Genomic DNA, 60,948 nt, shown 5'->3' with positions numbered 1-60,948 from the left:
TTTAAATATCTTTTCATAATGCTTGCAAAAGGGACATTTAGCTAGGGAAATCTTTAAAAACTTTAATATATCCCCAATGGGAAGTTTAATGTGTAGAATTTTCCATGTCGAAATTTGAGCATTGGCTTCTACTTTAGACTTCCATATTTGAGCACTTAAATTCGGAAACTTAGATTTCACGTTGGAAGGGAAGCATACAAAAACATATAAAAGTAAAGGAATTATTATATTTTATAATATTTGAGTAGTTTCTAAATCTCTTTACATCTTGAATCTACATTAAAGGAGCTTTCCCAAAAAAGTTTAAATATTCTTATATTAAGAAATGTTGAAGGATGAATGAAGGATCCATTTTATATTAATTAATTAAATAAATAATTTATTTTTATAGTGAAATATATATATTTATGTTATTTTCTATTCAATTTTTTATTATTTTGAGGAAATAATTTGATATATAGATATATTAACTTCATTGTGAACATGCTCCCATCGTGGTATTATTTCACTCAGATCTAATCCTCGAGATTAATCCTTATACAATGTCAACATGTACTATTTTAATTAAGAGGTTATTAGCACTTTAATATTCCTTATTTTTAATCCCAAGATATAAGAGATTTAAATAAATATCAAATTAGCCCGTTCATCAAACATATCACTAAGAAAAATTATATTTTTTTCTCATTTTCAGCTCTTTTTATGCAAATATCTACAATATTATGATATATTTTGGCTCTGTTGATGAGTTTGAGTTTGAATTTGATTCTTGGTAAATTTGGCAAAATGAATATGATTGAATTTTTGAATCTCGATTAAAAGAGGTGAATAAAGAAATTTAATACAAATAAACTACATAAATATTAAAATATTTACCCTCCTAATAAAAAATATGTCCAACCATAAGCATAAAGTGCATCACAATGATTCCCATAATCTAGATATGTAAATATTTCTCCTCCATAGACATTATTGTCCACCTTTTACAATCATAGACATTGTACTCATTACCCATAATTTTATTGTCCACCTTTTACAATCATAGACATTGTACTCATTACCCATAATTTCTTTAGTGTGTATTAGAGTAAGGGAAAATAACCTATTGCATATAGATTTAGCCTAATCAAATAAATTAAATAATTAAATAAATAATTAGGAGAGATTTAGGAAGCAAAGATTGATAATAGATAACACAACTGATATATAAATAAATGCCAAAATCAAAATGTACTTAGTTAGAAATTAGATGAAAGAATGTATTGTTGGAGATGAATAGAACTAATTTACGAAGTTGCTAAAAAGTAAAAAAAAATTGTCTCAAGTCTATAAACTTGATCTTTCATGAATTATATCGCCATGAATTTTGCTTTGAATCTTTCCATAATTCATAATTACACGCTCATGGCGTGCAGAAGGAGAAACCTTATCTCATCAGTAAGATATAAAACTGACTTTTGTTCCCGCTGTGCTTTTCAGTCCTATTTCATTAAATTGAAACGGTAATGTTGCAGGTGATCTTTCATTTTCGTTTGGCTTCCTACTAAAGTAAAACGTAGATGGTCTTTCATTTTGATTTGGGCACCTGTTGCAGGTGATCCTTCATTTCCATTCCACTGAATCTTCAACAGTCTGAGCAATTGACAAATTCATAGAAAATTAAATTTCCATTTCATTTTCATTATTGAAGCTTCCAGGAAACTCTGAGCAATTGACAAATTCTGTGAAGAAAAGAGTCTAGTGTAACAATAGACAAATCTAGAGGAAGAAAGAACAATGAGCATCTCTAAAAAGAGAAGATGTATAGCAGCTCTAGAAAGTTTTTTTATGTGTTTTGTTTGGATTTTATACATTCAGCTGGTATCAAAGCCTAAGCTTATAGGGTCAATTTGTTATTGAATATTTGTTTTTGTTTCAAACATGACTGAAGAAGACAACAAGAGTTGGCAATATCCATCATTGTTTAATGGGTAAAACTATTATGTTTTTGCAAAGAAGATGATGACAATAATGGTAGAAAATGTTTTGGTTACTACCACAATAGTGTGTCCCACTTCTAACATCTAAAAAATCACATTTACTATTTCATCGGGCAATAATGTTATGTCCAAGAAGAAACGTTTCAAATGGTTGCTTCTTTTACAAAGGTTGGCCACTAAAAATAATGATCAAGGTACAAATGTGTGTCATAGTTGAAGCATTTTTTATTCAATTGCACATATCTTTTTTGATTGTATTGTAGCTAAAGAAGTTTGGAAGATATTTGGTGTTAATCTTATACATAATATGTTCATTCATGATATTATTTATGAATTCTTAAATGGGATAGAAAAGGACTATAATCTTTTTTGGTTTCTTTTATCTTGTGAGATCTTATGGCATATTTGGACTCTTGGAAATGAGGAAAATATCAAGGTAAAGGCAGGTTGCTAACCGAGTCTTTGAGAAGACTCATATATTTTTAGTGTTAATTTGTGGGTCACCATTGTCATGAAGTTGGCCACAAAGTAGTTTGAGAGATTTGTACAAGATGAAACCATGACTATATATCTCGGATTTCTCACATGGGTGGGTACACATGGTCACAGTATAGTTAGAGGATTTTGTTCATTAGGGCACTCAAGACTTTCATGCAAGAACTCAATGAAAGAAGTTAAATATATAGAAATCAACAAGAGACCTTGGTAGGGAAGACTTTAGAGAGACCTATTGGATCCCCTCAGTAGAAGATATGGAAAATTGGAACAAGACCATCAAATGGATGGAAGGAATACTAAGCTAGACAACATGGATAGAGGACCATCTGAACCACTAAACTAGATACTATTCATTAGAGAATATTTTCACATAGTCCTTTTTGTATAGGGAATCAAATGTTGTAAACCTTTTGTACAGATTTTATATAGATGTAAATTATTGTATAGTCCTCTTGAATGTAATTTTGTAGTATGAGTATAGACTCTTAGAAGACTTTCAAATACTTTTCTTGGTGTAGGCCTCGAACTATGATGTTTATTGTTCTTCTTCTATACTTAATATACAAAAATATAAATAAATCATAAGACGTTGACATTGAAGCAGTCAAATCTTAGACCATTTCTAATTACATATACAATATGATATTTCTCTTTTAGATCAAAATAACTTATATTAATATTTCTAATTAGAAATCCCAAACCTAGAGCTCAACATCTTGGACATACAAACAAACATATATTAATTGTATTTTAAAATAAAATATATACATGCTTTTTTTATTTTATTGAATAAAGCTAATACAAAATAAAAGAATAATATTCCACCAAAGAAGTATACAATAAAAGAGTACCTAAACAACAGTAACAAAAATCACTTTTAGTTTGCATTTTTTTCATTAACCTATTAAAAAATAAGAACATTTTAATTTTTTTAGAGTTTGACTTTGTATATTAACTTGACTTAATCTATAAAACCAAACCCTAGATACTAGAATCATAATTTAATGTATGAAAATATAAATTTTGATTTAATGAAAAATAAATAAAAAATCCTAAACTTATGAAATCCACATTGAAATATATTTAGATTAACCAATAAAGAAAGATTTTGAGTGAACGAACACCTTTCAATAAAATATGTTCTTAACCAAAAAAGAGAAAAAGCAAAAAAAAAAAAAAAGAAAGAAAGAAAGAAAGAAAGAAAGAAAGAAAGAAGAGTGCAAAGTGACAGGTAGAATAAAATTATGTGAAAACAGTTCCCAAATCAAAATAAATCAATAGAGAGATGCAGGTATCGAGAAATGTCGGTGAATTCACGGACTTGAATTATGAGCCATTATCACCCTTTCACATCTCTTTCTTTCTTGTTGGAAGTAAAACATGGAAAAGTTGTCAAATTGAATTCGCTTTACTCAAAAGGCAGTATAAAAAGCTTTGCTGGTAAAAGCACCTAATTTTCTATGTTTACTTCGTAAGATATTTATCCTCTTTCGTAAGTGAAATGAAAAATAAAATGTTGAAAAGCTAGTCAGATATCTATAAATTATAAACTAATAGCATTCATAGCATTTGCTTTTCATACAAGCCATCAAATTAGTCTGCTTTTCTCACCAAATCCTTCACTGCTATTTTTCTATATATCCCCTGTGTTTTGATGAGAAAAATACTTTCATTAGAATTTCAATTTTCTTGTAAGGTAACCCAAAAATGGGTGACTCTGGCTTCATCACTGGATTTGTTGGTTATGTTGGTTATGTCGTTCAGTTGCCTTGGGATCAAATAATCCACCACATCAACATTACCATCCGATGCAAGAAAGAGTTGGATGCTCTCACAGTTCTGCTTCCCAAAATTCATGCAATGAATGTGGAAATGCAGGAGTATCGAAAAGCTTTCAACTCTGGCAAAATGAGTACATCACCTCACCATCCTTTGCCCTCCACAGACAACAGCTATTTCAACAAATTGAATGCCCTTCTAGAGGAAGCATCTAATTTGGCCCAGCACTGCACTATACACTCATACTTGTTGAAATGTGGCGACTGATCAGCAAAGTAATGTACACTCATACTTGTTGAAATTTTTTTTTGGGTATTTTTTTTGTTGATGAAAACCGACATTGTAATAAAACCCTGAAAAGGTCAACTTTGTTTTTTCCAAAAAACACATGTTATAAGTGGCTGGGATGCTTAAGGCATGGTAAGGTTGATGTACTATTTTTGCTAGATAATAAAAAAGATTGGATGGCTGTGTATGGTGGACGTAACCCATTCTGGGTGAACCACGTTAAATCTCTGTGTTATCTGTGTCCTATTTTATTTCTTTATCTTTTGTATTTAAATCTGCATATAATTGTTAGTTCATATTTGCTTTGAACCTCCTTGAAACCCTAACAATACTTTCATCTCTTTTCTCGTTACAGAATGATCAGAAAGATCAGGCACATCATTGACAATATAGAAAAGCATATAGCCTTCACGCCTTTTGTTGCTTTTCTGCACCAACTGCAGCAACATGTCGCCAATCGGCAAGTGCTTGAGTAGATTAAAGAGATATTGGATTATCTTGCAAAAAATTTGCAAAGAATAACAATAGCACATAACACACAGATTTATATGGAAAAATCTGGTGAAAATATACCAGTAAAAAAACTACGCACAAATTTTGTCTTTCGTATTGATTCTTATGAATTACAGAGTTACAACAATCTCAAAACTGATTATCAAAACATGACTTCGAGTATCCTAAAACAACCGAGTTGCAGAGTCCTACTTGAATACAACTTACTAAATTACTATTTATAGAAATTTTATTAACTCAACTACTGATAGCTAAGATAGTCATGATGACTCAACCACTGCTAGTTGAGATAGCCATGATGATTCCATGATGACGCAACCACTGCTAGCTAACATAGCCATGATGACTCAATCACTGATGGCTAAGAGTCCAATTTGGACTTCACATTCCAACATTCTCCCACTTGAAGTCAAATTTCAAACTCTGAATAATTCATCTACTAAAAGACCATTGCCAATGCTGCCTATCAACACATAATTTGCAGACCAAGAGAAGTTCTGCACCATATGGACTTCTCTCTACTAATAGGTTTTGTCATAATATCTGCAAGGTTTACATCAGTGTGAATCTTGGTGAAAGAGATTTGTCCTCCTTCCACCAATTCATGAACAAAGTGATATTGAATATCAATATTCTTTGTTCTGGAATGGTAAGTTGAGTTTTGTGCTAAGTGTAAAACATTTTGACTATCACAATGCAGTACCATGTTATCTTGCTTCACTTGCAATTCACCCAAAAGTCTATGAAGCCAAATCACCTCCTTGCTAGCCTGTGTTGTTGCCATATATTTTGCCTCAGTAGTAGACAATGCCACCATTGCCTACAACTTCATCACCCAACTAACACCACCTTTAGCTAAAGAGAAAATATAACCTGTTGTAGAATTTCTCTTATCTCTATCTCCACCAAAATTTACATCCACATACCCATTAACTTGAAGACTACTCCCATTGTAACAAATAGTAGAATCTAAAGTGCCTCTCAAATATATGAGAATCCACTACACAGTTGTCGAATGATCAATGCCAGGATTCACCATGTACCTACTGACAACTCCCACTTCTTGTGTAATCTCTGGTTTGGTGCACACCATGGAAAACATAAGGCTTCCTACTACTAATGAGTATGGTACATGAGACATCTGCATCTTCTCTTCTTTTGTGCTAGGGCACTATACATAAGATAATTTAATATGAATAGGAAATGGAGTACTAACTAGTTGTGCTTTCTGCATATTGAAGTGTTGCAGAACCTTCTCCACATAAGTTTTTTGTGACAACCATAATTTCTTATTGTTTCTGTCTCTATGTATCCTCATTCCAAGAATTTGATTTGCACTACCTAAGTCCTTCATCTCAAATTCCCTAGGAAGTTGAGTTTTCAAATGGAGGATTTTATATATGTTGGAACCTGCTAACAACATATCATCAACATAGAGTAGTAGAATAATAAAACTACCATCATCATACCTTTCAAAATAGGTACAATGATTAGCCTCACATGTACTAAAACCCAAAATCAACATGAAGGAATCAAACCGCTTGTACCAACACCTTGGCGCCCGTTTCAAACCATATAGTGATTTTCTCAGCCTACGAACAAGATTCACTTTGCCTCTTTCCTCAAAACCTTCTGGCTGCTACATATAAATCTCCTTGGAGAGATCACCATGCAGGAAGGCTGTTTGTACATCTAACTGTTCTAACTCCAAATCAAGACTACCAAGAAGAGCTAAAACAACTCTAACAATACTTAAATGTACAACAAGTGAATTTTTTTATCAAAATCAATACCAGATTTGTATGCATACCCGTTGGCCACCAGCTGAGCTTTATATATCTCCAAATTATCATTTAAATCCCTCTTCAACTTGAAGACCCACTTTTTCCCAATAGCTTTTCTCCCCTTAGGAAATGGCACACGATCCCATGTTTTGTTATTATGTAGAGATTCCATCTCCTCTTCCATAGAAACTCTCCATTTGCTTGCACATTGAACTTTACAAACCTCTTGATATGATCTAGGTTCACCAAAATCAGTAAGTAATGCATAAGAAAAATTATAAGAGAATACCTTACAGGTGGTTTGATTACTCTACTGGATCTTCTTAAAAATGATTCACCCTGTGGCTCAACTGGTTGTTCTTCTAGTTGATCTTCATCTAGTTACTTTGCATATAGGTGTTCTTTATCAAGCACAACAAGATGATCATCATGTTTTCCCACCTCTACTGTAATAAAGTCCATACCTTGATGTTCTTTACCTCTTTGCATTGATTTTTCATTAAAATACACATCTTGACTAACAATAATCTTGTGGGCAGCAGTATCCCACAATATATACCCCTTTGTACCTTCTGCATGGCCAAGAAAAATACATTTTGTGGACTTCTTGTCTAGCTTATTTATATTCTCTTTAGGAATATGTACATAAGCAATACAACCAAAAATATAGACGAATGAGTAATCAACTGATTTAGCTTTCCATATTTCATCTATAATTGTATTATCAAGAGCAGTAGTGGGATATATGTTGATTAAGAAACAAGTTGTATTTATAGCCTCACCCCAAAATTTCTGCTCCAAACCAGCAATACTAAACATGCATCTCTCTCGCTCCATGATTGTATGGTTCATGCGCTTAGCAACACCATTTTGATGTGGTGTCATAGCAACCATCAACTTCCTTGCAATTCCATGCTCACTGCATAACTGATTAAGTTTGTTGAACAAAACTCACCTTTGTTATCAGTTCTAAGACATTTTATTGTCTTACCTTTCTAATTCTCTACCTCTAAACCTCTTAAAACAAGAAAACACTTCAAATTTCTTCTTAAGAAGATAAATCCACACCTTAGGGGAACAATCATCTATAAATGAAACAAAATATGATCTAATACATCTTACGAGAGCTTCCCAAGTATCTAAATGAATTAGATCTAATACATCATTTTCTTCTAGTAGTACTTCTAGAAACACTTAGTCTATTCTATTTTATAAACAAAAAATGTTCACAAAAACTTAAATCTCTAGATTTTGCACCTGGGAGAAGATTTCTATCTAGCAGAACCTTGAGACCTCGTTCACTCATATGGCCTGCCCTTTGATGTCAGGTTGATAATGAGTCCATCTATACATCAGGTACCACAACAACCTCTCCAATGTTAGTTTTTCCAACCAATCTATAGAGATTGCCAACCTCCCTCTTCCCTTTTAGCACAACCAAAACTCCCTTTTTTACCTTGAGACAACTATTCTCACCATTGAATCAATAACATTGTTCATCAAACACTCCAAGTGAAATTATTTTTCTCTCTAAACCAACTACATGCATAACATGTTGAATAGCTCTAACTACTCCATCAAACATCTTGATTCTTACCTCTCCTTCACCAACAACTTCACATGGGTTGTAATTTCCCATGTAGACGATACCACCATCATAAGACCAATAAGTAGAAAACCAGTCTCTATGTGGTGTCATATGAAAGGAAGCACCAGAATCAAGAATCCAAATATGAAGTAAAGAACTTCTCAAATTAGCAGTTAATACATCTCCATCTTCTAGTGGTGTCTGAACTTCAGCAATGTTTGCCTTAGTTGCTGGTGTACTAGGATTCTCCATAGTTTCTTTTGGTAGCCTACAATCCTTCTTGACATGTCCATTCTTGCCACAGTTCTAGCATTTCACCCTTTTCTACCCCTTTGATTTGGACCTGATTTGTCCATGCTCAATATTTGCTCTTTCCTGAGTTCTTCCTCTTGCAACAAGGGCTTCATTAGAAGAAGATCCTTGAGATGTATTCCGTCTTGAATCTTCAAAGATTAAAGCAACCACCACATCCTCAAAGACCAACTTTCCACTCGATCCAGAATTACTAAGAGCCATAACCAACTGATCCCAACTATCTAGCAAGGAGCAAAGTAATATTGCCGCCTTATCTTCTTCATCAATTTTCACACCCACCGAAGGCTACTTTCTTGTCAATGCGTTGAAATCATTCAGATGATCTGTGACAAATGAATTGTCATGCATCCTCAAATTATACAACTATCTCCTTAGAAGAATTTTGTTTCCTAATGACTTCATCTCATATAGCTTTGCAAGCTTATTCCACAAGTCATGAGCAGATTTCTCCTCTGCAACATTGAACAAAACTAAATCTGCTAGAGATAACTCGATTGTTTCTCCAGCCAGGCTATCCATGGTATTCTAATCTCCCGTGGTCATATTTGTTAGTTTTGATGATACTATTTTAAGAGCTCTATCACATCCATCCTTCACCAACAAATCTTGAATCTTAAGCTTCCATAGAGAAAAATTTGAACCATCAAACTTATGTACCTCAAGTCTGGTAACACTATTTCCAGCCATTGCTCACTTCTAAAAACAAACAACTTCTACAAAAATAACCTATGCTCTGATAGCAATTGTGATAGAAATAACAAGTGGAAAAAATTTGCAAAGAAGAACAATAACACATAACACACGGATTTATGTGGAAAAACCTAGTGAAAATATACCACTAAAAAAACCATAGGCAAATTTTGTCTTTTGTATTGATTCTCAGGAATTACAGAGTTACAACAATCTCAAAACTGTATATCAAAGCATTACTTCAAGCAACCTAAAACAACCGAGTTGTAGAGTTCGACTTGAACAAAACTTACTAAATATAGTAAGTATGACTCCCACAACTGCATGTACAACACATGTAAAAATTATTATTTATAGAAAGTTTTGTTATTACTAGTGGGTACTCCTTGATGACGTGACCACTACTAGCTAAGACAACCATGATGACTCAACCACTGCTAGGTAAGAGTCCAATTTGGACTTCACATTCCAACATATCTTAACCTGCATACTTCAGCACTGGTCGACACATCTGAGCATCTTTTTCCATCAATTTATTCGACTATTTCCAACAATAAGTATATTGAGGAGGCACTCATTGTGGGATAAGATTCTGAATCAAATAGACTTTTGGAGCTAATCAATTCACAATAGCACAAAAAAGTGTCTCGTTCTAGCCTATTTGGGAAGGGTGGGGTCGGTAAGACTCTACTGCTCAAACGAGTCTTCAGTAGTGACCAAGTACAAAGTCTCTTTTGCAAGGAGTTGATGGTTTGGCTTACTGTTTCAATGAATCCAACTTTCAATACTCTTCGAAATAATCTTGTGAAACAAATAATTGTTCAAGTAAATGAAAGATTGGACAGTAGAGAGGAAGACCATGAGAAAACTTGGTTGAATGAATGCATGAGAAAGCACAAATTTTCCCTATTTTTAGATGATATTTGGGAAACAAGTGCAACCTCATTGTTAGAGGAGATATGTGTGCCTCACTCTCAACACCACAAGTCTATCATCATCATTGTCACTTCCATAACTAGCAATGTGCTCTCACAGTTGGGTGTTCAACCTTCATCACTCATCAAAATACATGATTTGACTGAGGATTACGCTTGGATATTGTTTTCTTTTTATTCTTTTCAACACAACGATGTAATTTTTCTTGTGAGCATTGACCAATAAATAGCGACGAGTATCTGCAAGGAATGTGGTTGCCTTCCATTAGCCCTCAAAGTACTTGGGAAGGCAATGATAAGTGTCACTTTGTCAAATGAATAGGAATTGGCACTCAAGAAGTTGCAAAATGATGTTACATGCTCTCTTTATGGCAGGTTGAGGCTAAGCTACGATGCTTTAGATGACGTGGCTAGCTATGCCATTTCCTTGCAGTTGTGCTTCCTCTTCTTTGCTGCTTTCTCAAAAGGGCATGCCATCTATTCTAATGATGCCATTGACTACTATATTGGAGAAGGGTTGTTGGCCGGGAGGGATCCTCTTTAAATCATAGACACATATGTCATTTTTTTAGCATATCGATGCCTTATTGAACCAATCAAAAAGGATATGACGGAAAGGTAATCTGCTTCAGGGTACTTGATTTTTTGCATGACTTAGCACAACAAATTTCTAAGAAGAAAGAAAAATACTTTTTCCAGGCAAACAAAGGCTTTCAAAAGTTTCCTATGGTCGATTGTGCAAGACATATTTGAATTTCATTAGAAGACAACAATTTGACTAGGGTTCCTAAAGAATTAAAGGTAAAACATAGGGGAGCTAATGCAAATAACTAACTGAGACACAAAATTAAGTGAACATTATAGAGCTTCAGCTCTTTCTATTTGTCCTACAATAGAAATAAAAGATTAATAGATGCATGATCATTCAAATCAATTAAGTAGACTCATACAATATTTCTGCCATACCACAAATAAATTAGATGAACAACTCTTACAATTAAAATTGAGCACACAGAAAGTGGAGCTTCTGTTGTCACAAAGAAAATAGATTGAGAATGTACTCAAACATAAGACAAGTTGCTTCTCTTACATATAAAACAAAACTTCTGTTTGTTTCTTTTGTGTGTTGTCTACGCTACCCAAGCATCTATATTTATAATGCCATTTCTCATACAAATATTGATGAGTTTCTCTATTATTGAGAATTATTGAGAAGAACTATGTAGGAGCTACTGTCTACATAATAAATCATATTTGTAATGAGTCAGGATAAGGTTTATAGATAGAGATAAGTTTTATAAATGAGAATTTTGAAATTCTCAATCTTGAAGTTGCTGCTCCTTGAATGTCAGTCATAGGTTCGTTGGGGGTTGGGATTACGCATTCCAAAACTCCCCCTTAATCACAACCATCACCACTTAGGATACCCAAAAAATCTCGTAGATATTCAAAACTTTATTTTCCTAATGGCTTAGTGAAAATATTTGAATAATTTTTTTTCAGACCTACAATATTCCAAATACATTTCTCCATTGTTAATTACCTCCCTGATGAAATGGTATCTTGTGTCTATGTGCTTTCTTATCTTATGAAATACAAGATTCTTGGATAGTGCAATCACTGAATTGTTGTCACAAAAGACCTGTGTTGCTTCTTCCTATTTATGCTTCAGATCTGAGAATATTATTTTCATCCAAATTGTCTGACATGCTGCTACATACTTTGCCTTTGCTGTTGAAAGAGTTACAATGGGTTGCTTCTTGGATTCCCAAGATGCTGCACCTATTCCAAAATAAAATACATATTTCTCAAAATAAACTGAGACACCATTACATTTTACAATTGCTTGAGTTGCTGCTTATACAACATTACATTCTCCTTACAGATCTACAGCGTGAGAATCTTGGATGAGTAAGTTCCAGTATACAATGGTGACCAATATATAGAAAACCCAACAACTACAAACGTGTGGTCACATGGGTTTCTGTCAAATCATAAATATGGTTCCCAATTCAAGGTCTGGAAAACCTATCATATTAATGAGAATACAAGATAAGATTCGGAAAGCAGAATAGGAGATAAGGTTTATAAATATCTTCATAATGTCATAGGTTGTCTTATGTCAGGCAACATGTGAATGCTTGATGGTAGTTGTGATTATATCTTCCAACACTCCCCCTTAATCACAACTACTATCATACATCTTCTTGTTTGTTAAATCTTCCTCCGACTGCTACTATAGTAATACAAACCATTGATTTCTCCTTTGAGAATGGATGCATCTTCTCTTCAACGATCTTCTCTTTATCTCTAGTTATCTTCAACCTTTTCTCTTTTCAAAATACAAGTTCTATTAAACTGGGCTATAGTGTGCTGCTCGATTTTACTCACTTTCCCTCATCATAATCACCTTGGGATTTTGTGGCTTATCCCTACCCAATACAATTTTTCAATGGTTCCTATAAACTCTACACTCTAGTGGTTTTGGCTAACCCCGAACCTCACATATAAGTGGTTTCAGATGACCACAAACTTTACATACAAGTGGTTTAGATGACCACAAATTTGCATATAAGTGGTTTCAACTTACCACAAACCTTTCATACAAGTTGCTTCTGCTGGCCACAAACTTAAAAAATGGTTTTGGATTACCATAAACCTCACAAACAAGTGGTTTCTACTGGCCACGAACTCCATGATGGGGAAATTGATTTATAATGCACACACTTTTTGATTCATTACTCTAGGCTCTGTTCATTGAATTTTATGCTCCTCCTTTAGTACCTGCACTGATTATTGAGTCCATATAAAAATGATCCATCTACCAAGACATATGGGTAACCAACCGTTGTTCTTGCTAGTTCTATAAAAATCATTTTCAGATACATGGATCATCAATATGTTAAACTAAAACACTAGGGTGTCCACCTCTATATGAATTTCTTCCTCTACCTCTAAAGTTAGATCTCCCTTTGCTTCTAGCATAACTAATTGAAACTTGTGACTTAAAAGCATGCTCCAAAGAAGAGTTAGAAGAACTACTGATCCTATGCTCATGACAAATTAAAGAGGCATGGAGTTCATCTACAGAAAACTGAGAAAGATTTTTGGTTTCTTTAATAGCCACAACAATAGATTCAAACTTTGTACCTAGGCTCCTTAAAATATTTTCAACTATTCTTCTATCTTCAAGGATCTCCCCATTAGATGGAATTTGATTAACTAGTCCAATAACTTGAGTAAAAAATGAATCTACAGACTCAGGTTCCATCATACACATTGTTTCAAAATCTCTTATCCATACCTTGATATGCAGTTTGAAGGATGTCCCATGCTTGCTTTGATTTTCTTGCTGCTGCAACTCTTGGAAAGATACTTTCATGTACAACTTGAAGAATGTAGAAAAGAGCCTTAGAATGTCTTTTTCTATTATCCTTCAATTCCGTGCTTGAGGTAGTGCTTCAAACGCTACTACATCTATAGGTTTAGCAAATCCATTTTGTACAAGATCCCATATATCTTGAGAGAAAAACAAAGTCCTCATTGAAATTGAACAATACTCATAATTCTTTCCATTAAACTGGGGAATCTGGGGATTTGTAAAACTTCTGCTAGAAGAAGATTCCATTGACTTGGCTCTGATACCAAATGAAGGTAAAACACAGGGGAGCTAATGCAAATAACTAACTGACACACAACCTTAAGTGAACATTATAGAGCTTCAACTCTTTCTCTTTTCCATACAATAGAAATAAAAGCTTAATACATACATGATCATTCAAATCAGGTAAATAGACTCATACAATATTTCTGCCATGTCACAAATAAATTTGATGAACAACTAATATTCAGTAGACAGAGAACCCTTGCTCTTACAATTAAAACTGAACTCGAAGAAAATAGAGCTTCTGCTCTCACAAAGAAAATAAACTGAGAATCTACTAAGACATAAGACGAGCTGCTGCTCTTACATGTAAAAAAAACACTTTTGTTTGTTTCTTCTGTGTGTTGTGTACGCTACCCAAGAATCCATATTTATAATGTCATTTCTCATACAAATGTTGATGAGTTGCTCTATTATTGAGCATTATTCAGAAGGTCTACGTAGGAGCTACTGTCAACATAATAAATCACATCTGCAGTGAGTCGGGATAAAGTTTGCAGATAGAGATAAGGTTTAGAAATCAGAATTTTGAAATTCTCAATCTTGAAGCTTCCGCTTCTTAAATGTCTACAATGATGGCAGTTATAGGTTCATTGGGGGGTTGGGATTACACATTCCAACAAGAATTCCGAGCTCCTTATATCCACTCCCTGCTACTCTCTTGTAATCCTTCTTTGACGGAAATTCAAAAAGAAGTGATTGGGAGTATGACCGCTCTCAGGGTCCTGGATTTTACACGGAATGCCCTCCAGTCGTTGCCAAAAAACATGGGATGTTTGAAGTGTTCATTTTACCTCAGTTAATCCTTTGTGCCACTGAAGAGATTGCTCAACTTTGTCACTGCTGTTAAAAACCTGCAAATATTAGATCATTATCGATCTGATATTACACAACTGCCCTCCGACATTTCTAATTTGACTTCTCTAAAACTGTTGGACGTTAGTTTCTGCAAACATCTACAGTACATGCCTTATGGGATGTCACTCCTTACGTCTTTGGAGTACCTGGATGCATTTGCTTCATCAAATATACAGTGGAACAAGTGCATAGGGGATCGGCTTCCAATTAGCGATTTGGGCACCCTAAACAAACTAAAAAAGTTGGGGCTTCATAATAATGGTGATATAATTCAGAAACGAATGTTGGGAACCATGAAGCAGGTGGAATATCTATGTATGCATCTGATGGGTATGGAAATCCTACCACAAGACATAATTTCCATGTCAAAATTGAGAACTTTTTTATTAACATGTCCTTAGTTACTCTAGATAGAAAATTCATTTTGTGAATTTCAAAATCTGGGCTATCTTAGTTTGTTCGGTTGTGGCATGTTGAAACAACTACCTAACTTGCACAATCTTCCAAGTCTAAAGCACTTGCATATAGTTGAGTGTTCCAACATTGAGAAGTTTCCAGAAGAATTTGGCAAGAAGGGAGGATTTCCTAAGTTGGAGGTATTTTCAGTGGTGAATTTGAGGAAGATGGAGCAACTACCAACATTGGAAGAAGGAGCTCTACCTTCACGTAAAACATTGACAATAATGCAGTGTGAGGCATTGCAGAGGCTACCACAGTGTTATTGGAATTTGAAGAGTGTAGAGAGTGTATTGTTGTTCAAAGGTTCTACTTGCGATGACAAAGGAAGAAAACTTTATCAAGACAAAGATAACATTATCTACGATATAAACTTATAAATCGGAAGAGCGCTACCATGATATTCTTCAGCAGGGTGAACATTTTTATTATGGTGATTTTTGGTGCAGTGAGATGTTTCATCTTTTTTCTGGTATTAATCGATTTTATTTGTTCTAAATTATTTCATTCAAAATAGTGGTATATAAATAATTTTAATATTATGTTTAATAAAAGTTATAGATTATTTTAAAATAATATATGTAATTGAAAAATAAAAAATTTCTACTTAATGTTTTTATTCTTGTGCTTTATATAACTTTATATATTATAAATTTATCATTGTGATTTGACATTTTTTTGTTATACATTATGTTAAGATTCATTCACTTCAATGTGTCTTGTTTATTTAAACAAGAATAGCGTCAAGTTCCTGCACAAAGTTGAAGATCAAAGTTTAATGTTTTTGCTTATGGTGAAAGAACTGATTTTTATTGATTTTTAACTTAGCACCAAAGGATAGTTGGTCCATTGACAACACACAAACATGCAGTTTAAATGCATGGTAATTATCCTTAGTCGTACATCTAGTAATTTTGACATCCGACTGGCAGTTTTGGAGTTACATAAGGAAGCTGAACAGTCCCCCATGAGGCACAAATTGAAAATTTAAAATGATCATAAGAAGTACATACAATGTCATCTTGAAATTTAAGTAATCCTCTCCTTAGCTAAGAGAGGTAACTACTAAGTGTTGGTCTTAGCTATGTGTCTGCGTGCTCTTGGGGAAAAGATGATGTGAATTTTGGAACATGGCAATACCGACCAAAGGTATCACTGTCTATATCTATAAACATTTGTTTTCTGTTGGAAACCAGAATATGAACCTAAATACAAATCCTTTATACTGAGAAATCAAGAACCATGAGCCAGATATCCTTCACTTGTCCACCTTACTAATGGATGACTTACGCTCATCACAAGGCAATATAATCTTCTTCTGGCATAAATGAGACAATCTACCATTGCTCTCAGGACCTCCATTTTTTTCTTGTGCATTTGGTGACAATGACAAAATCAACAGAGGACTATTCAGTAAGAAAGAGATTTTCACAGTCTATTCCTAGTATCTATAGAAAATATTTCAGGAATCTTTGTGTATATTGAAACTCATTCTCAACATCTCAGATTGTTGGTGAAATTTATTAGAGGTAATTAATAAATGAACAGCCAGTCTTTAGGCTTGTCCCTATAGGGAGCCCAATTTTGAGTTTGTTGTGCATCAATACTATCTTTCCCCTGATGATGGTTTCAAATATTCAGACCCAAAACACCGAGGACGAATTTCACTTTCAATATATAAAGGGGTTACAAAAAAAAGTTTATATTCTTGTAGAAAATCATCTCTTCTAAATTGTATTCCTGGAAGATCAAATCTCTTACTAGTAAGCACCTATCAATGATAAATATCAGTGACACCAAGATCAGGTCCCACTGACTATAAATTTATTATTTTCCAAGGACCAAAAAGAACTTTAAAATCATATCAACCTATACAGATCACAAAATATGAGGTGATATCATGAGACGGTCAATGCAGCTTACAGAGGAGGTCCGAGGACATTTCTAAAGAAATATAGAATAGTTGCTACATCTCTCTATTTCATGAAATGGTAATTAATATTATAAGATTGTTGGGAAAAAATGAATCTTACTACTGAAACTTTCAAATTTGGTATATCATTATCTTCATTTAAAAATTGCACAACGTTTTTTAATTGTAACAAAACCTGCAAGAATGAATCTAATCTGAATATGAAACCAGCAAGCATCTTCCACTTCTTCTAGTACTTTCTCAATGTCGAATTTTCTCCCTAAAAGACTGAAATAATAAGTATTCCCAACAAACTTTGACCATCAAATGTCAAGAACACGAAGCAAATAATTCAGTTAATTGTTCATCAGGGTTAATGTGAAAGTGAACTAACATTACTTCAGACAAAATTTATCAATGGAGGGACCATTTTAGTTGAGGTCTTTGACAAGGTGTGAATTAAACAGATTATAAGCAAATATGTTCTCAATAAAATATTTAAGTATACATATTAAGAGATAAGAGGTAATCCTTCTCCCTAACCAAACTTGTTAATGGTTACAACTAGACAGTAACATGATCTTTGCTATGTTTCTGAATGCTCCTCGAGGAGAAGATGCTGTAATGTTTCAAACACGGATACCCAAAATAGGCATAAGGTTCTTAAATCTATCAACATTTAGTTTCAGTTGTGATTCAGAATATGCAGATATTAGAAACCTGGATACAAGTTTTTTCATACTCAGTTATAAGGAAGTGTGAGCCAAAGATCCTACACCTACCCGTCCTCCTAACAGATTCATGACTTACATTCAACAAGAGTAAATGCAGTCTTCTGGCATGGTAGAAGCATTCTTCCATTTCTCTCAGGCTTGTACAGTGAGCTTCGGTACATTCAAACATACGAGGGCCAAACCAAAGAGATCAGGCCAGAAATTCGGGTGAACCCAAAGCAGATAATTTAAAAATTGAAAATTAATTTAAGAATCTAATCAAATATGCATTGAAAATTATTTATTCAGAGTGTGTGAGAGATATGAACGAGGAACATAGATACTTACCTGTTTTGATGATCTTATAAATTAATTTCTTATTTTAAAAAATGAAAATAATAAAAATTGCAGATTAATATTCCTCAAATTAATCACAGCTTTAATTTCCAACATTTATCGGCTGTCAGACTTGTTCTGAATTTTTTTGGTCACTGAATTCTAAGATGCTTGAGCAATGGCATGGTAATTCGTGGAAAAACCACGTGTATCAAAGAAACAGTTGTCAAAAGTCTTGAAAGACAATAGCTGTCAAAAACATTTCTATGCATGAGGCTTTATCCCTCCACGGAGATTTATAGAAACATAGCGTAATTCATATTTGGGGATGACACATAATATGAAAGGGGGAAAGTTCAGAGGTCAAAATTACATCGAAAGATTATGTTAATTCTCAGAATTTAATTTTGGAGAAAGAAATTTTAAGAAAAATTATACAGAGATGAGAATGTGAACGGAAATTGCATTAGTTTTTAAACAGCTTTGGAAATACAGAGGAATGAGTCTTCGGCAAGGGTTCCAGAGTGAAAGATTTGCATGATTTTGAAAATACAGAGGAGTCTCTGGCAAGGGTTGCAGAGTGAAAGATTTGCAAAGGTAAAATGAATAGCGGTTTAAAAATAGCCAGGGTTTCTATTTTTTAAGATCTATACAGGTAGCATTTTATTATTTTTCCATCCTTAATTTGCCTGCAGTCAAAACAATAAGTATTTTTTTTTCATACCAGTTTTCAAAGTTTTTTTACATTTTGTTGCTACCTTAAACTCATTTTAATCATCTAAGTGATGAAAGTTTCTTCAGCTCGAAGACAAATTTCACCACCTCTGTTGAAAAATCCTATGTACAGAGTGCAAAAATATCATAATAAGCCTGGCTTTGATCAATCTAGAGTGACCTTTGCATTGGTTGTTTATTCAAATATTCTGCACTGCACTTGCAAAGAAGTTTACTTCTGCGAGCAATCTTCAAATTATAGAGTTAAGATTTGGAGAGGAGAAAAATAAAAACAAAGGAGGAGGTAGCTCTCATGTTTATGCTCTCTTACAGAAGAAACAAAAAAATGTCGCCTTCGAATTAAATGGAACGCTATATAAGCTTGAATTACACAAGATTGCTAATAATTTTCTTATTATTATTTCTTATGACATCTGCATAAAATGCTATTAAAACTGTTTTCATATATTGCTAAAACATTTTACTACAAAATCTTTTATTTTTAACAATTATTGTAAAACTAATCTAAATTAAATTGCTTTTAAATCATCAAATTAATCCAAATCATTTATTGAATTTTAAACTTTCATAGTTGTTTTCAAATTAATCTAAATCCTTTTGCAATTATGAGATAGAAAGCCCTTGCAGCAAACTGATGATGAAAATCGAAGTTTCCAAGAATATATGGAAATCCAAAACCCTAATTTTCAGGAGTTCAAGGGTTACATCTTCAAGATAATGGGAGGCTCTGATAAGCAGGGTTTTCCAATGAAACAGGGGGATCTTACTCCAGGCCGTGTCCGGCTCCTCATGCACCGAGGTGAAGTTCCAGATACAAGTTTCCTGTTAATGTAGAGTACTTCAATTTGTTGATTCATGGTCATACCAAAAATGTGATGGTTTTGTTTACAGGTACCCCTGCTTTTGTGGATATGGAAGGCGTGATGGAGAACGCAGGCGTAAATCTGTTCGAGGCTGCATTGTCAGTCCCGACCTTTCTGTTTTGAATTTAGTTATCGTGAAAAAGGTTAAATATTGATTATTTCTGTATTCAATTGTGAAATTGTCAAGCTTTTAAAATCATTGATTTTTATGGAAGTTTTTGCATTTTCCATTGAAATCTTTCTGCAGGAGAAAATGGTCTGCCTGGTCTTACTGATACTGAGAAACCCAGGATGCGAGGGCCCAAGAGGGCTTCAAAGATTAGAAAACTGTTCAATCTTTCCAAGGAGGATGACGTTAGAAAGTATGTTAACACATACCGTCGGACTTTTACATCTAAATCAGGTTAATAATCTTTGCCTCATTTCCATACAATTTTGCTTTTAATTTTGGTTTCTGTGCAGCAAAGGGTGAGGTTATTTTAGTTTTCGTCGGAACAAATTGGGTTTGAAAGAGCAGGTATGGTAATTGATAAAGATTTGTTTGTTACCTGTTTACGTCGAGAGGCGTTCCTACAGTCGCCGCAGGGGGAGTGAAGGCATCCGTGTATACACTAAAGACATGGATTTTTCATAGAGACATGGCATTAAGAGATGCACAATTTTAATAAATTAAAGAAAGAAACATTATATGTAATGAAGTATATATTTTAATATAAAAGAATACAATGTTCAATCTCCCTGATAAGTTCTAATTTTTTTTTTAAAATTTCTATTTCATTTGTGATAAACTTTAGAAAGTATATAGGTACTTCATCATATAAAATAATTTATTCTAAAAAGAGAAGAAATTAGACATGAAAATTCATGGGCATTTGTAGGGATATGAATTATATGTTTACATACAAATAATTAATTAAATTATTTCTTTTTTTGAACTTACAAGTGTATTTTTCTCATAATATACAACAAATTTGAGTTAGAAGAATAATGATAGATACATATTTAAATATATGTAAGAGGACAAAACACTTAGTGCACATGTCCTAACCATGGTAGCTTATGTTACCTAATTAAATAAAAGAATAAAAACAATATTGTAGCTAGACATAAAATAAATTATGTCATTCTTTATTTTTATTTGTTGATCAGTGTCTAATTTTATTCACAAAGATAACTACCAAGTTAACATGGGTGATGGAAAATTTGCTAATATAATTTATATTTGACATCAGTATAAATAAGTTTATTTTAATTAATTAGTATATTCAAGGCAGAGTAATAAAAGTTGTCAATGTAGTGTTTTTTCTATATAATTAATGTAAGTATAGATATAATATTTATCTTTTTATTTAATTAAATTTTTATATATGAATATTTTAATGGATTTTAGATAGAAAATAAAAATAACATAGATATATTATTGAAAGGAATCATTGAGTTTAATTAAATAAATAAAATATGGAAAACTAGCTTAAGCATAGAAGAACATCTATATCAATATAACAAATATAACTCTCAAATTTGAAAAATTAATGAATTGATCAATATTAACCATTTTTTTTAAATTTCAAAACTATAAGATAAAACTACAACCACCAGGTTGAATCATAACGCTAATCCTAATGCCTAAATCAAGTTAACACTACCCTTAACAATAAACTAAATCAAACTTGAACCCTAATTTATCAATGGCCTTAAACCTAATTGAATTGTAATCTTATTTGAACCCTAATCCTACCCTAATGGTAACCATGATCAATAATTGTAATTTTATTATAATGCTAACATAGGGACAACCTTAATCAAATAGTAACTACATGCTCATCCTAACTCCAACCCTAACCAAATAGTAAAACAAATTGAATCCTAAAATTAAACCAAATTGAACCCTATCCCTAAAAATAATTTAACACTAAACCAAAATGCCTAACCATAATAGTAAACAAATTATACCCTAAACCTAGCAATAAACCAAGTTGAACCTTAAGCCCATTTAACATAATTGAAAAATTCACTTATTTAAACCATAATTCTATTAGTAACATAACTTGAACCCTAATATAAACCAAATCGAATCATAACCCAAAATTGAACCTAATTGAACATTAAACTAAATTGAACCTAAGTCCTAACCTAACCATGATGTAAATCCTAACAATAATCATAACCCTTACCCCCTAACCATAATACTAATTGTAGCCCTTAATCCTAACCCTAACTATGATAACAACCCTATCTCTAGCCATAATTATAACCATAACCCTAAGCCTAACCATAATCTTAACCTTAATCATTTTGTAAATCCTAACCCTTATAGTTAACCATATCCCTAACCCTATCTATAACTATGATGTAAGCTTTATCCCTATCCATAATCCTATTTGTAAGCGTAAACAATAATCCTAACCATAATCCTAACCCTCTAACTCCAACCCTAACCCTAACCATGATGTAGATCCTAACCCTAACCCTTTACCCTATCTCTAACCCTATCCCTAACCCTATCCATAGGATGAATCATGATGTAAACTCTAACCATAATCCTAACCCTAAAACTTATCATAGCCCTAACCATGATGTAAAACCTAATTGTAATCCTAATCCTAACTCTAAACTATAATCCAAACTATAACCTTGACCCTAACCATAGTCCTAAGCCCCAACACTAACCATAATCCTTACCCTAATTGTAACCTTGATGTAAATACCGATCCTATCTATATTAATTACTGCCACTGCTTCAAATAATTTTTTTTATCAAATAATATTATGATGTTAGTGTTACTTCAATGGTAACTGAGCTAACTTCATCAATGAGAATAAAAAAATAGTTATCATTTATATCATTTTTAATTAGCTTACCTTTTATAATCCTTCCACTTTCACCAAAGCTATTAGAAAAATATCCTCCACATACTCCACTCCTCAGCAACAAATAAATCATATAGCATATATATTAAATGCTCCAAAGTAAATTCAAATTTATATTAATACCATAAACCTAATTAAACCTTAACTTTAACCTTAAAATGAAGCTTTATTATATAATCCTAACCCTCACACCATGCTTTATCCTTAAACTCTAACTCTATTTGAATACTAATGCTAAATCTAACTGTAATTAAACCCTAAATATATTGTAATACTAACCCTAAACCTAATCCTAATCAAGATGTAAATTCTAACCCTAGCAATAACCTTAATTATATAACCTTAAACCTAACCATAACCCAAACCCTAAAACTAACCCTAATTTGAATAATAATGTAAACACTAACTATCATCCAAATCCTAATTTTAAACCCTATCCCAAACCATAACCCTAACCCTTACCATGATTCAAATCTTAAACCTAACCATAATCCTAAGCCCTGATCCTATCCATAATCGTAACAATAACCCTAATCATGATGCAAATCCTAATCATAACGTTGACCCTAAACCTAATCTTAACCATGGTGTAAACACTAACATTAATCCTAACACTAACCATGATATAAACCATAACCCTAGCTATAATACTAATGTTAACCCTAACACTAACCTGAATGATGATCTAAACCATAACCTTTACCATAGTCCTAGCCACAACTCTAAACCATTACCTTAATCATAACCCTAACCCTAACCCTAACTGTAACCTAACCTAATCATAACCCTAAACCCTAACTCTAAAATTAGGGAATGGCTCTATAGCCCTTAGGTGCACCAATCATCTATTACAATGTATTAATAATATATAAAAGGTATTAATATCTTGGTACAACCTAAGGGTTGGATAGTTTTTTCCCTAATAATAACCCTAAACCTAACCCTTACCATGATGTACACCCTAACCCTATTCATAATTCCAAACATGATGTAAACCCTAATCCTAACCATGATGTAAATTTAAACCATAACCATAACCATAATAGTAACCCAAGCCAAAAACCCTAACCTAAGCAATAACCCTAACCCTAACCATAACCCTAACTAAATTTGAAAACTAACCTTTAAACGAAGCTCTATTATATAGCCGAAAACCTAACAACGTTCTTTATTCTTAAATCCTTACCCTTCTTGAGTCATAACACTAACTCTAACCTTAATTTAGTTGTAATACTATCCCTAATCCTAATTAAACCCTATCCCTAATGCTAATATTAATTCTAATTGAACCTCAACCCTTACCCCAAGCATTATCCTAAAATAACAACTCCAATCGATAACTAAAACCAAATATAACTATTATTCTATCTATAATACTATGATTCCCTCTAATCTAGACCCTAACCCTAACCCTAACCTGATAATGACCCAAAACCTAACTTTATATCTAATTATTAATTATAATCTTTAACCTAACTTTATATCTAATTTTTAATTATATATAACCTTATAATCCTAACTATATAACCCTAACCCTAATTATAATTGTAACCCTAAACCCTGACCCTAATTCTAACCCTAACCCTAATCTTAACCTTAAGCCTAATTACAATCACTAAGATTAACCCGGATCGTAACCCTTACCCCAACCCTAACCCTAATCCTAAGTACAATACTAACTCTCATTATAACTATAACCCTAACCCTCATTATAATTATATCTCTAATGCAAAACCTAATCCTAAGCATAAACCTGACTATGATATTAGCCCTAACCCTAACCCTAATCTTCAACTAAAGCCCACATAATTGTTATTCTATCATGATCACAACCTTATGTATAACCATAGTCCCACCCCTAACTATAATCGTAACCCTAACTCTAACCAAGTTTTAAACCCTGACCCTGATATTATACACTAAATAACTATAAAACAATATTACTATTTCAAAATAAGAATATAATAGTATTATACTTATCATATAGCACTATATTAATATAATATTACTAATAAAACTATAAAAAATAATATTTAACTAATAATAATTTAAAATAATAATATAATACATTTAAAATATTTCAAATTTATATTATGAATATTATTTTCAATAAAATATAAAATAATATCATAATAATCAAAACAATATAAATTAATAATAATAATATATTATAATATTATTCCACCAACAAATAAAAAGTAATAATAATAATTGCAATAATAATATTACATATTATTGCAAAAAACATTAATAATATAATATTATATAGTTCTATTTTGAATTTTTTATCGTTTCCCATGTTGTGCCGCGACTACTACTAGATTACATATATTTGATTTTAATCAAATATATATATAATATGTCGAGAGATATCTTCTCGAGGTGCCTATTTTTATCATGTACCTTGAACTCTAATAGGGGCCTCGAGAAGATATCTCTCGGCGTATTATATATATATATTTGATTAAAATCAGATATATGTAAGCTAGTCTATTGTGTAGGAGAATCACAGAGACTAGAAACAACGATGAAAATGAGATAAATTGTTGCACAGATTTTTGTATGGTGGATATCATTTATTCTATATGTGCTCTCATTATTAGATTTCATATATAGCATGCCAACTGCGTTCAGAACTTTATTAAATTTTTAAAATTAATTTGAATAAAAAATTGAATTTTCTACCTACTATTTTTGACATTAGCCAATCGAAATAAAGAAAAAAGATATTTTTATAATTATGTAAAATATAAAATAAATATAAACTATATGTTTTTTGTTTTAAAGTTTTAATACTTTGCAGTGATTGGTCTGCTAAGAAAAACAAATGATGCAGGTGAATGCATAAGTATCCTGCCCTAGGGCAGGAACTAATAATATTATATAATTTAAATTTGTTTGTATTTTGAGTCATATGATGTGACTTAATCTACAGTTCTCATTTTGAGTTATATTGTTCAAGATAATTGTACATAATTATTTAATATTACATAGTTATTCAACAAGATTTTTTTTTTTATTGAAATCAATTTCACAATGAGTTGTACTTTATTTAAACCTAATTTAAAGATAAAGCTTATCTTTTTTCTTATTAAAGAGAAGACTTTGTATTTTTGAATTTTACATAATTTTTGGTATATGTTCTATATTTATTAGATTGCAATTTGTTTATATTCATTAGTTTGATTTATAAAACAATATTGATTTTTTAATTAAATATTAAAAAAAAAAACATCCATATTATTTTGGTTTTTTCTAGATTTTGTGCCATACAATTTAACCTAATATATATAATTTAAAATTCTATATTGTACCCTTAATCTTAAATTTGTAAAACATAAGTTGTTATATTATCAATTTACAGACCAAAATGATTGAGTTAAATGAATAGAAACAGACATTTATAGACAATCATAAGTCAACAAAAATTTTGCAAATCATTGGAACTAGAAAATCACAAGAGAGATTTAAAAAAAAATTAATTATAGATAAATATAAAGCATCATCTCTACATCTCAAGCATCATCTTCTTGCATTTCTTGTCTAGTTTGTCTAGGAAAATGCACAACAACCTTCTATGAACTTGACTTGCATCTAAGATAAGCCAAACTATTTACTTCTCACCTCAAAGAAAACCATACACTACATTTTAATGCAAACATTTTTCAAGTATATTTTACAAGATAAAAGAAAGTCAATCGTCAAGTATTGCATCAATTTCAAACCATGACAATAGAATAAAACCACACAACATAAATCAATCTAGGACTAGTCCATGTGGTAAGACATTGTTCAATAATATAGCATTCACTAGAATTTTAATGCAATTTTTTGTTATTCAATGTTTTGAATTATGTTTAAGGCTAGGTAAAGTGGGAGTGGCCCTAGATTTTTACATAGTAGCCAACTAGGCATAAAGAGAGAATTTTCAAAAAATGTTTCTCCTGTTTGGTTTTCTCTTTTTTGGCTACTATGTAAAAAGAGAAGATCTGAAAATCAAATATATTCAGTTTTCTTTTGAAGCAATTAGTGATCAAAATTAAGTGGGAGAATTTTGGAATAAGTTGTAATTAGTCCCACATCACTGGAGAAGAACTATAGTTTTGCATAAGTTAAAAATAGATTTTATATGATAAATCTTTGTTTTTGTAATTTGCATATAGAATTACATGACAAGTTTCTAGAAAATTTTAGATATGTTTAAGAACTTTATATAATGAAACAATTGTAATGCATTCTTTATACCTGACCTCTGACCAATTGATGACATCATGTAATCAATTTGAACGGATAAGAATTATTATATGCTTATGTTAAAACAATTCCAAGTTTATTATTTGTATTTCTTATTCCCTTTTAATATCTTTCAATGTACTCAATCTTCCTTAGTTTAAAGCTTTTCTATATTGTTGCATTTTCATGTTCGTTGATTGAATTTTGAGCAGCAGGACTTTAAGGGCATCCAACTTTTTCCTGCATTTGATGGCAATATTGATTTATTGAATAATACGACTTATAGCCAAATGAATGGTGTAACCAACCATTCTAGGGATGAACCAAGGATAACCAATTTTTGGGACACCTTAGAGAGAAATTTGAATGCTAATGAAAGTTTTTCTCTCAAGGAAAGGAAAACAAAATACAAACCAATAGGAGCAAAAGGTCTTGCCAGATAAGAAGAGTAATCCACTAGCTCATCTGAAAAGTTAAACATCATCTTAGCATTTAATATTTCATAGAGACCCCATTAGACAAAACATATTATTTAGTAAAGAAAGTAACCTATAGAAACATCTTTGAAAATAACCCATAGAAACAAATCAATTTGACGAGGCGAGGCATAATAGAACTTTGTAAATAACAAATTTGATTCCCTTTGCTTAGTGACTACTTTGTTTTTGTTGGTCGTGCAAGGACCAGTTTTCTCTGCTTGACGAGACTACGTGTGAAAGCTGTGCTTGAGAAAATGTGTTCCAAAGAAGATTCCACCCTTGCTCCAACGGCTAAGCCTGTTATCATGAATTTTCTAGGGTTGTAATTTTCTGCACATTTTTGGGTATTTGAATATAAAAAGTCAGAAGGGTGGATAGAAACAATAAAGTCCAGTTGCTCAAACCTACTTCATGGGCAAAATAGAATGAACATTGAATAAATTAAAAAATTAAAATTGTTTTAGGTTTATTTAAGTTATATATAATAATCATGTAATGTAGATAACAATAATCATGTAATTATTAGATTCAAAAAATGATTCATGATTTGATATACATGAGTAGCTTGTCATTGATATTTACAACCAAATTTTATTTATTCATAAGATTCATTTACCATTGTATCTATTCAATTATTCAATGTTTGATCCTTCCATTTCATCACCTACAAGTTATCAACCTCACTCTTGGATATCAAATTTCTAGGATATTTGTAGAACAAATAGGTACAAAATGTCATTCAAGCTAATAAATATTTTACAAAAAAAATTAATTGGTGTAGTTTTTCTTTGAGTAATTTTTTAAGTTTCTTCTTTTTTAGAAATTCTCAACTTCAAGTTTTCAATGGTAGAGGCTAGATAGGCCACCTATTTTCCCTTTATTGTTTACGCAAATTGACTTATGTCATTTGGAAAGACTAAAACTAGGAATAAGGATAAGAAACATTACACAAATATTCAAAAGTAGAAAGATAGCATGAACAACACAAGCCTTCAACTATAGAAAAGAGCATCCAATCATTAAATTTTAGATAATCGATAACATGCAACACTGAGCTAATAAGAATCATCATCTATCAAAAACCTTGTAAACACCAAATATTGAAATTAGAATTGACACAATATTTGTTGGCCCCACCTATTCTTCCATCCCATGTACAATTGAATTTATTTTAATAATTCCCACACACACATAGATTGCATGTATTAGGAAGTTATTTTTCGAATAACCATATGGTGAGTATTTTGGAGGCAAAACTAGTTATGTCCTTGCATTGAAATTATCGCAATGTTTGATCAAAATAAGGTGGGCCACTACTATGGTTTTTTAGTCACACTCTAGGTTTACCAGTACCCTGCGGGCGTCCAAACCACCCTTACTTAGAGTATAGAAACTCTTTTTAAAATTGACAAGTACAAAAAAGGCTAATGCCAGTGGGATTTTGACTTTCATCTTAATCCTTATTTATATAGAGGACTTGAGGAAATTACCACTTGAGTCGCTCTTGGGGTGAGTACTTTTTTTTAGCAAGGCAAACTCTCTAAAAATAAAAAATAAAAAGAGATTCTCAATGATTTCTCTTACACCTATGATCCATGAAGGCGAGGGGAGAGGATTCTTTCGTTGAATACCTAGGGTTCTACAACAAATTGGGCAAGCACCCCAAACACTTCAAGCAAGTTTTTCTTTTCTAAAGGACAAGCACTCTCCTATACTACCCCTGCAAGCACAAATGCATTATTAGTTTTTAAAAATACCCCACCCTACAACCAAAGAGATTAGATCATAAAATTATTTCATAAGGAGCTTCTAGAATTGGTTTTTATAATTCAAACCTTGACCAACCTGTAGAAAACATACATGAAAAAACCAAGCAAAAATACATTAGGAGTTAGTAGAAATACAAAATAATAGAACCATATATGCAACATAAAATATCGTAGACATGATAGAACTTGACAAAAACATACTAGAAACTTGCTACTCAAAAAATGATAGAATCAAAATGTGGTAGAAAATCACAAAAGGAATTTAGATCTAACATAAAAGCATTAAGAACAACAAAAATGTGGCCCATAAATTACCAAAGGTACATTGAAAACTTGCAAAAACACATCAAAACTGACTGTAGACATGATAAAAATAGAAATTACTAAGAACCCTAAAAATTTCTAAGAACCTTAGATGAGACAGAAATACGACAACTGCACCAGGAACCTATAAAAACATGTTAGAAAACTTATAGCTTGGCCATAACCATATTCATGATAGAATAGACCACAGACATGACAAAACCTGAAAATCATAACAAATTTTGAATATGCGAACCTACAATCACTTAAACAACAATAAAATGTCAAAAACTAGGGACTAGTGTTCCACTAAGCATGCCAAAATGTTAATGTTGAAATTGGAAACCAAAATTACTATAAAACCTATGAGATTCAACAACTAAACCTATTTCTACAATGCATCCAACATAAAACCAATGAAGATCCTAGTAATAGGAAAACATGAAAATAAGATAGAAGTATTATACTATAAGCATGCTCCAAGGGCTTGTCTTCATTGTCTTCCCATTTCCATTGATCCTGCTTAATGTGTTATGGTTTCTCTCAAATTTTGTGTGCACAAGAGATTGATAGAGAATGGAATGTGGTTGTAAAATCTGACAAAGTGTAGTTACTTGCTTGCTTAGATATGAAAAGAGAGGGAAGTAGGTCTCTTTTATACAAAACACCCTTAAAATGGAGGACTAAGATTAAGTGGTGGAGGGATAAATGGTTGACTCAGATTAGAGGGTAGGTATAGGAAATAGAAAAATATTAGAGAGGTGGTTAAAGGTAAATTAAGAGATGGAATAACATTTGTAATGCAGGTAAAAAGTTAATGAATTAATTCAATAAATAAAGATTTATTTAATTAATATAAGAGTTGCGGCCAATTAAATATTTAAAATATTATTTAATTTGGCAAACGAGGTATTTAAATAAATAAAAGTATTTATTTAAATTACGAGCAGGGATATTAAATAAATAAAAATATTTATTTAAATCAAGAAGAGACATATTTAAATAAATAAAATATATTATTTTAATTAGGAAAAAGCTAGAAAAGGATAAATGAATTAATTAACTAAATAGAAATTTGAATAATTAATAGAGGACTTAGGATAAAATAATTAAATAAATAAATATTTATTTAATTAGACTAGAACAATTTTAGGTGTCTACATTCCTAATTGTCATATTAATAAACTAGATATGGTTATAAATAAATGTCATCAGCCACTTAGCCCAAGTGTTTGAATGCACAAATTGACAAGATAATGTAACCAAGTTTGAGAAAAAATATATTAAGAGTAAAAGATACATTTTGAATAGTAGTATATTAGATCACATCATGTGCCCCATTACATTGACAAATCTAAGCTATACAATATAATTCAAACTAAAAAGGTGCCTAGCATAATAACTAGTTTGAAAGAACACATTATATTATGAAATTTGACAAATCAAAACAAAATAAATAAATATTTTCTTCCTACAATTAGATATATTATTTTCAAATAAATATAACTTATATTCAATATGATATTAAAAATTTATTTTCCATGATGGCATGCATGCGGGCTCTCGTGGGCAGCCGAGCTAGGGCTTTGATGCCCTAGCTCGAGGGAGGCGGAGCTGCAGGTGGGTCGTCGGGGGGAGGGAAGTGCAAGCGCAGTGCAGGTGTGGAGTTGCAAGTGGGGTTGGGCAGGATTTGACGGAGGGAGTGGTGGGTGAAACGGGAGGATGTGGGTGGAGCAATGACTGCGAGTGGCTAGGCCTTGGGGTTGCTGTGGGTCGTGGGTTTTCAGGGGGTTAGGGGTTTTGGCAGGCTCCCCCTCTTGGTGGGCTTTGGAGGGGTGGGGTTGCAGGTTTGGTGCTTTCCCGAGTGGCCCTTCGGGGTGTGGGCCTTTATTTCTATCTTGTTTAATTTTTTAGAGCTCTGATGATGAGTATTGATGGTGAGGACTCGCAAATACCTTCAGCCATGGATTTTCACGTTGCAGTGGGCTCAAAACCACCATGCTAGAGTATGAAGACTTTTAACAATAACCTTTTCTCATCTGAATCGAGATCGGGGACGGCTGGTGGTTCTCGCATTATGAAGATTAATGGTTGCCTGGAGAGATGTAGTGAGAGACCAAAGCTGGTTATTCCTCCTGAACTGATTGCTGAAGATGTTGAGTACTTTTCAAAACACTCACTTTATTGCAAGTTTTTGGGAATGAGGGTTTCTTTGCAGTTTTTGGAAAACTGGGCGTAGAGGACTTGGGCTCTGGAAGGGGAAATGGAGATTATGATGTTGGCAAACAACTATTTCATGGTTACCTTCAACTACATGGAGGATCACAATACGATCTTTGAGGGAGGCCCACATTTTTACAACCAGGTGGGGTTGTTCATCAAGCTTTGGCATGCAGGGTTTAACCCTTCGGAGGAGCTCCCAAACAGGGTTCCAGTGTGGGTTTGTTTGCCACGTTTTCCTGTGGAATGTTGTCAGGAGGATGTGCTACGGTTGCTGGCCGCACTGCTTGGGAAGCCAGTGGGATCCTCAACGCAAACCCTAGGGAGAAAGGTAATGACTTTTGCACATATCTGTGTTGAAATTGATCTTAGTAAACCTTTGCCAAATGCTATAGATATGTGTGAGGGATCTTATTCATGGGTTCAACAGCTAGATTACGAGACTTTACCTTTTCGTTGTCATCTGTGTCATGAGTATGGTCATTTACAGCATAAGTGCCCTAGATATAAACCGGTGGTACGCCAACCTCAACAACCGGCCCAGAGTCAAGATAGAGCTGATAAAGGAAAAGCTACTATGTCGGCCGAGGTAGAGGGTGCTGATGGTTTTGTCTCAGTTAAGACAAGGAATAGGAATCGAGGACAAAAGAGGTCCTTACAGGAGAGATAGGAGGAGGATACCTTTAATAGATTTGCGGCCTTGGACGACCTTAGCCATCAGGAAGTGAATCCGAGGTTAACTCCTTTGGAACAAGGTGCATCAGGGGAGGTCCGGAAAGAGGTATTGAGGATTTTACCCAGACCCTCCAAGTGATTGGAAGCTAGCAAATGAAGATGGATCAAACAATAGGGGTCCAACTGGGAATCATTCCTAGTTCAAAGGTAAATTTGGTTGGGGGGGAGGGCTCTCCCATAGCCTTGAAATTGGAACCAGCTAGGGCTAAAAGTAACAAGTCTTCCGTTCACCTGGGTCTGCATCAGAAAGATATTAAGAAAAGTTCTACGGAGAAGAACTCAAAGGTTGGAAGAAAGAACGATTTGGATAAAATCAAATTGATGAGAGAAAATTTGGTTTAGTCAAGGTCAGTAAAGACTTTGGATTCTCACTTTTCTAATCCTCCTAAATGATTGTGCTCTCATGGAATGTAAAGGGCTTGAATAGTGGCCCTAGACAAAAAGCTGTTTGGGATTTGATTAGGAATCATTCACCTGATGTCCTTTTCTTCCAAGAAATTAAACTCTCGATGGAGAGTATGATGGGTCTGGTGCCGAAGCTCTGGGGGTGAGGCGAATGTCAGTGTATTTGGACTGCTGGTTCCTCTGGAGGGGTGGTCTGTCTTTGGAACCCTTCAAGGAATTTCCTTTTCTGGTGGATGGCTTCCAGATCTTCGCTATCCGGGGTTGCCTCTAGTCTTGAGACCGGAGATCTTATTTTGTTTACTATTATATATGCCCCCACTGAACTTCAAGGCAAATATAACTTATGCTCTCATATTTCTTGTATGCGAAGGTTGGTCCCTTTCCATCCTTGGATTATGGTAGGAGATTTCAATACTATCCTAGAGTTGAGTGAGAAGAAGGGGGGTATCATGTGGTTGGAGCCCTCTTCTCTCCTTTTTCGGGATAGTATTTTATTGTTGCATATTGTTGACATTAAGCCTAGTAATGGTTTGTGGGTTGGTGGGGGGTGGTCCACAAGTTCTTAGATTCTTGACTAGAGAGGGTCAGACCACTGGCCTATCAAGTTGGTTTCTTCTTCTACTCGGGTTGCTCGCTCTCCTTCATTCAAATTCCAACTTATGTGGCTTCGGTATCCTGCTTTGCCGACTCTTGTTGAGCAGTGATGGAGGAAGGGGAGGGCGGCCTTTGGCACTGTTATGTACACTTTTGCCAAGTAGCTGCAATTTGTTAAGTTCCAGCTTAAACAATGGAATCGGTCAGGTTTCAAGAATATTTTTCATGCTAAGAAAGCTGCCCAAACAAAGTTAAATGGCATCACCAGTGAAATCAACGAGCATGGTTTGTCTGAAGCTTTACTTAGGGAGGAGGAGAGGGCTGTCAAGGTTTTAGAGGAATGAGAGCCTAGGGAAGAAATTTGCTAGAGATAGAGAGCGCATATTGATTGGCTTCAAGTGGGCGATAAGAACACAACTTTCTTTTTCAACTCTGTGAAAGAAAGACATCATGAAAATTCCATTCCTACTCTGGTCAATGATAGAGGTGAGGTGTTATTATCCTTGCAAGAGATATCTAGGGAGGCTTTACAGTATTTTCAATCCCTCTTCAGTGAGGATTCTCAGGAGCAATCGGTGGAGGAGAACTAGGTTCTTGCTTGCATTCCTCCTGTTGTTACTGGGGAGATGAATGAGCATCTTATGGACCCTATTTTGCTAGAAGAACTCGAAAGGATTGTTTTTTATATGAGGAAAGGAAAATCCCCTAGCCCGGATGGGTTCCCGATTGAATTCTTTCAAAAGTTCTAGGATATCATCAAACTGGACTTATTGGAAGTAGTCCAAGAGTCCAAAGGAATAAATAGATGCTTCGGGCCCTGAATGCGACCTTCATTGCGCTTATCCCTAAGTGTGAGGGGGCCAATAGGTTAGGCCAGTTTCACCCTATATCTCTTTGCAATGTGATTTATAAGATCATCTCGAAGGTGATTACAGAGAGGCTGAAGAAGTGTCTGGGGGTGTTATCTCTAAGGAACAGAGCGGGTTTGTGGAAGGGCATCAAATTCTGGATGGTGTGGTCATTGTGTTGGCATATGGACACTCCAATGAGACATTGTGTGTGATTGAAGGTTTTGTCATTGATGGAAACCTTGCAATCCTATGGCACTGACAAGACATTATACCGGCAAAGCATTACACAGGAAACCTTGAAATCCTATGGCACCGGCAAGACATTATACCGGCAAAGCATTATTCAAACAAGACAGTGCACCGGCATCAGCAAGATCACTCTACATCGGCACCGGCACAGAAGATGTACACTGGCACAGAAGAGAACATGTATACCAGCACAGAGGCCGACATGACTTTTGATATGTAATATTTTGTTTATTATTGTAAGCCAACTTGGCAAATTGTAAAATGACTCTTGTATATAAAAGAGATCATTGTAGGACATTTGTAGGATATGGATAGGAAGCATAAATAAATTATAAGGCAGACTTAATGTGCGAATTGTAGGTCAAGGGTATATGTAAAGAACAGAGCAAGAACTGGTACTGAATCTGGCATTGAAGATGCTATTGTAAAGCAGTACAGAATATTGGATTTGTGTAAATCCTCATTGTAAGTCAGTGTGACTTCTTATTGAGCAGTGTGCTCTAGGCAGTTGGCCTTCCTGAATGTCCAGACCCCTATTGTAAGTAATATTCTCTTATTGGCCAGTAAGTGAATATTGTGGGTCACAAATCCCACCGAGGTTTTTCCCACACCAGGTTTCCTCGTTAAACATCTTGTGTTATGGTGTTCTTTTCATGTGGATGTTTTTTATTCTGTTATTTACATTAATTCTTGCATACCGGTATACTGTTACTTTATGTTCTGCATATTCAGTTTTAAGAAAATTTCACTATCGGTCAGATACTGATTCACCCCCCTTCTTAGTATCTGTGGGAACCCTAACAATTGGTATCAGAGCCTAGTCCTCTATTTTCAGAAGCCTAACAGCTTGAGGAAGATCTTGACATTGGTAAAGATGGAAAATCTGATGAAGCAACTTGAAGGAGCTCTTACTGACTATGATGCAGAGAAGTTGAAAAATATCAAATTAGAAGATGACTTAAAAGTAGCTCAGGACATTATTTAGGCACTTCAAGAAAATCTTACTATTACAAGAAATAAGAGAAGAGAACTTTGTGAAAAATTGCAAAATGAGAATGATGAAAAGGAATCACTAAATGATATAATAAGCAAATTGAAACAAGAGATCATGACAACAAAAAACAAAATGCAATATATGACTATGAGATTTTGCAAAGAGATTGAGGACAGAAAGAAGAATGAAGAAGAGTTGACCAGAAGACTAAGTGATGCAGCAAATGAGAACACAAGACTTAGCTATGAAAATGACATGTTGAAGATAGATCTGATGCATACTCAGAATGACTCAAATGAACTAATGAGACAAAAAGAAATCTTGGAAAGGGAATTGGAAACTGCAAATCAACACAAAGAAAAATTCAAGAAAAGCTCACAAGAACTTGGTACCTTATTGAAGAATCAAAAACTCAAAGGTGACACTTTTGGAATTGGATTTGAAGTTGGAGAAAGCTCCGGTACTACAAATACCCAGGATCACAGCAAACCGGTAAGCCCTAATACTTACAAATTCAATGGAAAATGCTTTAACTGCAATAAATTTGGTCATAGGGCAAATGAATGTAGATCTAGGAATTATCAGAACATCAATCTTCCCACCGGTCAATGCACCAAATGCAACAAAATTGGTCATAACTCTGAAAATTGCAGAATGAATGTAAGATGTTATGTTTGTGGAAGATTTGGTCATTTATCAAATAAATGCAGAACACAAACTGGCATAGGTTATGGGAAAGCTATTCAGAAAAATAATGTAACTTGTTATGCATGTAACAAGATTGGTCATATTGCTAAATTTTGTAGAAGCAAAGGTACACAGGTAGACAACACAAGTACTGGTTTGAAAGGTAAACAAAAGGTTGAAGAGGTTAAGCAACAATTTTCAAAGGAATGGACTAGAAAAGGTAATCTAAATATTGGGGATAATCCTCCACCGGTAGAACCAACAAATGCTCCACCAGTAGGACAATATGATGCTCCACCGACAGGACAAAGCAATGCTCCACCGGCAGGATGTTCTTCATCAAATTGAAGAAAATTATCTTGAGGGTTTGGCAATCAAATGACACATGTGCTATTATTCCCTCGGTTAGAGAAAAGAAGTTGAAAATCATTCATTACCGACAAATAAAGTTAAGCTAATACACTACCGGCAACCAATTAATGTGGTAGGTAGCAAAAAAGACTTTATAAAATAAGGTTTTTGGCTCCATTTCATTTCACCATGAATTCAAACTTTCAGAGAGCGTGAAGATTTCCGAGCTAAGGCATTCTGAGCAAAGAGGCAAAGCACTTCAGCAATCAATCCATCCAAAGGCAGAAAAAGGTATTTATCATAATGGCATCCTCCTCTGCACCTGAATTCATAGAAAACCCTATAGTAGTCGAGGTTATAAAATGACCTAGGCCCGTGTTTCAGCTAGTTCCCGAGGTAGCTAAGAAAGATGACAACACTGGTGCTTTTTCAAAAACTCCAAAAGGTGTTGTTTATGCAGAAGACCCTAGAATGTATATTCATTGCAACATAGAGGAATTAGGTGATGAAGAAATCAAAAACATGTATAAATCTATTATATGTGACAACTCTGGGAATGTGAAACCTGAACATAAAATTGTTGAAACCCTAGGATTCACTGAAATCCTCTGCATTCCTGAATTTCCCAAGGAAGTGGTTAGGATAGTTTTAAGCAGGGTACATGGTTCATTCTTTTGGCTTGACTTAGTGCATAAAAGTACAAAGGAAGCTGTGAAAGTAGTAACAAGGTTACCTTCCATCGGTAACAGACCTGACAAAACCAAGAAGGTCTCCAATGACTTGGTAACAAACTTAACTGGTGCAACATCTGAGAAGAGATCATTGAGGGTTAATGATGTGACCGATACAAATGTTAGATTTGTTAGCATGATTCTAGGTTACAAAGCAACTCATGCTAATAGGCTTAACTCGGTTTCCAGTTTATGCATAAAGAGTGCTTATGACATGGTTAAGGACAATGTAAAAATTGATATCTGTGAATGGTTAAAGGATGAGTTAATTGACAACTTAGAAAAAATCAAGAAGGATAAGAAAGAAACCTTTAGATTTGGAAATCTACTTGTATGTTTAATGCTACATATAACCAAACAGGCTCCCGGTATAGGCAACAAGGATTTTGGATTTGATGTACCGGTAGGAAAACAATTATCTAACTTATTCAACAACATGGGTGAAAACAGAGAAAAGAATATCAATGAGTATTTTCAAGCACTAAAGGTCAGAATGAATAAAAGAATTAGACTATCATAGGAAATTGTCAATAAATACAAGGATGATATATGTTTTGTAATAAAAAAGGATGAGATCTAGATGGAAGCAGTCATCCCAAGAACAATCTGGGTAACAGAGATGGGGTATGAAATAGATGACCACATAGTGGAAACTTATGCCAAAGCACTTCTGGAAGCCCCCAATGAACCAAAGGAAGAAGTATTTGGTAGTGTTGAGACCATTGAAAGTCAAATTTAATCTAAGAAGAGAGTGAAAAAGGTTGAGGCATTTGTGAGAAAAGGAACCAGACAAGCAAGAGCCATAAAAGAAGATGTATTAAAGAAAATAGGCATAACTAAAGATGAGTTGGCAACCCAACAACCTGAAACTCATCTATCACCGGTATGTACTTCTTCAGAAGGTGATATGCCAGTAACTTTCAAAAGAGTTGTTAGGAAAAGAGACCCCTCACCGATAACCACTCCTTCACCTAGAAGGACAAGACAAAAGTAACAAGCTATGAGATCTCCGGTCAAGAAAGTCACACCTAAGAAGAAGCTGACCCCCAAAAAGAAGAAGAAGACAAACACTGACTTGGCCCCTCTTGACATATTACTGAATGAGATCACAGAGGAAGGTAAATTGAAAAACATAGGGAAAATCTATGACACCTTATCAGATGATGAGAAAGGACAAGTTGAAGAGAGTGTCATATTACACATGGACATGTATAAAAAGTTTTTGTCGCAAGTCCTAAAAGAAATTCCTGATGAACTATATAAAAGACTTGAGGCCAGAAGGCAAGCAATAATTGAGTTGGATAAGAAAATAAAAATAGAAAAATTACTTGCAGTATACCCGGTCAACTCACCTAAGGAAATTGATGATCTGATAGCTCAGGCCAACCGGATAGTTTTTTCCACTGCACACCGGCAAATTTCACTAATGGCAGGTAGAGTTACAGAAGTTTCAGAGGAAACAGAAAATGGTTGGGATATATTCTTGGTTGAAAAAGAAAAACAAGAAGAATATAGGAATCCCAAGCCCATTCTAGTATATCAGAACGACAAAGGGAAAGGTAAAGTTGGTGGACCACCAAGTATCAAGATTAGAGACAACTTACCCCCACCTCCTTTAAATACTCCATCGGTAAAAACAACAACTGCAGAAGATCAACCGGCAGCTGAGAGTATGGACACAGAGGATAATAATCCTAATCCTGAAGTCCTATATATTGTGAATGTTGATACTCAGAAAATCAACATAGTGGTAGATAAGGATACAACAAATAAATCAGGAAACAAAGAGCAACCGGCAGCAGATTCAGAGAAAAAGATGGAATCTGGAACACAAACAGAGAAACCAATAGAGATAAAGGCTCCAGAATAGATGTCACCGGTAAGAAATGATGCAGGAAAACCAGTGCTTAGAGAGATGGAGACACAAACAGACCTACCAGAGGTCAATACTAGCATGGTCACTTCCATCGGCACTCAGTTTGTTGGATCACCATCAAATGTAACAGAGGTATTGCTTGAATCTATCAAGAAAATAACTGATTATAGCTCACAAGCTTATAAAGCGATAGATGATTCAATTCCAGTTTTGAAATCAATAGCTTCCAATTGTAATATAGCCAACAAAGATTCTTTAGGCCAGTTGGATACACTTTGTAAATATATTTCTGGAAATTTTGAGCAAACAAAGGTAGAATCTGTAAAGAAAAGTGTAGAAAAAGAGAAACAAAAATTCTTTGAGGAAGGAATAAAGAAGTGTAATAGGGAATTTGACACACTTCTATCGGAACTGTGCAATTTATTGAAAGAGCACAAAACTCTGTACAAAGACACCTGTAAGATAAACTTTTTGACCATAGATGTAGACAAAAAGATGAGCAAGGTACAGGAAGAGATAAATAAACTTGCAGATAATTTTGTTAACTCACCCAATGCATTATCAGTTTTTGAGGAAAAGATAACAAATTTTGAGGAAGAATTGCTCAAATTAGAAAGAGAGAAAGAGAAAATAATAAACAAGGCAAAATTCTTGAGATCTAAACTAAGTCCAAGATTGGACTATTTAGCATCTTTGCGGAAAGAAATCTAGCATCTCTGCGGAAAGAAATCTCAGAGGCACTAACTCAGGGAAGCAAAACACCGGCAAAGCACTTGCAACATCTCACCAGTACAGTATACAGAACTGAGACAACAATAAATGATAGCAAGAAGTTTATGGATGGTATAAACTTAATTTTGCGAGATATTCTTCAAATAATAACCACCCAACTACAAGGTTGAGGTTATGAATTGGTACAACTACAAAATCTACTAACCTTTGTCATTGATGCCAAAGGGGGAGTAGCAGGATGAGAAAATTCAAAACACAGGGATCACATGCTCAGGGGGAGCTCTCACATTTTTGGTAACATGTTTTGGTCTACACTTTTTGGATATCTTTTGAAATTTCTCATGAGTGTTGCCATCAATGCCAAAGGGGGAGATTGTTGGCATATGGACACTCCAATGAGACATTGTGTGTGATTGAAGGTTTTGTCATTGATGGGAACCTTGCAATCCTATGGCACCGGCAAGACATTATACCGGTAAAGCATTACACAAGCAACCTTGAAATCCTATGGCACCGGCAAGACATTATACCGACAAAGCATTATTCAAACAAGATAGTGCACCGGCATCAGCAAGATCACTCTACACCGGCACCGACATAGAAGATGTACACCGACACAAAAGAGAACATGTATACCGGCACAGAGGCCGACAGGACTTTTGATATGTAATATTTTGTTTATTATTGTAAGCTGACTTGGCAAATTGTAAAATGACTCTTGTATATAAAAGAGATCATTGTAAGACATTTGTAGGATATGGATAGGAAGCATAAATAAATTATAAGGCAGACTTAATGTGCGAATTGTAGGTCAAGGGTATATGTAAAGAATAGAGCAAGAATCGGTACTGAATCTGGCATTGAAGATGCTATTGTAAAGCAATACAGAATATTGGATTTGTGTAAATCCTCATTGTAAGTCAGTGTGACTTCTTATTGAGCAGTGTGCTCTAGGCAGTTGGCCTTCCTACATGTGCAGGCCCCTATTGTAAGTAATATTCTCTTATTGGCCAGTAAGTGAATATTGTGGGTCACAAATCCCACCGAGGTTTTTCCCACACTGGGTTTCCTCGTTAAACATCTTGTGTTATGGTGTTCTTTTCATGTGGATGTTTTTGATTCTATTATTTACATTAATTCTTGCATATCGGTATACTATTACTTTATGTTCTGCATATTCAGTTTTAAGAAAATTTCATTACTGGTCAGATACTGATTCACCCCCCCCCTCTCAGTATCTATGGGAACCCTAACACATTACTACGGAGACCATTCATTCTATGGCAACCTCCAAGGAAAAAGCTATGTTTATCAAGTTGGACATGGATAAGGCTTACGATAGAGTTCGTTGGTCTTTCCTCTAGAAGATCCTTAGGGCTTTTGTCTTTGCTGAGGAATGGATACAATGGGTTATGAGTGGAGTTATGTCGACCTCTTTCTTAATGCCAATCAATAGGGATCATACTGAGCTGTTTGGTGCATCTAGGGCCCTTCGTTAGGGGGACCCCCTCTCCCCTTACTTATTCATTCTCCTCGCTGAGGGCTTGGGGAGGTTGATCAAGCATAATGTGGGTCAGGGCAATATTCAGGGTTGGAACTGGGGTAATGACTTGTAGCCGCAGTCTCATTTGCAATTTGTTGATGACATAGCCTTGATGGGACTTACTCGAATCAATGAAGCTACAAATCTGCGTAAGGTTTTGGATGTTTAATTGGTGGCCTCGAGTCAGTTGATCAATGAAGATAAATCTTCTATCATTTTCTTCAACACCCGTGGAACTATTCAAATGAGGATTGCTCTTATCTTGAGATTCCAAGTTGGCTCCTTGCCCTTGAGTTATTTGGGTATTCCTATCTCTCCAGGTAACCCTCCTTGGGAGTCATGGCAGGGTATCTTGGATAAATTTCGCTCGAAGGTTGAACATTGGACTCATAGATGGTTTTCGTTTGCTGGGAGGGTTCAACTGATTCATTCGGTGATTCAAGCTCTTTCGACCTATCGATGTATGCTTCAAGTGGCTCCTAAGTGGTTCTTGAAGGGCTTAGACTCTTTGGCAAGGCAATTCTTATGGGCAAGCAATCTATCCTCATCCAAATGTAGTCTTGTCAATTGGAACTTGGTGTGTAGCCCAAAGCAATCAGGCGGGCTTTGTTTAAGGCAGGCTATTCTATTCAGGGAGGCTCTGGCGGCAAAATTATACTGGAGGTGGTGTGTCGAGCAGGATCGTGGCTGGGCTAAGATTTTGGCCTTCAAATATATGCAGAGGATACCAGCTCAGGAGGTTCCAAGATATCCACTTGAGGGTAAATTCTCTAAGATTTGGTATACTCTCAAGAAGGGGGCCTCTCTCATTAAGGAAGGACTCTTTTGGATCTGCATGAGGGGGGAAGAGGTCCTTTTCTGGAATGACTCTTGGGATGGGTACCCCCCATCCTTGATCAGTTTCCTAATCTTGGGAACCTTAGCCACAGGTTTTTGGAGGTAGGGTGGTCAAGGGTGAGTGATTTCAAGACTGTTTACTAGTGTGGGTAGCTAGAGATGGAGTGGTGGAAGGATCTTAATGAGTGGTCGATTGCTGGGATGGAGGAGGATTGTGCTAAGTTACAAGGCATTCTGGCGAGTAGACACTATAGTGGCATCAAGGGTAGGGATGGACTTGCCTGGTCTCTGAATCCTGAGGGCGTCTTTACTGTAGCTAGTGGGTATAGGGAACTGTTGAACTGAAGATTGGAGGGAAGAGAGGTGCATTGGTGGAAACAGGTTTGGAACAATTCTTCTGGGCCGAAGTGAAACTGCTTTGCTTGGACTCTGGGCTTCAATAGATGCCTAACTTGGGATAATATTCGCAAGTGGGGATTCTTGGGGCCTTCGATTTGTGCAAACTGTGGTAATGGAGAGGAAGACTCCTCACATATGTTCTTCAGATGCCCCTTGTCTATGCTTATTTGGCATTACTGGTGGGGGGTGTGGAAGTGTCCTTATGTTCACGCAGATCTAGTGGAGTTTTGGAGCAATTTGGGTAGACCTCCTATCTTGTCCCCCTTCCTCCAGACGGTTTGGTATATTGGGCCCATTTTCATTCTCTAGCAGATCTGGCTGGAGAGGAACAAAAGGATCTTTTGTGAGGTGAGACTGTTAGTGAAACAAGTGTGGAATAGAATCATGGTTATGATTCGGGAGATGGTGGAAGCTAAATGTGAGGTGAATTTTCTTTTGGATAGAGATGAGGCAGATATCGTGAGTAGGTTTGGCTGGCAGGAGTTGTCTCCCTCCTTCGCTTGTGTCAAAAGAGGTAGGTGTGCTATGAGGAAGGTCCAAAGGGTGGGAAGGTGGAGACCCCCCCAGGATGAGATTATCAAGATTAACACTGATGGCTCCTCCAAGGGTAACCCAGGCCCGACAGGGGTTGGAGGTGTTGGTAGGAATTGTTTGGGCGAGGTGGTTTTCTTCTTTTCGATGCATAAAGGGAGGCAATCTAATAATTTTATGGAGGGACTTGCTATTCTCTGTGCCCTAGAGCGAACTTGGGAGTTGGGTAGAAGGTGAGTGAGATTCATTGGCAGTTGGCAGGGATAGTTCATCATATTCTTCAAATTAGTTCTTTAATTGAGCAGGTGTCCTTCATCCACATTCCTTGTGAATGGAATAGAGCAACTGATTGTTTGGCTAAGTGGCCTTCGGAACATGACAGTGATTGGAAAATTGAAGTTTGGGAGCATCTTTCCCCGGATTACTATGAGGTCTTGCAGAAGATTTTTTCTAAGGATATGGATAGTAATGATGTTGGTTGAGCTTGGTCAGAGCCTGAGGCTCTTTTTTGGAGCCTTGGGGCTTGGGCCCTCCTTGTAATTTTTGTGTCTATTTTACAATAAAGTTTTTACCCCTTTTATTAAAAAAAAGAAAATATTTTCCAGTAGACGATAGAAAGACCAAAATCCATTAATTTCATCAAAAAAATAAAATATCTAGCTACACCCAAATTCGCTGTAAAATAAGTGTTCACCTCATCGCAATATCATAGAAACACTTTTCCAATGTTTGAATTTCCTTGCTTGATAATGTTATTGTTTGCACCTTGCTCTTTGTTTTGATAAAATTTTCTTCCCCTACCATAAAAAATTGAACCTTTGAACAACCATACACTCATATATTCTCTACACTTTTCAAATTCCAATAACATAGTGGCAACCTTTGCAATGCCTCACACTTCATTAGTATCAATATTTTGAGTGAAGATAGTGCTCCTTCTTCTGCTATTGGTATCTGCTCTATCTTCTCCACCTCTACCATTACAAGTGCCTCTAGCTTTGGAAATACTCCTCCTTGCCAAATTCCTTTGGAAACTTCTCTATGTTGGGGCACTTGAGGATCTCTAAGCATTTCAGATTCTCAAGCTTCTACAATGGAGGCAGTTGGTTCAACATGTCATAGCTACACAATCTAATGTAGCCTAGATATTGAGATTCACAAAATGAACGTTCTATTTGGATTAAGTTAGGACATATTAGATAGATTGTCCTCAGTTTTGACATGGCAGTCATGCCATAGGGCAGTCTTTCTGTCTCTGGGAAATCTAGAAATAGAGATTCCATTTGCTTCATGGTTTCAAGCATTCCTTCTTGAATTATTTCACCTTTATATGCAAGCGTTAACCTTTTCAGTTGGTTTAGGGTACCCACATCATTAATTGAAAGTCGACCTCTTCTGCAATTATTCCATGTTATATTTCAAGAACCACATACATTTAGGTACTTTAGATACATAAGGTGTGAGATCCCAAAAGGCATACACTACAAGCCTTGACAAGAACCAACATTCAGAAGTTTTAGGGAAGTCAACACAGACATGCCGGGTGGGAGTTGTGTAATATTAGAATGAAAAAGATCTAATACTAGAAGGTTTCAAAGGGTAACCACAGAGTAAGGGCAGTTTCTTGATTGGCACAAAGCATAATCTGAGGCAAACTAAATTCTTCAAACATCCAATAATTTTTGCCAACGACTGGAGGGAAGTTTGTGATAAATCCAGGACCCTGAGGGAAGTCATACTCCCAATCACTTCTCTTGGATTTTTTGTGAAATAAGTATTACCATATAGTAGCAAGAAGCGGATATGGGGGGATCTAAATACATTTGGAACCCTAGTCAAACTGTTGCTCCTTAATGAAAATTCTCATGTATCTCCCACAGTCATCAACAGGAAACTTAGATAAACCTCTGCGTGCCTAGAAGAAGCATTTTTCTTCCTTCTCAACAATTTGGTGTGCTAAAAAATGGTGCAATATATCATGCACCCTAAAATTGAGCACCTTTCTGTCGCAATCCTTACTAATTGGTTCAATAAGGCACAAGTCCACAAACAAATTGATGTATATCTCTCCAATTTGGAATGGATCTGGCCCAACCACTAAACCTTCTCCCATCTAGTATGTAGTAGCAAGTGTAGTATGGATGACTTCATATTCTAAGAAGGCAGTGAGGTAGAGGAAGCACAACTGCAAGGAAATGCCATAGCCTAGTAAGTCGGCCAAGCATCGTAGCTTAATCTTAACCTTCTTGAAAGCCAGTGTGTAATATCATTCTGCAATCTCTGGAGTATGAATTCCCATTCATTTGACTGAGAAACGCCTTCCATTGCTTGCCCGATTACTTTGATGGCTAACATAAGCCCTTCACACTCATTGCAAATGTGCCTCGCTATTTTCTCATCAATACTCATGGGAAAAACTCCATTACTATGTGGAAAAGCATGAGAAGAAAATAATCTCTAGCTGTCATCCTCTGTTAAGTCTTTCATTGAATGATTGATGAAGGTGGAGCACCCAATTGTGAGAGCACACTTTTACTTCTGGATGCGGCAATGATAATATTGGAGCTGTGACGTGGAGAGTGAGGCACACAAAGCTCCTCTAACAAGCAGCTTGCACTTGTTTCCCAAACATTGTCTAAAAATAGGGCAAACCTGTGTGTATTCATGCTTTCATTCAACCAAGTTTTTACATGGTCTTCGTCTCTCCTATTGAATCGTTAATTTGCTTTAAGAGTTATTTGATTGACAAGGTCATTTCTAAGAGCATTGAAAGACGGATCTTGTGAAACAGTAAGCCAAAGCATTAAGTCATTGCAAAAGAGACTCTGTACCTGGTTACTATTGAAGACTTGTTTGAGCAACAGAGTCTTACTGATCCCACCCTTCCCAACAAGGCCAAAAAGAGACACATTTTTGTGCTTCTATGATTTAATCAGATCCTTAATTCTACTTGATGCAAAATCTTGTCCGACGATAAGAGCCAACTCAATGTAGTTTGTGTAGGGAGGAGTTGAATGAGTAGATGGAAAGAGATCTTCAGATGTACTGGCAAGTGCTGAAGTATGCAGATTAATAGCATGTTCCCATACGACTACTTAGCTTATTTTCACTAGCAGCGGTTGCAAACCTTTTTTAGGAAATATCTGTGCTACTGGTGGCCCCATGAGTATTTATTTTTCTATTTATTTTTAAGAGAAATCTTCAAATTGGTATTAATAATATTAGTAATAATTTGTGCACAAGAAAAAATAGAAATAAAATGTTAAAAGAAAAGAGGGAAACAAATTTGTGGAGCCACGTGGCATTTTTGGCAATATGTTGTTGCTGCTTATTTCCAACCCCCCTATTTTCCCATAGCTTATTTTCAATTCCTAAATAATAGCTACTCCACTTAAATAGAAAAATATTTTAAATTATCCTTTACCAACAATTTTAAATTTGTATGGGAACACTCCAACTGCTTAAAATTAAGCAGAAAATGTGTTGGTGTAAATAAATATTCATCATGGATATTATTACACTTTACTTAAGTTAACTTAGGATAATGCATTTTTTCTTAGTTTGGATATGAGACACTTAGGGAAGTGTGCACATAGGGATATAGCTTGTAGGAGAAATTCCACCTTTTGTGGTTTTATTTTACTGTTACACTCCACATTCGGTGGGTCATCCACCTCTTGTGGATATTATATTTATTCTCCTACCTACCCCTAGTATTTCTTACCTACCCTTGTTTCTCATTGAGCCACATGTCATGATTGTGTGATTGTATATCCATATGGCCTTGCCTATATAAACGGGCTCATATTCATTGTATTGGTGAATCCAGTTGATCATTTGTATATTGATGAGAATACAGTTTGTTCTTGTCATTTTATTGTCTCTATTTATGTTTCTCATTGTTCCCTTGATCTTGGAAAAATATCACATGGTATTAGAGCTATTGGGGTTTCATTGATTGGTTTTGGGAGACATCTTGGAAGGCTTGTATTTTTGGATCTGAGGTACTGCACATTTTGGAGGCATCTTAGAGAGTTTTCGACCTCACCATTGGGTCCAGGAGGTCGTTTCCATAAAAATCGGGTATAAACTCAACCTATTTTAGCGAAAGTCAAATTTTGGGTGTTGGAGAAATTTTTTGCCGAATTCGGATGGTACGGTACGAAATTTTTCGGATTTAAAAAAAAAAAAAACATTTGAAAATTTATTTCGGGGGTTTGTACCTTCTGCCCAGTCAGTAGAGCACAGTTAGTGCCCAGTCAGCAGCGCACAATCAGCCTGGTCCAAGGTGCGATGAACATTTTGATGGTCATACTACCCTCAAATTTAGCATAGTGTTTTGCTGAAGTCAGCATTTTTTGAAAATTTTAACCCCTCTCCATTCAGCAGTTTGGATTTTTGGGTCAACTTTGGAGGCTCATAACTTGCTCAATTTTGTTCCTTTTTGGGTGCAATATTTTTTTATTTGGGCTAATTTTTTGTGCTCTTCGTAGTAGTCTGGTTATTTTCTAATTTTGGTGAACATGTTTTTCATAATTTTTGGATTCTCTCAGTTGTACCTGTCCAATCCTCAATTTTGCAACTTCAAAGGCTTCATTTGGGCTCATACAACCTTCTTTTCAAGTGTTGTTTTTTTTGAAAGTGCATAATTTTTTGTCTACTTTCATAATCTATGATCAACTTTTAGAGATTTTGAGTGTATATTGTACTTTCAGATATTGGTCCTTTTTGGCCTCTTTGGTACTTGTAATTTTCTTGGATCTTAGTTTAGATCTTTTGCTTTATTAGTTTGAGTCTCCTTTGGCCTCATTGAGGCAGTTGTAAAGTTGAAATCAGAAGTCCACTTTACCATTTTTTGTAAGTGGCCCATTGTACATGCACTAAGTATAAAGTGCCAAATCATCTTTTTTTTTGGGGGGGGGGGGGGTTTCTTCGATCGAGTGAATTTGGGGGGTGTCTTGTGTGATTGTGCCTCTCTTTCCTTGTGCTCTTTCATTTTTGTTGCAATGAGTCTTCATAAATTTCCACCTTTAACTCCACATACTTATGTATCTTGGAAAATTAAAGCATGGAGTAAATTAATGGAAAAGGGTCTCACGCATTACATAGATGGAACTATAGAAGTGCCACCAGATCCTAAGACTGATCCTAATGCTTAGTTAGAATGGATCACTAAGAATTGCATGGCTCTTGGAACTTTACACAAGTATGTATCAGATGATGTCATCTTTCATATTGAGAAGTGTGCTACAATCAAAGAGGCTTGGGATATATTTCAGAAATTGTATGGTCAAGTTGATAAAATCAAAGGTTACAAGATTGACAATGAGCTCACCAACTTGGATCCCAAGAATTTTGATACAATCCAACATTATGTCACCAAAGCAAATGAGCTAAGAGAAAAGCTTAAGGATTGTGGAATTGACAAAAATGATGCTCAGTTGATATTTAACTTGTTGGACAAGCTTGCACAAGAATATGCCGCATTTGTTTCTAGCTTCCAAACTCATTGTTTGACAGTGGGGAGTTCCTACACTATGCCTTCATTTGATGCTTTCATAGAAATGTTGATGTTGGAACAATCTAAGTTGTTGAACTTGGGGCTTTTCAAGTCTTCAAAGTCCAAGGATTTGGTAGCTAATCAAGGGAATCAGGGAGTTCAAGGCAAAGATTCCAACAAGAAGAAGAAGCAATCTAAGTCAAAGCCACAACATGAAAAATGGCAATCATCCTCTCCATCACAAGGCAATTTTTCATCCTCTTCCAAGAAGCGGACACCACCTAAGAACGATAAACCAACTTGTGCTTATTGCAAGAAGTATGGTCATGATGAGCATCGATGCCACACCAAGCAAGTTGATGAGTTGACAAATCTTCTTAAGAAAAACAACATCAACTTGCCATCCACCTACACAAAGAAGGATTCCACTCCTTCCTCTTCCTCACAGTGTAAGGGAAAAGGGCAAGCATTTATGGCTACAACAGGTTCTTCACAACAGTGGATACTTGATTCGGGTGCCTCTTATCACGTCGGTTCTACAAAGGAGCAGTTTTCTTCATTGGAGCCATCAAAGGTACCTCACATTTACATAGGAGATGATACACAAGTTGAGGTTGAAGGGAAAGGTTCAGTTGAAATGGATGATGGAACATTTGAGAATGTTCTCTATGTTCCTAACTTGTCTACCAACCTTCTCTCTATCTACCAAATCACTCACTATGGGAATGGGAAAAAGGTTGAGTTTACACCTGATTTAGTTGTGGTAAAGGAACTTGATAATGATGCCTTGCTAGTAGTGGGACAAGTCAATGAAAACTCAAAGGATTTATTCATTTTCCCACTTTGTGCCAAGTTCTTCTTCTAGGGCCTTGCTTACTCATTCAAATTCAGAAATTAATCTACGGCATGAGCGGTTTGGCCACCTCAACTACCGCTATCTTCAGCAGCTCAACACCAAAGACATGGTCACAGGTATGCCTCGAATCAGTTTTTCAGAGGGTGTATGTGTAGGATGTTCCATGGGCAAGTATCCCAAAGAGAAGTTTGATAAGGGGAAAGCTTGGAGAGCTTTGGAAGTTCTTCAACTTGTTCACAACGATGTAGTAGGTCCATTTCCATCACCTTCATTTAGTAAGGCCCGCTATGTCCTCACCTTCATTGATGACTACTCCCGCTTCACTTGGGTCTACTTTCTTATTCATAAGAGTGAAGTACTTGACAGATTTCAAGACTTCAAGACTCGTGTGGAGAAGCAATCCGGGAAAGTGGTCAAGATTCTTCGTACAAACAATGGAAGGGAATATGTGAACAAAAGACTTGAGGATTTTTGTACATTTGACGGGATTGGTCTTTAGCATTTTGTTGCATACACTCCATAGCAGAACGAAGTTGTAGAGCGCAAGAATAAAACTCTCAAAGAAATGGCTAGTTGGATGATACATGCATGTTCTCTTGATCCAGCCTTTTGGGCAGAGGCTATCAGTTGTGCCACACACATCCAGAATCAAGTTCCTCACAAATATTTGCAAGGTATTACTCCTTTTGAAGCTTGAGCTGGTAGGAAACCGATTGTGAGACATTTCAGAGTCTTTGGGTGTCCAACATGGGCTCACATACCACCGCAGACACGCAAGGCATTGGAACTGTAGAGTAAGCCTTGTATTTTTGTTGGATATCCTAAGGGTGTTAAGGCATATAGATTGATGGATCCTGAGACACATGAGGTGTTTATTGAGAGGCATGTTCACTTTGAGGAAAGCTCTCCTAGCTTAGCCTCTCTACCTCCTCCACCTTCCTCCATTGTGGATAGTGATGCCAGTGATTCAGATGATGAGACTCCTTCAACTCTGACTCATAGGGTTAGACCTCTGCAGGGTCCACTTGCAGTTCAGGAGCCTCATTCTCCACCTCTACCTAGACCTCATTGGGCTCAACAGACACTTGAGTCAGCATTTTCTCTTGTTGGGGATCCTTCAGATACACAGAGGGCTCAATCACAACATCAGGACCTTCCACATGCATTCATTTCTACTGCTTCCAACCCGTAGACATTTTGGGAAGCATCAGGGGTTCCTGAGTGGGACCAAGCCATGGAGGAAGAGTATGGTTCCTTGATGAGTAAAAACACATGGAATTTAGTGTCTCTCCCTAAGGGAGAAAGATGGTTCGATGTAAGTGGATCTATCAGACCAAATTTGCAGCGGATGGTAGTGTGGATAAGTATAAGTCTCGGCTTGTTGTGAAAGGTTTCTCTCAGGTTCCAGGTGTTGACTATACTGAGACGTTTGTGCTCGTAGCCAAGATGAACTCCATTCACTTGACACTTGCTATTGTCGCAGCTCGTGGATGGGCTTTACATCAGATTGATGTGAAGAGTTCTTTTCTTCATGGGGATCTTGATGAGGATATTTATATGGAGTAGCCACAGGGTTTCATCCAGGATTCTTCCTTGGTTCGATGACTAAGAAAATCTCTCTATGGCCTTCAGCAGGCCCCCAGGGCTTGGTACACCAACATGGATTCCTTTCTTCTTTGAGCAAGGTTCACCAGGTGTCATTCTGATCCAAATGTCTACATTTTGTGACATGATGATGCACACTTGATACTTGTGCTCTATGTTGATGATTTGATCATTACAGGGAGCACCGCATCCATCATTAGTAGTGTCAAATCTGCTTTGCATGATAGATTTGCTATGACTGACTTGGGTCTTTTGCATTATTTTCTTAGGATAGATATTTCACAGTCATCTTTTAGGATCACTCTTTCACAACCCAAGTATGCTCTTGATCTTCTTGCACGCTTTCATATGGCTGATTGTAAGCCTGCCCCGACTCCCTTTCTTTTAGGAGTTAAGCTTGAGGCTCGATGTTCTTGTCCACCAGTTGATGCCACATTGCATCGTTAGTTTGTGGGTAGTCTCATTTACTTGACTCAAACATGCTCTGATATTTTATTTGTGGTTGACATGGTTTCCCGCTTCATGCAGGAACCACATGAGCTTCATTGGAAAGTCATCAAATGCATCCTTCATTACATCCAGGGTACACATCACTATGGGATTCACTATGTAGCAGGCACAGGACTTCGCTTGGTTGGTTACACAGACTCAGATTGGGTTGGCGATCTTGATGATCGTAAGTCTACTTCAACTTATAGTTTTCACCTTGGTTCAGGCCCCATTTGTTGGCAGAGCAAGAAGAAGCATGCTATTTCTCTCTCTTCGACTGAAGTTGAGTATCGAGGAGCTGTTAACGCAGTGACTAAGACCATTTGGCTTTAACAGATTCTCACAGAGTCTGGGTTCACCACTCCACGACCGACAGTTCTACATTATGACAATTAGAGTTCTATTGCAATCTTGAAGAACTCGGTCTAGCATCAACAGACCAAACACATCGAGATCCATATGCACTACATCCGAGAGTTGATTCAGGAGGAGGTCATTGATTTGCAGTATTGTCCTACAATAGAGTAGGTTGCCAAAATCTTTACCAAACCTTTCACCGAGAGTAAGTTCCAATAGTTGTGAGCTCTCTTGGGGGTACGTGATGTCTCATTAGGGGAGTCAGTTGACTTCTCTTTCCTCTCTTATGGGGGGACTTTTTCCTCTCTTAGATTTTGTCCTTCTTCTTTGAGAGTCTTTTGTACATTCATCTCTCTTTTGGGGGGGAGTTTTTTTCCTACTGGGTTTTCTCCCTTTCTCTGTTTGTGAGAGATTGCATTGCATAGGTTTGCTTGCATTTTCATATTGTACATGGGTACCTATCATGGCCTAGTAGTTGAGACCCATCTTGCATTGTTGACTAGAGTCTTCATTCCCCTAAGTTGCACTTAAGGGGGTGTTGGTGTAAATAAATATTCATCATGGATATTATTATACTTTACTTAAGTTAACTTAGGATAATTCATCTCTTCGTAGTTTGGATATGAGACACTTAGGGAAGTGTACTACACATAGGGATATAGCTTGTAGGAGAAATTTCACCTTTTGTGGTCTTGTTTTGCTGTTACACTCCCCATTCGGTGGGTCATCCACCTCTTGTGGAATATTATATTATTTCTCCTACCTACCCCTAGTATTTCTTACCTACCCTTGTTTCTCATTGAGCCACATGTCATGATTGTGTGCTCATATATCCATATGGCCTTGCCTATATAAGCGGGCTCATATTCATTGTACTGGTGAATCCAGTTGATCATTTGTATATTGATGACAATACAGTTTGTTCTTGTCATTCTATTGTCTCTCTTTATGATTTTCATTGTTCCCTTGATCTTGGAAAAATCTCACAAAATGGAATGAGAGGATGTAGAAAAGCAACAGAAGGTGTGGAAGCTCTGAGTGAGTTTCCTAATCTTTATGCTCATTGTGTAACGATAAAAGAGATGAGAGTATGCAGGTACAATGCAGTGCTGGGTCAAATCAGATGCTTCATCCAGAAGAGCATCCAATTCGTTCAACCAACTATTTACCATGAAAGGAAAAAAAAAAAAGGAGTGAGAGAATGTGTTCAGTTTGCCAGAGTTCAAAGTTTTTCTATATTGTTGCATTTCCATGTTCATTAATTGAATTTTGAGAAGCTGGACCTTGAGGACATCCAACTCTTTCCTACATCTGATGGCAATATTGATGTATTGAATAACAACATTTTGGGGCTACCTTAGAAAGAAAATTGGAATTCTACTGAAAGTCTATTTCTGAGGGAAAGCGAAGGAAATGCAGCCAAATAGTAGCTAAAGCTCCTGCCAGAGAAGCAGGCTAATTGTTGGTTCCTTTGAGATGCTATTAATTAGTAGTCCTACAGAGACCTCATTAGACACCAATCTTTGTTACATAGGAAAGTGTAGAAAGAACTTATAAAATAACCTATAGAAACAACTCAATTTAACCACGCGGATCATAAACCTGTTAATTCTTTTATTTCATTTAGTCATTATTAGTAAATTTCAATTGAAATATTTAAACTAGTAAATTCAATTGAAATATTTAAACTAGTAAATTTCAATTATATTTCAATTGAAATATTTAAACTGATTTAAATTCAAATAAACTTTTTTATAATTGTATATCTCTATTTTATCTCTATAGTAGTAGATATCTATTTCTCCTTCCACTTTAAATGCTAGCATTTAAGTGTCTTCTCCATGGCCATTAATTACCCTTGCTAAAAGCATGGCTCAATTAATATAAGTTCGCCATGCTCTAAGCAATAGGAAAGCAAAAACTAAATAAACAAAATTTATATACCTATGATGAGAAAATATAGACTTACAAACAAAAAAGTGAAAATATATACATCAATATGAATTTATTAAAATTGAATATAATAATTAAAGTTAAGTTTAAAATAAAGTCTCAATTAAAATATATTAAAAATGTTTTATCATTAAAAATCATATATTTATTTAGTAATAAATATTGCCTAAATCCTAACTAAACACAACATAATAGAAATAATGAAAATATACCCCCTTACTAGAGTTGGGGAATTAGAATTTTGATTCCCTCTAATTATATTCTTGGACATTGGATGCATGGGGGAGTTCAAGCATATAAAATGTCACCTGACATAATGTATAGTAGCTAGTTAGGCTCTAATTAGGCAATGACCTTTAGTTTATTCAATGTAACATTTTCTCTATTTCATAGTTTTATCCCATGAGAAGGAATGGAATACAGTTTTTTTCCTAGTGGAACAAAGAACATCTTCAAACCTTCACTATTGCAAGTGCAATTAAGGAATTCCAACATAAAACTTATTATTGGCGAGTTGTGCAATTAATGACAAAAATACACCATCTAAAGCCATGTATAAACTCTTATGATGATCTTGGATACCTATTATGAAACTCTTTGGCCAAATCAAATTAAATTTGATGTAAAAAAATTTAGAACATTTTATTCTCATTATTAAAGTTCATAGAAAACTACACACAATTGACAATAAAGGTGGCCACTGCTTATTGCATGCTTCCACACTTTGGAATTGACTTATTGTAAATGTTCACATTGTAGTTTATTTTGGACTTGACTCATTGGTCAATGTTCACATTGTGATTTATTTGGAACTTGACTCTTTCATTAGTGTTCACATCATAGTTAGTTTTTGACTTGACTCATTAGTCAATGTTCACATCACAATTTATTTTTTACTTTACACATTGGTAAGTATTTAGATCCTAGTTTATTTTTTACTTGACTCTTTTGTCAATGTTCACATCAGAGTTTATTTTTGACTTGACTCATTGGTCAATGTTCACATCACATTTTATTTTGGACTTGACTCATCACTAAATGTTCACATGAGAGTTATCACGATCAATGGTCATATTACAATTTATTTTTGACTTGACTCATTGATCATTGTTCACATGTCAATTATTTAAACTTAACTCATTTTTGAGAGTTCATATCACAATTTATTTTTGACTTGACTCATCTGTCAATGTTCATATTGGAGTTTATTTCGACTTTGACTCATCCCTCATGTTCATATTGCACTTTATTCTTTAACCTAAGATATATATTTCTTAAGAAATTGGATTATTATGAATGTTCTCATTTAAAAAAAAAATCTCTTCCTCATTTATCACAGACCATTCCTCGCACGTTCCTGAGCCTATAATCCATTCAAGAACTTCTCACTCTTCACGAAAATGGTCAATTCTATTGTAATCGGTAAAAGAACTTCATTTTCAAGAGTCTTCGGTCAAACCAAATTAAATCTTCAGATGAAAATTCGCCACATTTCATTTGTATTATTGAATTTAATAGCGACTTGTAAGCAATCGATAATAGAAGTATCTACGCGTCTGGACAAAAGGAAAAGGAAATTGGGGATTCTTGCCTTCTAGGTTACGAAAAGATTACTTGGGGATTCTTGCCTTCTACGGTTCTCAATCTAATCATGTAGAAGTTTAGTATTGCAAATTTCTATGAAGTTTAGGATTGTGTAAAAGTTCGTTCAAGATTCTAATTTAGGATTGGTGTTTTGAATTTGAGGATTAAGTTTTTTTGAGGAAAATTTGATCTTATCTAAAACGTAATTTATATTTCACACTATTTAAATCATATAGAATTCTAAATTAGAATAGGATGCACTTTCAAATAAAATATTTCTTATATGCAAATAATATTTGTGCATTTTTGTTTGTCAATTTTAATATACTTTTTAGTATTTGTCTACTTTTAATATAGAATAAAAATGGGCATCTAACTTTATCCTTAGTACAAAATAGTACCAAGATAAGAGACAACCTCTATTAATGTGCCTTGTGAAAACAATTATTTAATAAAGTTGCAAGGGTAAATGGTTTGTCTTAAGATGACATGTACTTTTTTTAATGTGAAATGTTTAAAATAAATTCAAAATTATTGTGGTTGCCTTGCCTTCCACATTTCTCTCATTTTATGGTAGCACCAAACTAATATACAATAAAAATATGAGAGTGATGCCATTAGCAATAAAAATTTGAGAGTGTTTGGGTCTTTCTCTCTACCCAAACCTTCATATACTGTCTTGAGCTTGTCTTAGTCTGTAATTTACCTTCTTTCTTATCCTGTCATTCTCTAAACATCCCGATGATGGATCACAGATGAAAAAATAGTATTTTTATAATCATATAAAATACAAATTAAATTGAAACTATAGAATTTTTAATGATTTTTTTATTTATGTGCATTCATTGATTAAACTAATTTAAAATAAAAATTCAATGAATGCAATAGTATCCTATCCTTGGAAGAACTAAAAATTGGACAAATCAAAACAAACACTACAATAATAAGTCTATAATATATAAAAATTATTTTCAACATAATATTAAAATTTTGCATTCTATATTATAATGATATATCTTTATATACCATTATTTTGACACAAAATGTATAAAGACCAAAATCGATTAATTTCATCTAAAAACTGAAACATCTCGCTACACCAAAATTCACCATAATAAAAATATTCACCATGACGAAGGATATCATAGTAGCGTTTTTCAGATGTTTCAGTTTCTGTGGTAGATAATGTTATTGTTTGAACCTTACTCTTTGTCTTGATGACAAGTAAAACCTTTGAACAACCATAAACTCTTAACTTCTCTACACTCATCAAATTCTAATAACACTGTGGTATCCTCTGCAATGCCTCAAACTTCAATATTGTCAATATTTTGAGTGATGACAGGGCTCCTCCTTCCACTATTGGTAGCTGCTCTATCTTCTCCACCTCTACCATTATAAATGCCTCTATATTAGGAAACGCTCATCCCTTGCCAAATTCTTTTGGTAACTTCTCTATGTTGGGGCACTTAATGATCTCTAGGTGCTTAAGATTCTCGAGCTTTTGTAATGGAGGTAGTTGGTTCAACAGTTCACAACTGGACAATCTAATGTAGCCCAGATATTGAAATCCACAAATTGAATCTTCTTTTTGGTGTAAGTGAGGACATACTAGACAGATTATCCTCAATTTTTACATGGCCATCATGTCATGAGGTAGACTCTCCATATTAGTGAGATACATATGTATATGCTCCATCTGCTTCATGGTTTCAAAAATTCCTTCTCAAATTATTTCACCATTATATGTAAGCGCCAACCTTTTTAGTTGGTTTAGGGTACCCAGATCATTAATTGAAAGCCGACCTCTTCTCCATTCATTCCAAACTATATTTATAGATCCACCTACATTCAGGTACTTTAGAGACCTAAGGTGTGAGGTCCCATAAGGCATGCACTGCAGGTTTTGACAAGAAGCAAGAATCAAAAGTTTTAGGGAAGTTAACTTAGAAATGTTGCATGGGAGTTGTGTAATATCAGATTGATAAAGATCTAATACTTGAAGGGTTCTAAGGTTTGTGACAGAGTAAGGAAGTTTCTTGATTGGCACACAACATAATCTGAGGCAAACTAAATGCTTCAAACATCCTATATTTTTTGGCAAAAACTGCAAAGCAATTCGTGACAAATCAAGGACCCTGAGAGTGGTCATACTCCCAATTACTGTTGGAATGTGAAGTCCAAATTGCATTCTTAGCTTGCAGTGGTTGAGTCATCATGGCTATCTTATGGAAGCTCTGCATAAGAACAAAACATGGGAGCTTGTGCCATTGCCTAAGGGGAGAAAAGCTATTGGGAACAAGTGGATCTTCAAATTGAAGAGAGATTTAAATGACAATTTGGAGAGTTATAAAGCTCAATTGGTGGCCAAGGGGTATGCACAAAAATCTGGTATTGATTTTGATGAAAAAATTTCACCTGTTGTACGGTTAAGTATTGTTAGAGTTGTTTTAGCTCTTGTTGCTAGTCTTGATGTGGAGTTAGAACAATTAGATGTAAAAATAACCTTCCTACATGGTGATCTCTCTAAGGAGATTTATATGCAACAACCAGAAGGTTTTGAGGAAAGAGGCAATGAGAATCTTGCTTGTGGGCTGAGAAAATCATTGTATGGTTTGAAACATGCACCAAGCTATTGGTACAAGTGGTTTGATTCCTTCATGTTGAGTCTAGGTTTTAGTAGATGTGTGGCTGATAACTGTGCCTATTTTTAAAGGTATTATGATTGTAGTTTTATTATTCTACTACTGTATGTTGATGATATATTGGTAGCAGGTCCCAGCACGTGTAAAATCATCCATTTGAAAACTCAACTTGCTAGGGAGTTTGAGATGAAGGACTTAGGTAGTGCAAATCAAATTCTTGGAATGAGGATACATAGAGACAAAAACAACATGAAATTATGGTTGTCACGAAAAACTTACGTGGAGAAGGTTCTACAACACTTCAATATGCAGAAAGCACAACTAGTTAGTACTCCATTTCCTGTTCATATTAAATTGCCGTTTGAACAGTGCCCTAGCACAGAAGCAGAGAAGACCAAGATGTCTCATGTACTGTACTCATCAGCAATAGGAAGTCTTATGTTAGCCATCATGTACACCAGACTAGACATTGCACAAGCAGTGGGAGTTGTCAGTAGGTACATAACGAATCTCGGTACTGATCATTGGAAAACTGTGAAGTGGATTCTTAGATATTTGAGAGGCACTTTAGATGCTACTATTTATTATAGTGGGAGTAGTCTTCAAGTTAATGGGTATGTGGATGCATATTTTGGTGGAGACATAGATAAGAGAAAGTCTACAACCAGTTATGTTTTCTCTTTAGCTAGAGGTGTTGTTCGTTGGGTGTCGAAGTTGCAGGCAGTGGTGGCATTGTCTACTACTGAGGCAGAATATATGGCAGCAACACAAGCTAGCAAAGAGGTGATTTGGCTTCAAAGAATTTTGGGTGAATTGTAAGTGAAGCAAGATAGCATGGTACTGCATTGTGACAGTCAAAGTGCTTTACACTTAGCACGAAACTCAGCTTACCATTCCAAAACAAAGCATATTGATATTCAATATCACTTTGTTTGTGAAGTGGTGGAAGGTGGACAAATCTCTTTAGCCAAGATTCACACTGATGTAAACCCTACAAATATTTTGATGAAACCTATTAGTAGACAAAAGTTCATTTGGTGCAGAACTTCTCTTGGTCTGCAAATTATGTAATGATAGGCAGCATTGTCAATGGTCTTTCAGTAGAGTAATTATTCAGAGTTTGAAATTCGACTTCAAGTGGGAGAATGTTGGAATGTGAAGTCCGAACTGGACTCTTAGCTAGCAGTGGTTGAGTCAACATAGCTATCTTAGCTAGCAATGGTTGCGTCATCATGGAGTACCCATTGTTTATGGTAAAAATAGAAACAACAATATTGAAAGACTAAATAGATTCAACCACAAAACCCTAGCCTAACAACAACAAAGATCCACCATAACATATGAAGTTTACCTAAGACAATGCAAATCAACAAAATCACAAAGATGATACCATCACATATCCAATAGCGTTTGAATCTCCATTCTTTCTATCTCCATTGATCTTGCTTGATATATTTGTTCTCAGATTTTATGTGTGCACAAGGGCTCAACAAAGAATGGAAATGTGGTTGATAGCTTGATCGCATATGAAAGTTTGAATGCTAGAATGCTTGAAGGATTGATTAGGGTTGATAATGAAGGAAGCATCTCCTTATATAGAAGACACTATAAGAAATGGAGGGATAATATTAAGAGGTGTAAAAGATAAATGGTCAGCTAGGATTAGAGGGTAGGTAGAAGAAAATAAGAAAATAATGAGAGGGTAGGTAGTGTAGGAATTAAGAGATGAATGACATGTGTCATAGGTAGAAAAGGCTAATGAATTAATTAAATAAATAAATATTTATTTAATTAATAGAAGAAGTGGTATCAATTAAATAAATAAAAGTATTTATTTAATTTAGAAAAAGGATAATTTAAATAAATAAATGTATTTATTTAAATGAGAAAAAGCTAGAAGAGGATAAATGAATTAATTAAATAGATAAAGATTTATTCAATTAATAGAATAATTAGGCTAAAATAATTAAATAAATAAAGATATTTATTCAATTAGACTAGACATTTTAGGTATCTACATTTTGCCCCTCTTTGAGACAATGCAGCTTGTTGCGCTGTTTCAAAGAAGATAAGATGAACTGATACAAAGTTTCATCAAGATGGGAATGATATGCTCCCTCGAGAGATTGGATAAAAATGTCTGTAAAGATTGCAGACAATCTCTCGATAAGAAAGAAAGGCAAGAAAAGATTGACAAGATAGGATAAAGTGACATAGTCATGGGATAAAGAAGACTAACATGGGAGGCTAGGGATAGGGTAGTCTATAAGATAGACTACAAGTGAAAACATCCTCACTATCATCCACACACCTAAGAGATCAGAGTGCAGAGAGAGTAGAGAGCAATCAACAATGATGACATTAGTGCACAGATTCAATCGTGTTCATCAATATCAGAGGCCAGGATATGCTGGAGAGCTAGTAAGTACCAAAAAACCTCCTTGTATCTTGGTGCATTAATTGTTGTCATAAATGCATGTCGGGTAGGGTAATAAATGGGCATTAGATATGTTGCAAAAATGTCAAGCGGGGAAAATGATGAGAAGGTGCGTCTGCATTGGTGCTAGGCGCGTCTGGGTAGGTTAGGTGCATCGATGTCGGGTTTAACTGCGTCTATGGTTTCAAAGGCGTCTGGGCAGAGCAGGCACATTTATGAAGTATGC

At 35.1% G+C, this 60,948-nt stretch overlaps 2 protein-coding genes across 2 annotated transcripts; both read left to right on the top strand.

Moving 5' to 3' along the window:
• The first annotated feature begins 14,608 nt into the window (after positions 1-14,608).
• On the top strand, positions 14,609-15,727 carry LOC131876260 (leucine-rich repeat receptor-like protein kinase PXL1). The gene is made up of 3 exons (XM_059221161.1): positions 14,609-14,807; positions 14,901-15,193; positions 15,302-15,727. Exons 1-3 carry the CDS (start codon positions 14,609-14,611, stop codon positions 15,725-15,727), a joined length of 918 nt encoding a protein of 305 aa, XP_059077144.1.
• A 4,009-nt stretch (positions 15,728-19,736) lies between these two features.
• LOC131073186 (small ribosomal subunit protein eS6-like) lies at positions 19,737-20,314 on the top strand. The gene is made up of 3 exons (XM_059220282.1): positions 19,737-19,867; positions 19,935-20,048; positions 20,152-20,314. The coding sequence occupies exons 1-3, from the start codon at positions 19,761-19,763 to the stop codon at positions 20,312-20,314; spliced, it is 384 nt and encodes a 127-aa protein (XP_059076265.1). The 5' UTR covers positions 19,737-19,760.
• The last annotated feature ends 40,634 nt before the right edge of the window (positions 20,315-60,948 follow it).

Source organism: Cryptomeria japonica, chromosome 5 (assembly GCF_030272615.1).
Source record: "Cryptomeria japonica chromosome 5, Sugi_1.0, whole genome shotgun sequence".
Taxonomy (NCBI): domain Eukaryota; kingdom Viridiplantae; phylum Streptophyta; class Pinopsida; order Cupressales; family Cupressaceae; genus Cryptomeria; species Cryptomeria japonica.
This window is presented reverse-complemented; position numbering and strand designations above follow the sequence as displayed.

What these genes read in the sequence shown, in the direction of transcription:
- LOC131073186 (XM_059220282.1), top strand. Translation starts at nt 19,761, where the DNA reads ATGGGAGGCTCTGATAAGCAGGGTTTTCCAATGAAACAGGGGGATCTT. An exon ending in GTTCCAGATACAAGTTTCCT is followed by an intron (nt 19,868 to 19,934) that starts GTTAATGTAGAG and finishes TTTTGTTTACAG; the next exon opens with GTACCCCTGCTTTTGTGGAT. An exon ending in AATTTAGTTATCGTGAAAAA is followed by an intron (nt 20,049 to 20,151) that starts GGTTAAATATTG and finishes AAATCTTTCTGC; the next exon opens with AGGAGAAAATGGTCTGCCTG.
- LOC131876260 (XM_059221161.1), top strand. Translation starts at nt 14,609, where the DNA reads ATGGCAGTTATAGGTTCATTGGGGGGTTGGGATTACACATTCCAACAA. An exon ending in GTTGCCAAAAAACATGGGAT is followed by an intron (nt 14,808 to 14,900) that starts GTTTGAAGTGTT and finishes TGCAAATATTAG; the next exon opens with ATCATTATCGATCTGATATT. An exon ending in TGTTGGGAACCATGAAGCAG is followed by an intron (nt 15,194 to 15,301) that starts GTGGAATATCTA and finishes TAGTTACTCTAG; the next exon opens with ATAGAAAATTCATTTTGTGA.